The 66,695-nt window shown below is 38.3% G+C and overlaps 1 protein-coding gene and 1 long non-coding RNA gene across 7 annotated transcripts; one reads left to right on the top strand and one right to left on the bottom strand.

Annotated features, from left to right (window-relative positions):
• Positions 1-16,924: 16,924 nt before the first annotated feature.
• CSNK1A1 (casein kinase 1 alpha 1) lies at positions 16,925-59,526 on the top strand. Of its 6 annotated transcripts, none has more exons than XM_081136314.1 (11): positions 17,266-17,965; positions 18,586-18,692; positions 33,867-33,993; positions 37,450-37,548; positions 39,855-39,938; positions 43,742-43,881; positions 45,139-45,217; positions 46,443-46,517; positions 49,057-49,163; positions 50,343-50,455; positions 57,060-59,526. In XM_081136314.1, exons 1-11 carry the CDS (start codon positions 17,843-17,845, stop codon positions 57,065-57,067), a joined length of 1,062 nt encoding a protein of 353 aa, XP_080992440.1. In that variant the 5' UTR covers positions 17,266-17,842; the 3' UTR covers positions 57,068-59,526. The 6 variants fall into 6 exon arrangements, with proteins under 6 accessions (XP_080992441.1, XP_080992443.1, XP_080992442.1 ...); XM_081136312.1 differs by having other exon boundaries at positions 50,343-50,491; XM_081136313.1 differs by lacking the exon at positions 57,060-59,526 and adding an exon at positions 52,236-52,350.
• On the bottom strand, positions 17,793-29,355 carry LOC308556758. The gene is made up of 2 exons (XR_013998754.1): positions 26,730-29,355; positions 17,793-21,828 (listed from the first exon to the last, which is right to left on the bottom strand). It is a non-coding gene; the product is annotated as an uncharacterized lncRNA (long non-coding RNA).
• Positions 59,527-66,695: the final 7,169 nt, after the last annotated feature.

Genomic DNA, 66,695 nt, shown 5'->3' with positions numbered 1-66,695 from the left:
GCCCCAGGACACACCCACTCGTGGCTTCTCCTGAAGCAGCCTTCTGGTTCAGGCTGTCACCCTTAAAGCAGGGGCCGGCACCTAGGCCACCCCGTGGGAACGGGGACGCCGGGATCGCCAGGTATCTATACTCCGGCCCGAGTCACCAAACTTTAGGGCTGGACTTGGATTGAATTCTGCGTGTCGCCTGCTCAGTACCTCTGGCTCTTGTCCCAGCTCTCCTGGGAGTCCTCTGCACAAGCTTGGACAGATCTGCCAGCCCCCCTGCACCCCGGTTTCCTTTTCTATGCTAGGAAGGTGTTTCCCATTCTCTCACGACTGTGAGCCCTACACTGTCCCAGGCGCTAAGTGTTCAGCCGTGGGGGTGGGTCGGACATTGAGACACAATCGAAGGTGACAACTGCTGTGAAAAGTATGAGAAGCTTCGTATCAGAGCAGCCAAGCCTTATTTGTGGAGTCATGAATTGACTAGATTAACATTTTTAAGTCCTCCAGGTTCTAACGTTTATTCTTATTCTCATTATTAGAGCTTCTATATTTATTATTCGGGACAGCAGTAGTAATATTGCCAGGTACTGTACTAAGTATTTTACTTGTTTTCTCCGTCATCTCTTTCACAGCTTCTCTAACAGCTAGGTATGCTGCTGATTATTATTATTATTTTTATTACCCTCCTTTTGCAGGGGTGGAGAACCTTTTTTCTGCCAAGGGCCATTGGAACATCTATAACATCATTCACGGGCCACACCAAATTATCAACTTAAAAATTAACCATGAAAAAAGCTCCTAGATTTATTGAATTTGGAGTTGCCTTGGCAGGGTAAGACCAGATGATTTCGGCCCGCCAGCCAGACGTTCCCCACCCCTATTTTAGAGAGAAAATCAGGCTAGAGAAATGACAGTATCTTGCCCACTGTCACACAGTTAAGTGACAGGATCAGTAAATTCGGACTGACTGAGGCCTCAGAGTGCTTAACCTCTACTCTACATCCATAAGAATATGAAGACCAGAATGGTGGTGCTATCTTGAACATGATGGATCTGCCCTAGCCAGTTTTGCTCAGTGGTTGCAGCATCGGCCTCGGACAGAGGGTCCTGGGTTCGATTTTGGCCAAGGGCACGTACCTCAGTTGCCGGCTCAGTCCCCTGCCCCGGTTGGGGTGAGTGTGGGAGGCAACCAATTAATGTGTCTCTCTCACATCCATGTTTCTCTCTCTCCCTTCCACTTTCTCTGAAAAGCAGTGGAAAAAATATCCTTTGGTGAGGGTTGGAAAAAAAAAAGAATTGATGGATGAGAACAATGGAAGAGGAGGGGGTGGTTGTAGCCTGTAGAGGAGAAAAACGAAGGAAGTTGAGAGCTTCCTTAAAGAGCTGTCCGTGGATTAGACTTGACCTTAGAGGGTACTACCATGAGGAAAACTATAGGGAGACACATTGCAAATATGTGAGAAAGAACTTCTTTAACAATCAGAGCATTTTAAAAATGGTATCAGTCCCCTGGAGAGAGTAATCATCCTTTCACTAAATGTCAGCATTCAAGCAGAGAGGCTATTGGAGATGCTTCAAAGAAAAGTCATGTAAAAGTGAAGGACTGGTTTAGATCATCTCTGTGTTTCCTTCCGATTCGGAAGGAAATCTGAAGGGAAATTGAGTCCTAAAGTGGTTCAGTGACTTGTCCAGTCACCCAAGGAGTGATGATCTGACCCCAAAAGCAAGTCTGACTTCTAGATCAAACTTCCTGTTTGTGGGTGAGGGTCTTGTGTAAGCTCCTGTGAAGTGCGGTGTGTGTGACCAGTCTTTTGCTGGGTTTGTGGAAACATCTGCTTTACCTGCTTTACTTTACTGATGTGTGCCCTTCTTCCTTGACTGTGCTGAGTGTGCTGTGTTTTCAGATACAAGTGTCGGCCCTCCTGGGCAATTGCTGTATTATAGGGGTCCCAGAGATAGCAGGGTCCCTACTCCCCTGGGGAAATATTTATTTGGTAATTTAAGGAAAAGGAGACAAACTGGATAGCATTTGCATGTGAAACTGATGTTTATTTGATTCTATTTTAGGACTCTGCGTTATCTGGAATTAAATTTCTAATGCACTGGCACTAATTCTCCATCTCTCATCCGCATCACAAATACTTTGATGAGCAGCAATCTAGTTATCAATTTCAGAAGAGGGATTCTTGCCCTGGCCAGGTGGCTCAGTTGGTTAGAGTGTGTCCCTTACACCAAAAGGTTGTAGGTTTGCCCGGCTGGGCGTGGCTCAGCAGTTAAGCATCGACCTAGGATCCAGGCAATCAGGGTTCGATTCCCAGTCAGGGCACATGCCCGGGTTTCAGGCTGCAGCCGATCAATGACTCTCTCATCATTGATGTTTCTAGCTCTCTCTCTCCCTCTCCTTTCCTCTCTGAAATCAATAAAGATATATTTAAAAAAAAAAAAAAAAAAAAGGTTGTAGGTTCAATCCCTGGTTAGGGCACATACCTAGGTTTTGGGTTCGATCCTGCATACAAGAGGTGGCCAGTCAATGTTTCTCTGTCAAATCAATTTTTTTAAAAAAAGGCATTCTTTTCAGTGCTCTAGAGAGCTACTTATTTCTTTTCTACTTGAACCCCCTGACAAAAGAATCTAGTTGCGTTTGGGGATTTATTTCTGGAACATTTACAAAGAAATGGACATCACCTTGCCCCCAGTAATACTACCTCAAAGATTAAAAAGAGTTCCCTTTCACGTCTACTCTCAACAAAGAGATCAATTTTTAAATGTACTTTTGAAAATAAAATATATTTACCTGGTTCAAATTTGAAAATATATGTCAGGGCTACAGTTTATTGATCTTGGAGTCTGCTCAGTGCCTGGCATACTGCTTTGTATATACAATAGGTGCTGAATAAGTGTTTATTGAGTGAGTGTGAATTAAGAAGTTGTGGGAGACAGAGAAAGAGGTGGTTTAGGATGGGGCAGCAGACATTTTTACCTGAGGTGCATGGGTTTAAAGGAAACCCAGACAGAACTGCCAGACCAATTGCAAATTTCTTTTTGAGACTTTTTATTGATTTTTAGAGAGAGAAACATGGATGTGAAAGCAAAACATCTATTGGCTGCCTCCTGCACACCCCCTGCCGGAGATCAAGGCAGCAACCCAGGCATGTGCCCTTACTCGGAATCGAACTGGCAACCCTTTGGTGCATGGGACGACGCCAAACCGACTGACCACAGCGGGGGCCCAGTTGCACATTTGACCATGACTTTATCCAGCAGCATCAGACTCTTTTGGGTTGAACGTTACCTAAAAACTGTATTAGCCAGAGTCTTTTGGTTGCAAGCAACGAAAACTGAATCTGGTTAACTGAAGCAGGAAGAAATGTTTTGAAAGAGTAGTGGGAGCTCAAAGAATCAATGAAAAGGCTGGAAAGCCGGGCTAGGAATACAGGCAGGCACCAAGGGAGGCTGGGTGGCCAAACCCACAGAGGAAACCATGCCACAGGAAGGCTGCTGCTGCTGGACACTGGCAATGCCCTGGGAACTGGGTGCCATAGCTGACCCAGCTGCCGTCACTGCTACTAGATACTGAATGTCACCACCACCAGAATAAATTTTACACATTGCCTGCTTTTCTTGACTCCAATCTACAGCATCACAATCCAGGAGGGATTGGCTCATCAGTCATGCTTGGGTTCCAAGCAGTCAGCAATCAGGAAAAACTGGTATCAGGGCCTTTGGCTTCCTTGTATGAGATGCAGGGCCCTGCCTCACACAATGACCTATTCCCCAAACTTATAAAGGCAATTTGGGGACTGGGCAACCAGAAATATGACAAATGTCCACTGTGCAGTCATCTTCCAATCATTTGCAGGCCAAAAAACGGAAAGAATTAAAGGGTATAATTGGTATAAAGTGCTTCATATAGCACCTAAACTGAACTCTCAAAATGAGAAAAGGTGTCCAACTAGGTGGTTCAGTTGGTTGGAGCATTGTCAGTGGGTTTGATTCTGGTCAGGGCACATAACTAGGTTGCATGTTCGATCCCCAGTTGGGGCACATACAAGAATCAACCAATGAATGCATCAATAAGTGGAACAACAAATTGATGTGTTTTTTCTCTCTCCCCCTCTTTCCTTTCTCTCTCTCTAAAATCAATAAATTTAAAGAAAAAAAGATTTGGTGGGCAGGTGCAGAAAACTGCTTGTCTTACAGTCACCTAAGATAAGCCTCCTAAGTTCACTTGCTTATTAAGCCTGCCACCTACCAATCTGGAGGGATCTGCCCTTTTCTTAAGTCTCTCCCTGCCCTCTGTGCATGGGGGCTAGTTTCAGATTACACCTGGGAAGTTCTGGAAGAAGTTGCAACCCAACAACCTGTTACCACACGATTTTTTAGCCCAGTTTGGGGGAACTTCTTTGCTTTTACCATATTCCTTGTTTAGTAAGTACTCCTTCAATCTCAGTGCCAGAAATGCAGCTCACCCAGAAACGATAATGTCCATTAGGGGACCAAAGACCATCTCTGCCTGTGTGTCTCTTCAAGAGAGCAAGCCCCCCAAAAGCTCTCCAGTAGACTCTTCCTCCTGTCCCATTGACTAGAAGAGCAGGTCTATACCTAACCATACCTAAGCCAATCACTGATTGGCCTGGATGGATGAAGACCCAACCTTGGGCCAGCCTCCTTCTGAAGCATATGTAGCCTTAACAAAATTAGAGTCTTGTTGGAAAAGAGGAAGGACAAGGGGGAATGCTGTTGAGTAGGTGACAGAGAGTATCTGCTGCAGGAGGGAGTGGGCAATTCTACAGCTAAGTTGGGGAGCCCCTCAAATATTATTCTAAGTTCCCTGACTCCAGCCCTTTCCTGGGCACTTAACATTGACTGTTCAGATTCAATTGGGCATTTCTGGCCACACATGATCCTAGGCCACAGTAGCGGGCTCAAGTAGTAACAGCAAATGAGCATATCCACAAGATGGCAGCATTGCGTAATTATTGAAAGCCATGATGTGGCCCAGGTTCTCGAACATGCCCCTCAGTGGCCTATTCTGTGATCTATTAAGCGGATGCGTTTTTATAGCTCCACTTAATAGTGAAATACATGAGCAGTTTCCTTCCCAGGGTGTTTTACCCTTCTGAGATGCATGGACCAGAGAAATGGAAGAGCAGTTTCTTTGAGAGTCAGAAAAACCTGAGTTCCCGTACAAGATATCCCCCTGACTCATTTAGTGCACTCGGGTAAGTTAACTAAGATCTCTGGGCCTCAGTTGCCCTTTCTAAAAATTTAAAATAATGAAATTAACTTTCCCCACAAAGTTTTTTTTATGACATAAGATAATGTAGTTGCCCGGCAGGGCGGGGCCCAGCGCTTGAGCATCGACCTAGGATCCAGGAGATCTGGGTTCGATTCCCAGTCAGGGCACGTGCCCAGGTCGAGGGCTTGAAGCCCACCCAGCCGGGGGCATGCAGGAGGCAGCCAATCAATGACGACTCTCTCATCATTGATGTTTCTCTCTCTCTTTCTCTCTCTCCCTCTCCCTTCCTCTCTCTGAAATCAGTAAAGATATATTTAAAAAAAAAAAAAAAAAGTAGGTAAGAAGAATATAGTATAAAATGCTGTATAAATATTGAAAGTAATTATTACCTTAGCAAAATCAATCAGGGTAGATTCCACCTGAAAATTCAGTATCTTCAAGTTGACTGGAAGAAAGGTTCTGAGACCTTTAGAATTTCCTAGAATATTTGTTTTGTTTCCTGTGATACATCTTCAAAGCCTATGGTGGTGACCTTGTCATAAGGAATAATCTACATAATTCAATCTGAGGTAGTATCATAGCTGTTACACTCTTAGTTGTTATACTTCTCTTATTATGGCTTTGGACAATAATTGTAAAATTCCTACTTCAGATGACAGCCTTTCTCCCTCCACCAGGAAGGTTAGAAAAGTCACCTTGAATTGCCTAATAATAACTGAGCAGAGTATATTTGTACAAGGGTTATGGCTTAAACAAAGTGCTTTTAGATATCCTATTTCAACTAGGGTAGAACCTGTGGCGATCAATGGTTGTGTGGGGCAAGAAAATATAGGCTAGGAAGGTCAGTGACTGAAATTCTAAGCAATAAAATATTTAAAAATATGAGTTTCATATAGGTTACAGGGGGCTGAAAGGTAAGTAGAAAGGCCCATATGTCTGTCATTTGCCTAACCTTGACAACACAGATAAGAAGCATTCTTAGGAGTTCAGCTCAGGTTCAGAGTCCAACAGGAAGTAAAAAGGGTCTGGCAAGTCCAGTAGGTAGCTAAGGTTATTATTAAATAGATCAGTTGGCTTCAGAATCGGAAAGGAGGAGAGACAGGAGTAATTAACACTGGCCAGGCAGGAGCAAGCAGCATTGTCTAGGAGGGATGGCTGGTGGGGACGGGAGGACAGAGGTAAATAACTGAGATCAGGTAGCTGGGATCAAGGAACCAGCTAGAGAGCAGGGACTGCTGGGCGTGAGACTCAGCCATGGAGGAGGTGGATGTCAGCCCTCAAATCTGTTGACTACAGAAAGTCTTTCTGTGGTGACACTGGGCTTAGCCAGGATCCTATGCAGCAGCTATTCCATTTTCTGTGATTGCTATCACTGCTTTCCGGCATTAGCATGGAGAGCGGAGAGTTAATAGGACGTGCTCTCAGGAATGGCAACTCAAGCATCTTCCAAATTTAGTCTCACAAGGAAGAATAGATTACTATAGTGAGTAATAATGAGTCACAGGGAGAACAGTTTCGTGCCCTTGCTAATGAACAATGCAGAGAAACAGAACAGGAGCTGAGAAAGAAGCAGGGGTGGGGGGGTGGGGGGACAGAAATTGCAGAAACTCCAAAGCACTAATAAAATTCTTCCAAATAAAAATAGCCAGCACAAGTGTCCCCAAATGCCATGCATGACAGTGCATTTCCAGGAATTAATGGTTCATGTGATTCAAACAGAAATTTTAAAGTACAATTTGATTATCTAAATTCTGCCTCATCAGACAGACTGACCAGAACAAGATAATAGGTTGGAGTGGGAAACACAAGGGAAATGCAGGCATTTCATCTTTTGTAGTGCTTTTCTCAAGTCCTGGCCTTAGCAAGCTTCTCAGTTGAGTGCAGGGAACAGCAATGACTGGAACTTCCTTCCTCTCCCTACACTGCAGAATGTTCACTGCAGACAAAAGAGTTAAAGCCTCAGGCATTATTTCAATGCCACTCCGGGAGGCAGGGGTGGGGCTCGTGGAAACAGTCATATAAGTGGACAAAACACTAGCTTTGCTTGATTTTCACTATCGAATCTCATCCCTTGCCAAGAATAAGGCTGTTGAAGAGTAAAATCATTTCATAATTTTCCCCTATGAGAATCTAAGCAAGGGTGGTTGTTTTTCTAAGACTAACAAGGACCATGGAGGAGATGGGAATCAGCCCTCAAAATTGTGGGAGTTCAGACACAGCTGGAAGACAGAACCTAGACCCCAACTGAGCACCAAGTTGCAGAATATGGACACTGAGAGGTCATATTTAAGTGAGGCCCCTCCCTCACCTCCAGAGAGAGCTATACCTAAAACTAAGATACCATTATAGTTGGCCCTCTGTATCCACAGATGCCTCATCCACATTCCTGAATTCAAACATGTCAAAAATATTCGGTGGGGGGGAAAGGGGGAAATGTTACGTTGTTGCTGACTTATACTATGTAATTAGGCCTGCAATAGTTGTATGTATTGAACAAGTACTGACTCTTTTTTCTTATCATGGTTCCCTAAACAATACAGTATAACGACTATTTACATAGCATTTGCATTGTATTAGGTATTATAAGTAATCCAATGTGATTTAAAGTATACGGGAGCATGTACTTAGGTTATATGCAAATATTACACCATTTCATATAAGGGAACTGAGCATCTGTGGATTTTGGTATCCTTGGGAGTCCTGGAATTGTTAGCAGCGATTGGCACCAGATGTTAGACCTTGGTCCTTGAGTTTGGCTGAGAAAAGAATTCAGAGCCAAGGAACTCAAATGCAAATGAAAGTTTATTTCGAAAGTCACAGAGGAAGAAGTGAGCCATGGAAGATGTGAGCCAGCTAGGCTGCCTGGACTCAGGAAGCAAGTTACAGAGGCAAAAGAAGGGCCCTGGGAGCTCAGGAGAAAGAAAGGCAAAGAAAATACACCTGGGGGAAGGAAAAGGAGAAAGATCCTTGATTGCTCCAGAGAGAGCTTGCCTGGGGAAAGAAGGGGGTGGGGAAAGGAGTGTGCGGGAGAGAGGGAGGGAGGGAGAGAGAGAGAGAAAGAGAGCTTTGCCCTGTGGACTAAAAGGGACCACATGCTAACCTGACTAGCTGAGGGAAAGCCCGCGTGGCGACCTTGCAGACTCAGAGACCTAAAGTAACCACAAAGGATGGTCTGAAATTAAAATTTTTTAACTAAAAGCAGTTTATGATGGGTAGTAATGTCCTAGGCCTGTATCTTCCCTGACAATAGTCAACCTTTACTTTAACTGGGTCTGTCTATGGTCTTTTTGCATCTACGATAACATATTGTTGGAATGTCAAAGTAATTTTCCTTTTTCCAAACCCCTCAAAGCGCAGGAACCGCTCTACAGACACCACGAATCCCCTCGTTGTTATTAAGTTAATTGTTGACTATTAACTATCCTGCACCCACCTAAGTAAAAAGAAGTGTGTGTTGCCCGGCCGGGCGTGACTCAGCAGTTGAGCATTGACCTAGGATCCAGGAGATCACGGTTGGATACCCAGTCAGCGGCATGCAGGTCATTGATGTTTCTCTCTCTCTCTCTCTCCCTCCCTCTCTCTGAAATCAATAAAGAGAAAAGAAAAAAAAAGTGTCTATGATTTCACTTTTTATCCAATCTCAGAGGTCCCCCCCTTTGCTTTCTCCCACCTCCCTAATCTGTCACCAATGGATTTCATGTGACCCACTATGTCTCCTCTTTTGATTGCAGTGTATAAAACAAGGTGCAACACTGCCATTCTCCGGAGCATTATCTCAATCCACTGAGACTCTGCTTCCCGGGATTTGTCAACAGTTTGGCTCAAATAAACTCACAAAAAATTCTTCACAGGTTTGAATGTTTCTTAAGTTGACAGTCTTGAGGGTTTTTAGCTGGGGGATCTCAACAGAATATTCATCAGCTTTCCAGGTGTGTCCTTTCAGGGTTGTGGTCTCCACTGATTGGTGGGCGTCCAGGCAGGGGGTCATTAGTCATGGCAGCTGGTCCTAAGGGCAGCCATGGCATCGCCCTGCCTGGCCTTGCTGTTTTTCTGGGCCTGGAGCTGAAACACAACTGAGGTCTAGATGTTATCTCTAGGGCTTAAAAGCTTAAGGGAGTGCTGGTGCAAGGGCTTTTATGGGAGTAGTATGAGGCTATTCTCTGGCTGACCAGTGAAATGAAAGATTGGGGGTCTAAACCACATGACCAGAGGTATGCTAGGGGAGACGAGGTCACCCTGGGGGAGAGAACTCAACTTACAATTGTCCCTTGCTAGGCATGGGACCTTCCATACCTGGCTTATTGTTCCTACTCTGCTCTTGTCCGTCTAACTGCATACTACCGAACCAATTACCCACCCCACCCCACCCTACCCATGGCTACTGAGGGATGACTGTATCATTGTTCTTAAATATTTCTGATAGTTCCAAATCTTTTGTAATTTGGGAGTCCAAAGTATAGGAGTCATCTTCAGAAAATAGCATAATATTTTTAAAGCTAGATTCTGACTTTTTTTTTAATATATCTTTATTGATTTCAGAGAATGGAAGGGAGAGGAAGAGAGAGAGAGAGAAACATCAATGATGAGAGAGTCATTGATCGGCTGCCTCCTGCACGCCCCCGACTGGGGATCAAGCCCGCAACCCGGGCCTGTGCCCTGACTGGGAATCGAACACCGATCGCCTGGATCATAAGCCGATGCTCAACCGCTGAGCCACGCCCGGCCGGGCCTGACTTCTCTTTTAAAAGATTACAACATTGACGTCTAGAAAAATATTTAAGGTAGAGTTGTTACCAGAAAGAGGACCTGACCTTTGGAGGGTCTGCCTAGGGCCAGCTGGTAGTGTGTGAGTTCTTCTTGCTGGAAAAATTTCACAACATGAGTCCAGGTGAATTTTAGAGGGCGTTTTTTAAAGCTGGGGACAGTGAAACAAGGAAGGGCTGGGGAAATGAGCCTAGACTGGGCTGCTTTGGCTCACTGAGAAGTCAGAGAAAAGGGCCTTGGCGACAGGTTCAGGGGGTTGTTTGGGATAAACTGCTGCTGCCCATTGCTGCCCTGGTTGCAAGCCTCACGGGTTTAGGAGATGCATGCCGGTGGGGGAAGGAGGGAGAAGGGGGAGGTGTGGGTGTGCTCCTCGGAAGGGGACCCTATGCTGGACCTTCTTTAGAGGGTTTTAAAGGCTGGGTGTTTAGGGCAGGGCTTAGGGGAGGATTCATTAGAATATTCATCAGCTTTATGCTGATGTGCCAAAATGAGGTTTATTCTCTTAAGTTTCTCTGTCCTTGGGTGTGGTTGGCAAATGGTACAAATTAGATTTCTGCTCTCTGTCTCCCTGAGTGATTTAAGCTATTTACCCTCCGGTTGGAGAGGATAAGTAAGTGTAAACCACTTATTCTTAATTGTCTCTGGTTTAGAGAAGAAAGGATTTACAGATGGCTGCAAACTGCTATTCAACTATCTGGTCTCAGGTTCCCAATTCCACTCATCCTGGCTTACTGGCCCGTCTCAGAGCCACAACTAAAATTGATTTCTTGACTACTTAGGTCAGCATACATTTCCTTACGCCATTTAACCTAGCCCTTAAATACCCAAATAAAAGATAACTTGGTTTCTCTTCTTCCACTCCAAACTACTTTTAAAAAATAAATTTCCACTACACTAGTATTGTTTGCATGGGCTCTTTCTTAAAGTTAGGAAAACTTCCTGGTCCTCTACTACTCTAAATGGAGATGGCAACATTTTATTTGTAAATAAAAGGTAGAAAAGGGCACATTCTTATTTAACAAAGTACACCGAAATGCCTAACTCAAAAATGTAAAAGACTGCTGTGGTCAAGCCTGGGTTAATCTCAGCTTGGAACAGTGACAAGCTGAAGTCGTCCCTATCTCTAAGACCTTGAGTAAACATTTATTTCTCTGGGAGTACTTGAGCTCATACACAATATGGGAATGGGAGATCTGAACATACATGAGATTATTCCGTTTTCATATTCAACTGTATTCTTGATTTTGAGGGTCCTTTCACCTCTTACAGGAAACTAATCCACCCACCCCACCCACCCACCCCCGCCCTCTTTCAACTAAATCTAAATATCTGTAAAACACAATTGTTTCACTAAGGACCAAGCCAACAAATGTGTCTTGTTAGCTGTGTCCATAAAAGGGACATTTTCAATTGCATGAGCACATTGCAAACCACAGACTTGCAAAATTCTTGAGATTTTGAAATGTGTGGGGAAAGGAATAGGGGAGTTGCAAAGAGTTCTTCTAAGTTTATTAGGTTTTACAACCATGGCTGGTCAGAAAATAAAATCTAACAACCACTTTTAAGAAACTGAAGGATTAGAATTTAAATTTAAGAAAGGAGAAGATAGGATAGCTCATAAATATGGGTTTAATCATCACAAACAGTACCAAAACAGAATCAGAAGTTGGTGTTTATCGTACAAGGGACTTTAAGAAAGAGCATTTCTAGAAATATACCCTAACCAATTAATTTTGGATGTGAGCAAAGATTTAGCTACAGGAATATTCATTAAAGTATTGTTTATACTACTAGCAAAAGTTTGAAGATAACTGGAATACTCAATTGGGATTGGTTAAATGTTGCTCCATCAATACAATACATTTAATATATAGACATTAAAAATGATATTTAGGAAGACTATTTACTCATATGAAAATGTTGTAGGGGGGCAACGGGAACAGCACCAGGTGTTAGACCCGTGGGGTTGGACAGGACGTGGGTTCAGCAGCCTCAGTACTTGGGTTCTGGCTAGGAAAGAATTCAGAGCCAAGACCCAAACTATAAGAGAACATTTATTTGGTAAATCACAGAGGTAGAAAAAGTAATTCCTAGAAGAAATGGGCTTAGGAAACAAGTTATAGAAGTAAAGGAAGGGCCCTTGGAGCTCTGGAGTGAAGAAGCTAATGATAACGTACCTGGTGCTGGAGAAGAAGGGGAAAGAGAACGACACTGGCCTGCTCCCCGGAGAGAGAGCAAGATGGGTCCTCCTCCTAAGGGTATTAAGGGTGAAGATTTTAGGGGCTGTCCCAGGGGAAGATCCAAAGAGAAGATGCAGCAGCTTTCCAGGTGTGTCCTGATTGATTGCTCAGCCACAGGACACGGGATCATTATACAGGCAGCTGGTCCTGAGGTCAGCTGTGGCTGGTTTTGCTGCTTTTCTGGGCCTGGAGCTGAAATACAACTGAGGCCTAGATGTTATCTTAGGGAGGAAAGGTCAGGGGGTCCAAACCATAGGACCAGCGATATGCTAGGGGAGGAAAGGTCACCCTGGGGGCAAGGTCCCACTCTACAATTGTCCTTTACTAGGCACCTGGGGCTTTCCACCCTGATGACCTTCTGTACCTGTCCCATCGTCCTTTCTCTGCTTGCGTCTAACTGCCTACCACAGAAACATGTCTCCGACAAATTACAAAATGAAAAAAGCGCGTCTTAAAATGGAATGTGCACTATGACTACTTGTTGCAAGTTTTAAGAAGTAAAATTAAATATATTATACATAGATATATACTGAAAGATACACATAAAACACACACACAATATGCACAGAAATATTGTACGTTTATGTAACACAAATGTTAACATTTGTGGGGTTTTTTTTGTTTTTTTAAATATATCTTTATTGATTTCAGAGAGAGGAAAGGAGAGGGCGAGACAGAGATGGAAACATCAATGATGAGAGTCACTGATCGGCTGCAGCCCGCAACCTGGGCATGTGCCCTGACTGGGAATCCAACTCCGATCGCCTGGATCCTAGGTCGACACGGTTCCAAGCCCGGCAGGGCCAACATTTGTTGATTATCCCTAAGAGATATTTGTTTTCTTTTTTCTGATTTACCTAAATTTTTCAAGTGAATATTTGTCATTTTTATAAGGAAAAGAACAGTATATATTTTATATGTATATGCGATTATTAAGAGATCATTGAGTGGAGGGGGAGAGAGTAACCAAAGAATTTACATGCATATATGCACAACCCAAGGACACAGAGAATGGTGGGAAGGGGGCTGGGGAGGGGAGTGGGATAGGGTGGAATGGGTCATTGGGGAGATAAAGGGACATTTGTAGTATTTTAAATAATAATAAAAAAAGAATAACTACAATAAAAAAGACATTTAAAAAAAAGAGATCACTGAGTAGCATAGGCATGGAACTTATCAATAGAGTCTTGAAGCCTTATGGGTCAAAAGCACAAGTTCAAAGAATAAAATTTACTGAAATAGATTTACGGTTAATGACTACATAAAAAGTAAGAAATGTTTATGGAATATCCCAAATGTGTTTGAAGTTGCTGTCATAGATGCAGCAGTCCTTTCACAAAACCCCTCGTCAACAACAGAGGGGAGAACAGGAACTGAGACAAGAAAGGGACACAGAAATTGCTCTCCCAGTCAGTGACTGGAAAACAGACTGAATGGACTATCACTCTGACTCAAAAGGACATTTCTGAAGTTCCCACCTCTTCAATCACTCTCCTAACTGGCTTATCTGGTAACTGATTATGCACAAGGCTGAGTAACAGTTAAACAGCACCTGAAACAGTGACATATTCTAAGGCATTCCATTTTTTCTACTTATTCACACCAAACAACTCTAGAGATTGGCAGGCCACCCTTGTGTTTTATTTTTATTTTCCTCCTTACAGCATCCATCCATCTATACTTCCTGTGTTTGTCCTATCATTTTACTCAAAACATATTCTGGTTACCAGTGACCTTTTCTTGGATAAACACCAGGGCTTTAAAAAAAATTTAAATTCGTCTTGACCTCTCTATGAACATAGAAGTAATCATTGTGGCATGATTGTCCCAATTTGTATCCCACCCTTTCCTGTTTCTCTTTCTTTTGGTTAGAGGTTGGGGTTCTAGTCTTTTCTTTGCCTCTAATATCTGTATGATCTTGGGCAAGCCACTTTGTCCTAGTAGGGCAACCACTCTGTAAATTGCAAAGCATTTAAATATATGATTATTGAACTAGATGTGATATCTCCTTCAAAGTCTAAAATTTTATCCTATACTTTTTTTAAATTGTTGACAGTATCACAGATGTCCCCCCATCACCCTCTTTCCCCCCTCCACCCAGCCCCTACCCCACCCCAAGCCTATACTTTGGATTATATTTTTGTGAATTCATCTGATCCAGGAGTTAAGAATTACACTTTGACACATTTTAGAAGACTCCTTCCATTACACCAAAGCTGCTGCTGATTCTGTAAGTACAGAATGACTTGTAACTTTAAAATAGCAGCACCTAAAACAGGTAATTCCTCAATTGCTGAGGCTGAAAGTTACCACAAATGACACATAATTTTAAGGAAAAAGCTGAGTCATAGCCAACACCTAAAAACTTCATTTTCTACGTTAAAAAACTCCAACTTCTGTCCTTCTTAAATCTGACAGATTTAAATCTTAAGATGGAACCAAATGAAATCACATTTGAAATGGCTATGATCACTCAGATACCATTTTAGTACATTTTGGTGGGTATTGTCAGTGCTGGAATAGTGACTACAGCAGGCTGGAGACAAACAAGGAGACACACCAAATATATAACAAAATCATAGAATCTCAGTCAGAAGGCCGCCTAAAAGTCATTTAAACTAGTGGGTCCCAGAGTGTGGGATTTCAAAAGCTTATAAAAGTTCAAAGAAAAAAAAAAAGAGGCAGATAATACGTCAACTTTAATTTTGCCAAGTAAAGATATTAACAAAACAGCTACCCACCATTAGCATACTTTTATAAAAGGGCACTTTAATGACACATATATAGGAAGATAAAATCTCATAATCAAGTACAATTTTAAACTAGATAAATCAAAGAATAAAAGCATTACACTGCTCTTATTTCTCTAATATCTATCTCTACGGAAACCTTTGTTAGGCTTGCCCCTGTCCATACACAGACCTTTGGAAATCCCTCATCTAGTTCACTCCATGCACCCCTCATCCCCAATCCAGCATTTGTATCCTCTCCCCAAACTCCCTTTAAATGTATACCTCTCCCCTCTTTGGAGAACTCCAAAAGCTGAGGGACCTATCAAATTTTGAATGGATTACACTTGGCTTTTTTTTTTTTGTTTCAAACCAGAATCTAACAGCAGAAATTTTCAAGTAGGCCAAACATGCTTTAGAGTCACCAAAGGGGAATGTCTAATAGAGCTGACTTGGGAGCCAGGCAGCTGGGGGTTTGGTAGTGTCTCAAACATTAGGGGAGTCTCTTCCCCTCTGTTTTTAAATTCAAGGGTGGAGCTTTAATACAAACATTTAAATCAGAATAGAGTAACATGGAAGAATTTGTTAGGGTATCTTCCAGGATAAACTCCATTACTAATTACTTGATCATTTTTTTTTTTTAAATTAACTTTAGAGAGATGGGGTGGGCTAGAAAGAAAGAGACTTGTTGTTCCGGTTATTTATACTTTCATCGGTTGATTCTTGTTATGTGCTCTGACGATCAAACCTGCAACCTTCACATATTGGGAGGATGTTCTAACCAACTGAGCTACCTGGTCAGAGCTTGATCAGTTTTCAAAGTTGCAGTTAAGTCTACAGTTTTTCCATTTCCATTTTAATAAAATTACTTTGAGATAGATTTTTCTGTTTCAATTTTTATAACTGAGGATTTAATCATTCAGGGTTGAATTCATTCATCAGGGTTTGATTGATATTAGATAATAGCATCAACTGCGGAATTTTGTTTTGTAATCATCGTTACTAACAAAACCGATTTTCCCAGGCCAAATTTTGTAAACCAAAATGTGGTCAAGATCTGATTCTTTGACAAATGTTTAGTGTATTTTTTAAAAATATTTTTAATTGATTTTATTATTACTTTTAAAAAATATTTTATTGATTTCAGAGAGAGGAAGGGAGAGGGGGAGAGAGAAATATCAATGATGAGAGCCATTGGTGGGCTACCTCCTGCACGCCCCCTGCTAGGAATGGAGGCTGCAACCCGCTCATGTTCCCAGACCCAGAATGGAAGGGAGATCGACCCGGATCATAGGTTGATGCTTAACGAACGCTAAGCTACGCGCCCTTGGCAGTTTTTATTGACTTTAGAAAGGGAAAGGGAGAGAAACATCAATTGGCTGCCTCCTGCACGCCCCCTACTGGGGATGGAGCAGGCGTGTGCCCTGACCTGGAGCGGAACCAGCGACCTCCTGGTGCACCGGGTAATGCTCATGACGCTCAACCAACTGAGCCACACTGGCAGGGCTACCGTGTAAAGTTTTAAATGTTGTCAATTTTATTTTGTAATAGTTATTTCTATCCTGTTTTTTGGGTCAATGCTGCAGTTTTCAACACTACTAAGATATTCTTTCGAGGTCTTTTGGGGGGGGGGGAAGACATAAGAACTTTTATGTGCAGGCTTTTTTCCAAGGTTATAATTTTATTTTCTGTTAATCATATCTGCCAGTAAAACTATGCATAGGACATTAGGTTCTTTCTTGGGGATGAAACGTACCAGTGAGGCAACAAGGACATAGGGCGGCAAGGTAATTCCTGCTTTCCCACTTTTCCCCTTCTGTAAAAAGACGGTCTCCAACACTCGGTAGAGAGCAGAATTCTAATTATTAAGACTAATCAGCTAGATTTCGCAAAAATCGGGAGCCCTGAACAAACCTAGCCAGCCCAGGGCTGCTTTTCTCTTCCTCTCCACCAGAGGCGACAGCTCCTTTCAAAACAGAAATTGGGCTGGAACAGGCTGGTCGCGGGGCCGGGGGAGTGGCGGAAAGATCAAAGGTTTAAAACCGCCTCCAAGAGCAAAGGTCAATACCCAACTCCAAGACCTGAAGAGTACATCTTAGACGAGAAATGAAGGCAACTCCTCTCTAACTGCGCCGGAGGCCTGGGGCGCGCGGCTTCCAGAGGTGGGCGTGACCGAGGTCAGCAACAAACAGGTAGCAAGAGTGGAGCACCCGACGACCGGAAGTGAAATGAGCCTGGGGCGCGGGTGAGGAGAGGCCACGACCCGCCTGCGCAGTCAGCAGGGCTTCAGTGCGCATGAGCAGTTGGGCGGTGCCGAGGTGACGTTCGGAGCGTGAGCCCGGACTTTCGCGGGTCCGGTTCCGCCCTCTTCTCGCTGCCGACCCTCCCAGGCTAGTGCCTGAGATCTCTTTCCCAGACTGCTCTGCGCCGTGAAGAAGCGGCTCCCGGGGACTGGGGGCATTTTGCGTTGGCTGGAGCGGGAGTAACAAGATGGCGGCGTCGGCGGAGTGACAGGGGTCCCTCCGGGCGGGAGCCGGCGGCAGTGGTGGCAGCGGTATCACTGCCCTAACTCACCGCGCCCCTTTTCCAGCCCGCGACGTCGCCGCGAAAGCGAGGCAGTGGTGGCCGCCCGGGAACAAGTGGCCCAGCCTGGGAACTGCGAGAACCCCTCACAAACTGCAACCTGGCAAAAAGAAACCTGACTGAGCGGCGGCGATCAGGTTCCCCTTGGCGGATTCTGGGCCCTCTGACGCCAAAAGCCAACGTTTTCCGTTTCCTGCCGCCCTCCTCCGCAGCCTTGCTCAGGGGACGAGCCCAGAGGTCTCTGTCCTCTTCTCAGAGGTGTCGGGGCTTGGCCCCAGCCCCCGTCTTCGTCTCTCAGGATGGCGAGCAGCAGCGGCTCCAAGGCCGAATTCATTGTCGGAGGGAAATATAAACTGGTGCGGAAGATCGGGTCTGGCTCCTTCGGGGACATTTACCTGGCGATCAACATCACCAATGGCGAGGTAATCTCTTGGGGTGGGGTTCGCGACGGCGCTTCGCCTGCCCTCACCTCCCACCCCCCGCAACCGCTCGAGCCTTTTCCCACCAAACACACGCACTGGGGGAGTCCAGAGGGAGCCAGTTTCCCTGGCTTAGGAACCTCTCCCACGCTCTTTCCCTAAAAGGGAAGAAACACGATAGAAAGCTTGGGTGAATTAGGAAGTTTCCCAGCTCGTTAAAAATGTACCATAATCTAACTTTTTTTTTCGTCGTTTAAGGTGAAAACGGCAAAATCCTATTTCTGTGATCCCTACGTATACGTGTATATATTTAATACAACTGGGCTTCTTGTTCCAGTAAGGACGGTTTCCGATCGCCCGGTTTCTTCATAACCTCTCATTACGTTTTCTGGGTGAATCATTTTTCTGCACTTTAGAGGACTAGCCGATTTCGTCACTACTCCCTGAAGAGGCCTTTGAGGCTGGAGCCTCCTTTTATAATTACAAAGAGAGCTTTCTCTTCTCAGCCTCCCACTTTCATCTTCTAGGCGCGAGTCGGAGCTTTGCTAATGTGTCCCCTCCTTTCCCAAGTGACATTGAACCCACAAGGATGTTGATGCCATTATCCCCTCTTTCCCCTGCAGGAAGTGGCAGTGAAGCTAGAATCTCAGAAGGCCAGGCATCCGCAGTTGCTGTACGAGAGCAAACTCTATAAGATTCTTCAGGGTGGGGTTGGCATCCCCCACATACGGTAAGAACCCAAAAGCACACAGGCGATCTTCTGAGGGAAGTCCGGAATGGGGGAAATGGGCCGAGGCAGGTAACAGGACCAGTTGCATCCGGGTCTTGGTGTTTGAGTTACCTGTATTGCCTTTATCCGGTGGTTTCCTTTGAACCGTAAGTCACCACAATCACTGAGTAAATTGCAGTTTGCCAACTGAATTTAGACTTTCAGTTTGTTACACTCTGCTCCGTTTGGCTTCCGTCATTCTTCCCGAGGCTTTCATTTGCAGTTAAGTAAGTCTGCAGGTCATCTTTGATCCCTACCCGGAAGGGTTAGCGGCTGCTTTCTTTACATCGGGCACCTCTGATGTGCTTAAGTTTGTCCAGTGAAGTGGATTTGGAGGTGCCGACGTGACCCGGCTCAGGCAGTTCGGGTTGCTATTGGAGCTGGCTTGGGAAATGGCTGCTCTTTTGTTGTGTTTTTGTTCCAACATGTCTTCCTCCTCCGCTTAGAAAATGGCGGAACGACGTGACTCAACCGCATTTTCCTGCCCTTTTCTGTGCTTGAGTTCTCAAGTGAAGCTTCCTTGGTTACCCCTTTAGCAGCTCGAGTGGAATAAACCTTTGAAAAGCCAAGAATAAAGCCGCAGGCGGTGGTGGGGTTCAAGGAAGGAGATGGCATAATGACAGTCTGTGATCTCTGCAGCAGATGCGACGTGAAATTATTAAATTATACTATGCAAAATCCTTCAGAGTCCTTTTAAAGGTGTTAATTACCCTTTCAAGAATGGCAGTGTTGGCTACATTTCATTGTGCCCTAAATATGTATGGGTAATGGCAAAGGCAGTTTGAGCACAGCACTATGTTGAAATTTACTCAGATCTCAATTGTATTAAAAGAAAGCTTAATCACGAAAACAGTTTGATAAGTAACTTTAACCTGTTGAGTTACTTGGTCAGTTACTCATCGGTCACATCAGGGAGGCTGAGGCCTTTGGGGAGGGGCTGAAGGCAAATAGTAAATAGTAATCAATAAAAGTTAACCAAATAAAGAGACTGGATTCTTTTAAATGTTTAAAGGATTTTAGATTAGTTGGGCTTTTGAGATCAGAGTCCTTTCCTAGAATAGAGACTAAAATATAGCTTAAAGCCCAGCGATTTTCCAACTTACTCAATAACAAAGATCCAGAAATAGTTGAGAAGTGGAATTGGTATTTACTGTAGCCTCTTTTTCTATTCCGATTTCTATTCCTCCAATCTTGAATTACAGACTAGATTACATACATTCATTCTGATGTGGAAACAACAAAAGTAACACTATCCTCAAACAATTTCCAATGCTGATAGACATTTTAAGTGGAGAAATTGAATGATGAAATGTTCTATTGGTTGTTAAGTGATAAAGTAAATTATTTGGAAGAAAATCCCAGGTTTATCTTTTGAGATAAAGATGAATGTGAAATCTGAAATGATCCAGATTTGAGATTTTAAATGATTCCCATACCTAAAAACAAAACAAAAACCACTCTGCATTGTGGGAAAATAAATTGGTACTGTGGAAGAATGAAAGTTTTGATTAAAATACCTAAGTTTTTCCTTCTCAAAGAAAATGTCAGTTGCATTAGCTTAAAAATTTTAAACTCTTTTTCCCTTTGCATGTAATCTCCATCCTTGGCCTCCACTGATTTGCTTTTTTTCATCACTAGTTTTTCCGAGAATTTCATGTAAATGCAGTCATATATGAGGTAAAATTTGTGTTAGATTTTATAAATTTAACAAATCAGGTTGTATTTAATATATTTGAAATCATTTTTAAAAGGCATTAAGGGGGAAAAAAGCATTAAACACCTGGCATTTTCAGTGCTAAACCCAAATTAAATACATGCCCTTTTATCCAGTAGCTTTTATTTAATAACAACACTGGTACAGATCAACAAGGGCAATAGATAATATGCTGAATAAACAAAGAATAAAGGAAATTAACTTGTGAACAAACTAATAGGCCTCTGTTATTAGATGTGCACAGAGAGTTGTGGTAGTTATGAACTGTCTGTGGGTAGAGCTAAAGAGATTAACCTGGCTTTCAAGTTAAGGCTTTCTGAGAGAGGAGATGGGATTTCAGGATCTGGCTCTAAGGAAGAGAGCTTGGTGAACTGGTTGGGGCAGATGTCCAAGAATAGTGTGGCTTCTGGGAGTAGTCTCAGGCAGAATGTAGTAATTGGGTGAGGGTGGGGAATGAGTAAATTTGTTTTAGGAGTGGTAGTCAGTACATAGACACAAAGGTGGTTCATTGGTTGCTGAAGCAGAAAGGATAAGAAAGATTTACATAAGTCCTTATTTGGGTGGGCAGCATGTTCCCATCCCGTGCTGCTTCCCCACTGTTTCCACATCACCTACTTATCATATACACGCAAATATTTACTTAGTAAATAGTGAATTAAATTGATTTTAAGGCAATCTATATCTTATCCATTGTTTAAGGCGTGTTGACACTAATTTTAAAAATTTAGATTTTGCTGCATTTATACTTTAATCATTCCATTCCCCATTCCCACTTCATCCCTCATTTTCTTTAATATACTTTGATAGATCCTTTTAAAGGGGCTGAAAACTACCTGACTTACATAGCAGACCTGATTCATCCATATTGGGAGGTTTTATAAAGTAAGATTTTACCTAGTAAGGTTCTTATTAAGGTATCTATTGTTACCTGGAGACATAGCATCCAGTGTAAAGAGCAAAAATGAGAGGATTACCAGTCTCTTAATATTTTTAAGAAACTAAAATCCTTGGACCTTGTGAATTGGCCTCTGGGAGCTCAATTAAAATTACTGTATTTCTTTTACAATCCTCCCTTTCTTTGTGACACTCTGAGTTAATGTGTTCTCTAAAGAAGCAATTATGGTATAACTAAGCTCTAGACCTGCCATGCAGTGATGACTGGGGTTAGTCAGTCCCTTAACCTCTTTGAGCCTGTCATTTTCCTCATGTATGAAATAAAAAGAATATTACCAACTTAGTAATTTTCTTATTTTGTTGGAGTGGGAAAGGAGAGTGCTGGACAGAAAGGTTTAGGGTTTCCTACTCTTCTGAAAAAACCATTTTGCATATGAGTTTTTGGGGTAGGGATTTGTTCAAACAAGTTTCCTACTTAAAGAAAAGTCACTGCTCAGCCAGGGGTGGCTCAGCGGTTGAGCATTGACCTAGGATCCAGGAGATCTTGGTTGGATTTCCAGTCAGGGCACATGCCCAGATTGTGGGCTCCACCCCACTCTGGGCGGTGCAGGAGGCAGCCGATCGGTGACTCTCATCATTGATGTTTCTGTCTCTCTCCCTCTCCCTTCCTCTCTCTGAAATCAATACATATATTTTTTTAAAAAGAAAATAAAAGTCACAGGCCTAGTTGATCTCATAAGTTTCACCTCTGACATTTTAAGACTTGTTTTCAGATAGTAGCTAGAAAGCATTTCATCACAGTTTGATGTCATGTCTCGATCTTACCTTTGAATGTTATTTAGTAATGAGAGGTCACTAAAGATTCTTTAAAATGACATCTCCATCAGGGAAGCCATAGGTTATCATTTAGAAGGAAGTAAATTAATGGAATTTTATAAGAAAATCATGAATAAAGAAGTTGGGAAGGGCATGGGAGAATTGTTACCTTGTTTTTTAACTTTTTTTTTTTTTTTGGCCCTCTGAATGTCAAGTATTCTAGAAGATATTTTTAAGTACTAGTTAATCCTTCCTCTTCAGTGTTTAAAAGCAGCTTAAATTTTAATCTTAGCTTTTTGGCACTGAGGATATATCTTGTAAATAAATTCTAATGCTGTTATCAGAGAACGAAGATTACATTTGTACCGAGTATGTCTTTATTAGATCACTGAATGCACGAGAAATGTGATTTTAATTCATAGGGTAACTGAATCCACAGTATACTAAGGATGCTTATATTGGCTTATAATGGAGTCCTAGTTATGGAATGATGTAATGATGCTTAGGTAGCATTTTTGAACTGGTTGAAACCTGAGAGATATAGCCCAATACCTCATGATACAAATTAGACTATTGCCTTTCAGAGGGTACTGGAGTCACCTAACTCTGAATTTTCCTGTGAACCATTTTCACCTTTATGTCAAGGTCAAATCATGCCCACTCACATGCCCTACACCTTTTCATTTGATGCCTCAGAGCCATACTTTGCCTCCTTCACTTTGTGGCATTTGGCCTCATACAGAGAAACTGAAAAGCTCTCCTATAAATGTAAGTAATCTGTTGCTCGTGTTATTATTTAACTAGATGCTTATAATTCTTATTCTCCCTTTTGAGTCCATGAATTGCAGGATGAGAACTTCTGTTGGACATTGTTAATTTGTATTTTAAATTGGAGTAAATACTTGTGAACCCATGTGTAGTATAGTACATGGATCTTACTACCTTGGTTTATTTTTAGAGCTAGATCATTTTGTTTCAAAATATATTTAAGCTGTACCTAAAGTAGCATTTAGTAAGGTTTTCTCATCTATCAGTGTTTATAGTAAGAACTTTAATGTCAAGAACAACAAAACTAGAATTCGAAGCACTTACTACAAATTGAATCTTTTACACTTGTTCTGTTTATATTAAAATTAGTCCTTGAGTTTAACAGAAGTTTTTCTGAGATTAAATGAGTACCTTAATAGCAAATGAGATATAATTTATAGAGTGAAATGCACAGATTTAAATGTGCCATTGAGTTAGTTTTAACAAATGTGTGCACTGGTGTAACGCACACTTCCTGTTGAGATAAAGAATATTTTAAAGTTGGTCTTTTGGATTAGTTACATATTTTTCTTGGATTTGATGTTATTAGTCTATGCATGACTACAGGTTAGTAATCTGTTTATGGACATGAAATATACTATCAGATTTATCTAATAAAATAATCAGGTGGGGTGGTGAATACTTCGTGGCAGTTGAGCTCTTTGCCTTGTTCTCTTTTGAAGAGCTAGAATACTGCTTTTTTCTGATCTATAAGTTATCAGTTAACTATGGAGTGTGTTTTAATGAGCACTTTGGAAGTGCTGTACAAAAAAGGTTTAGCTGAAGAGTGCATTCTGATCCTCAATATAGTGGGAAATGGGAAAGGTTACAATGAGAGTTATGATTCTGTCAGTGATGTCATATAGGTTTGAACCTGGAATGAAGTCTAGAATTTGTAATGTCAGCATTCATTTATAAAAGAGATTTTGTAAGACCAACAAGGTCTTAGAGGTGTTTTTTTTTTTTTAATGCATTATGTAAATTGATGGGATGATAGGATAAAAGATGTCTCATTCTTTGATGCAGTAATGATGTGTTCTGACTTTAATGTATAGTTACCTTTTATTCATCACATTGACATATACTTTTGAAATAAATGGGTAGTTGGTTGAATTCAGTGTGGCCAACATTCCTTTTTATGTCTACATGCAAGAAAAAAATAGTTGACCATTATTCAGGCATTGTCCTGGTCTCATTGAATCATTACCGCAATCCTCTTAAGTTGGGGTTTCATATAAATTGTGTGAGTCAGAGTGGTTCATTTGCTTAAAGTCATATAGCTAATGTGTTATTTGAATAGATCTTGCTGCCTTTCCATTGTACCAATGATTCCCAAACTTTGCTGCATATTGGAGGACTTGAAAAAAATACTGATACCTGGCTTCTAACTAACCTGAGCTGCTTATTTTGATTTAATTGCTTTGGGGTATGACTTAATCATCACGTTATAAACGCTGTGTTGTTTCTGGTGTGCAGCAAAGTTTAGTAGCCACTGTACTGCACCATATTTCACAGATTAATAACAGTGCTTCCCTGTTCACACGCACCAACCCCAATCTTATAACTATAATTTGATAAGGCTGGATTCTTATCCTCCAATGAATTAGGAGGTTAATACAGGAAACCCTATACCAGGAAACAGTACTGGAAAGTACACTGTAATCTCATACAATCAAATGCTTTGATTTCTGAAAACCAATATGTGAAATCGTTTATTCACTTCTCAGATGCATTCCTACAAGGAAGCATTCTAGAAACTTCTTGAGGGAAAGAACCATGTCTTGCTGTTGGAAGTATCTTTTATGTGTTAGCATAGTGCTGGGTAAACAGGCATGATTCATAATATTTTATGGGGGGTAAAAAAGTAACTTTTCTCCCACTTCTAAGTTCTGGCTGAGCTGATCATCAGGTTAACATGAGACAGATTAACTGGAGAAAATGTGTATCCAGGGGTGCCATAAAAATATGATACCCAAAGATGCACTGGGCTGTTGAGGTTTTTATATGACCTTTTGGACAGAGGAGAAATGGGGGCAGGGCCTGGGATCTTAAACCCACAGTTGGCAAGCAGATGACAAGAGCAAAGGTGGTAAACAAATTCTTGTTGGCCACCCAGAAACAATGGTACACAGAAGAAAGTTCAAACACACTTTGCTAGATTTCTCCCACTGCCACATTTTATATTAGGATGCTAAGATACTGTGCCCTTCCTTTAAGCAGGTGTTTCTATCTGCATTTCTTTAGGCAGGTAAAGGGGAGGGTGAAAGGTTCATTCTGAGTCTTCTTTCTTAATAACCAGCTTAAATCAATATCCCCAAAGGCATATTTTGGGGTGGCAAAACTTTGGTTCTTAGGTGGCTTTTATGAAAAGACATGTTGAGTTTAAAGTGACAGGATATCCCAAGTTTAGCTCTTATATAGTTAAGTTAGTAGCAGAAAATACAGAATTAAACTTACGCAAGGGTTTTAGGACCAGGGTTAGATCTCAACAAGATCAGCATAGAAGAGATAGTAGAGAAAGTAAATTGAGAATGACTGGTGGAATTCAAAGTTAAGCAAGAGGAGAGTTGGGATAATGGGCTGTGGAAGTCAAAAGAAGTCAGTTTTTAGGAAGGGGTAATATACATCCAAGAGACAGACAGGAAATGAGATTTTAAAGGGTTTGGGGTTTTGCTATGGAATGAAGCCCAGTATATAATGATGCATAGTAAATAACTGTTGACTCAAGGGTATGGTCTGAGGGCAGTCTGGTGAGGGGATAAATGTATAAAATTAAAGAATCTGATAGAAGATATGAAACTTTTCCCCTTTTTGGTAGATGGTGGGGTAGGAACATTTGTTTTCGTAGCAGAGAAATGGTTCCATGAAACCATAGGTTAACTACTGGAACTGGTTAAGTATTTAGGAAACTAACACAGTAATTCAGGCATCTTTTAAAGTTTAACTCAGGTACTAACTCTTCTAGGAAATCTCCCCTTTTATCTTCTCTGAATAAATTGCTCCCTCTTCTATATTTTGTATTTACTTTGTTGTTGCTTTCACATTGCTTTTGTCATTTATAGTTTATCTGTTCTTAGACCTTAAGATACCTAAGCACTTTTCTGCAGTATCAGACACATAATAGGTGCTTAATAAGTATTTGGAGACTGGAGGAACACAATTTTGGGAAAATTTTTACAGTTTTATTGAACAATTTATATACATAAAGCTTGACCCATTTAAAATGTACAAGTTATTGGTTTTTAGTATAGTTGCAGAGTTGTGCAACCACCATAATCTGACTTTAGAATATTTTCACCATCCCTAAAAGAAACCTTGAACTCATTAGCAAGCTGTCTTCCATATTCTGCCAGCCCTATACAACCATTAATCTACTCTCTGTCTCTATATATTTGCCTATTAGAAAAGATTTGATCAAGTCTTTATAATTGGTATTGTTGAAAACTATAGGTCTATTGTCCATTTCTTAGTGGGAAAGTGTGTGTGTGTGTGTGTGTGTGTGTGTGTGTGTATTTTTTTTTTTTTGAAAGCCTAATCTTAAGAATTGAAGTAGCTGAGGTGTTTTTTTGGTGTGGTTTTTTTTTTTAACTATATCTTTATTGATTTCAGAGAGAGGAAGGGAGAGGGAGAGAAACATCAATGGTGAGAGAGTCATCATTGATCGGCTGCCTCCTGCACGCCCCTGACTGGGGATTGAGGCCACAACCCCGGGCATGTGCCCTGACCGGGAATCCAGAGATCTCCTGGATCCTAGATCGATGCTCAACTGCTGAGCCATGCCTGGCCAGGCAGGGAAAGTATATTTTAATGCTTGTATCCTCCTGAAGTGACTAGTTCTCCACATTCCATCTTCCATACCACCACTGCCAATGTTAGAGCAATGACAACAAAGACTGACAAAAATCAGATTATTTGTGTCTTTGAAATAAAATTTGGGGTAGTATGATCATGATTAACCATTTTACTGGAAACCAAGAAAAAAAATAGAGAGTAAGATGGTAGGTATAAAGTGGGTTTTAACAAGTTAATTGGTAAAGAAGAAAATAAGGTGATCTTGTTTCAACTATGTATCAGCCATGCTGGCTACTTTCCGTTTCTTGTGAATACCAAGCCTCAGGTAAGCTAACCCTCACCCAGCCCCTCACCTGGCCTCCTTCCATTTATGCTTCAAGAATCAACCATTCTTCATCAAAGATGCTTTCCCTAATACCTCCCTTTAAAAGATAGATTGGGTCCCCATAATTTTTCCCTCTCAGCACCAGTCTCTCCATCACAAATAAGTAGATGTTATTGAGTAGTGGGTAGTGAATTTTTCAAGTTAAGGAACATTTGTGCATCTTTGAAGGCAAAGGGCAAGGAACAAGGAGACAGAAATGAGAATGTTGCAGCATAATTTAAGGATCTTAGGGATGATATTTTGAGCCAAGGATTAGGAATGACAATTAGAAGGGTTAGGATGAAGAAGGAAAATGAATCGTACTAGTTGACAGAATTCTGTGTAAATCATACACAGATGATGATGCCCAAGTTTTAGGTCTGATTCTGCAGTCTATTTACCTTAAAAATTGGTTTAGAGCATGATTTCTTAATTAACCTGGTTCAGAGATAACCCCCCACTCCTACCTTCTAAGAGGTCAGTGAGTTTGGATAGGAAAAAAAGTTACATCTTTATTTTCATGAGCCTCTAGCTGAATTATTTTTATTAGAGATGTATGCAAGAAACCCCCAATCTATGGCTTTGTGTCACCAATGGAAATCACAGATATTTTTATATCACATTGTGACAGGTATCTCAAAATGTTGTTTACACTTGTCACTACTTCAAAATTACAGTACTAATTAGATCTGCCCTTATATCTTCTTAATGCATTAATAAACTACATGTATATTACTATATAAAAGTTTGTTTATTTTTAATCCTCCAGAGGACATTTTCTCCATTGATTTCTAGAGAGAGTGGAATGGGGAGAGAGAGAAATAGAAACGTCCATGTGAGAGAGACATGTCTGTTGCTTTTAAAGTAATTTTATGGCAGCTTGATTTTTACATATAATTGGTTTCTTTTATATTTCTGTGTATTTTACTTTCTGCATTTAAAACATTCTGAGAAAGGGACCTATCTATAGGCTTCATCAGACTGCAGAAGGTGGGGGAAAAGAGAAGGGTCCATGGTACCCAAAAGATTTAGAACTCTTAGTGTAGAATAAGTTACTACAACCCCCACCCCCATGGCACAAGTTCTTAGTAATTGTGGCTAAATACATTTGATTGGTCTCACAGTTGGTGGATTCCAATATTTTCTTTTCCTTCCTAGTCTTGTTCTGTTTTAAATTACTTCCATGCTTGTTAATGTCTTCCCCAGGGGTGTGAGATTATAAAGGTGAGAAAATCAGCTAGTTAAAAAAGATTGAACAGTTCTGGGAAAGGTTTGGTGAAGGAGAAGATTGAATTAATACCTAAAATTTCATGAAGTTACCATGTTGTCAGAATTATTACTCTGAACAACATACCAACAGCTAAAACTGGCTTTTTTCCCACAGTTTGTGTCTAAATAAGTTGTCACTGTGGATAAAGAAATCAATTTAATCTGTATTTGTATTTATGGTTTTAGTTGCTTGTATTCTACAGTGTCTCTTTTCTTTATTACACCTGATTTTTTAGTTCCTGCGGTAGCCAAATAGCAGCATTGAGTGTCTTTTTCTAGTGAAAATGTTATGGATCCCAAATAATTTCAAAGGTATTTTTGCAAGTTATAAATCCAAACAGGATTATGGATGAAAAATTACATGTTACTGACCTTTTAAAATCTGAATTATATTTTAAGTGTAAAATTGCAAGAGGAGGAAATTGATGCTCTTAAATTTTTATGGCAGGAGAAATCAGATTTAGATAATTAAATTCTAGGTTCCTTATGTTCAAAATAAAATGAAGGCCACAAATCTAAGGAGCAAATATGGGAAGGGAAGCTTAAGGAGAGTGAGTTACACAGCAGTTTTGTTTACCAAGGAATAGTAGAAAACCAGGAGGTAACTCCCATTTAGGCTGGTGTCTAGTTGTCTTTCAGAAGGGCTGAAGAGTTACCGTGAATGGAAGTGGAGTTGAACCTGTCTTGCATTATGGGTTCTGTTTTGATGATGAATGCCATTAGTAAGATGGAGCTTAAGTTCGTAGATGGCTTGCAACTTTCAGGAGTAATCAACAAATGACTGCAGTACTAGAAGGATTGGTGATTTTAGAGACTCAGGAATTTAGCTTGAGAATAGATGGCCATGTGTTGTGGGTGAGGGTTCCTTACTTTTGGAATCTGGTAATTTAGGAGGGGAGGGGGGATAAGGAACTGCCTTTAATTGCTATAAATGAATTGTTAACCACAAAACACAAGCACACACGCATAAAAAAAAAAAAAAAAGGAAAAGCCAACATGACATCATTACAATAAGAAACTGGAAGAAAGAGTGCTATAGGAAAAGATTAGCAAGAATTGCCTGTAGGTAATTTCTTTGACTCATGGTAGTTTGGGCACTGTTTAAGAATGAGAAGAACGAGTATCCATAATTTTAGGACTGTATCTCTATCATGAATGGCCAAATTATACTGTTAAGAATGGCACACATAAATATTAATGTATAGGAGCATTAAAAGAAATGCAGATAAAGGAGAGCAGGTTGGCTGGAACTGTTAGCAATAGCAGTCTAGTGGAATTGAGCTAGTCCTTAGAGTTCAACAATATTGTACTAGACCAGGTCCTTTAGATTCTCTACCCTAATAAAAAGGAAAAATTTAAGAGACAGTGTCTTGAAAATGTAGATGCTGTGAAAATGGGTACTTACGGCACTGATTCAGTGCTTATACTTTTTAATTGTTCAGTGAGGACTGACATTAATACCCTAAAGATGGGAAGATAAATGGCATAGGAAAAGACATTTGCCTATTAATACTGTCACTTTTCAACTTTTATAATTATTTGGGTTATTTGAATCAAAGATGAGTAGGTGCTTACTGTTGACTTTAAACTTTCAGTGCTGGGAGTATTCTGCATTCCTGCTTTTGTTTTCCTTATCTGTGACATTAAGCACTTAGCATTTTAAGGGCCTCTTATTTGGCTTTTCATTCTTTAATTCAGCAAATGTTAATTCAGCATTTCCTGTGTATAAGGCATTGTGCTGGATGCTGGGAATATAGAGTTGTGAACAAGATAGATACAGTGTCTGCTTCTGTTGTATTAGGATTTTCTAGAGAAACAAAACCAATGGATTATATATAGATATACTGAAAGAGATTAGGAGGGATTGGCTCACACAGTTAATGGAGATAAGTCCTGTGATCTGTTGGTCTGAAAGCTGGAGGCCTAGGAAAACCAGTGTAGTTTTAGTCCAAACCTAAAGGCCTGAGAACAGTAAGTGTGGATGTCAGGAAGAGTGAATGCTCCCTTCCTCCACCTTTTTGTTAATTCAGCCCCTTCACTTGAGGGAAGATGATCTTCTTTACTTTCAAATGTTAATCTTCTTGATTCACATGCCCATTGTCACTGATACCCCAAAATAATGGTTTACTTAGTTAGCATCCCTTAGCCCAGTCAGGTTGACATAAAATTAACTATCACGCCTATCAAGATGATAGAAGGAGAAGACCTGCATTAAACAAATGTATTTTTTTCTGTTATTATTGTCCTAATCATAGGAATGGAACTTAATTGGGTGTTTTCGGCAGAACTGCATACTAATTATACTGATTTGTTGTTCTTGGAAGACTTCAGGTCTTATAGCAACACTTAAAATATTTTATTTTAGTAATTTCTTTTCTAAGATATTTCCATTTTTATAAAGAGAGTTCTCAAAAAAAGAAACCCCTTGCCTCAAATCTCCAACTGGAATGTATATAACACTTCTAATTGGTCCCCATGTCATTGTCATTTCTTCCCCTACTTTGGATTTTCATATTGCATACTGATGCCAAGGCTAACCCTAAAATAATTATATTATGTTCCAGCCACACTCTATTGACAATTCCCCCAGTTATTTGAAGAATTTAAAAACTTTGGCCTGGCATTTAAAAGTCTATATTATAGCCTGAAACTATGCCACCTTGACTCTCCTTTCTATAGGTCTGTTTGTGCTCCTGCCTAGCACGCCCTTTTCTACCTTTCCCTTTCAGAATATTGTCCCTCCTTCAGGCTGTGACCTGTAATAGATCATTTCCATGAGGCTTCTTTGCACAAATTTAGTTCCCATGATGTTTTGGTTTTCTGAATTCTGTTAACATTTTTATCTGCCCCAGTGACTGGTGAATGTATCATCTTACATTTGTGCTTTTATGTGTGTCTTAATTTTTAAACTAGATTTAGTTTGGATATAGGTTGAGGGGAAAGGAGATGAGAACAGAGAAGTGGACCTTGCCTTCTCTTAGCATATTCTTCAGACCGTAAGGTACTTTTTTGGTATGCAATAGAAAGTTGGAAGCTCTCAGAGTAGAAGTGGGAAGCATAGAGGTGAAGGTAGAAACTGAGTAAGTAAGATTTGGATAAGCAGAAGACTGTTCCTGGCTTCTAATCTGTGTACAATAATGTCTGGATGAGTTAGACAGGTGGAAAGCACAGATGGGGAGGATATGAGGTGTTAGCTTTAGAGAAATAAGCTGTGTTACATATTCCTTGAGACCAGAAGGAAGTATGAACAATATACACAGAGCAGGAAGCTCTAATTATTTTAGAAATGCATGGTTATTCCATGGAGGAAAAAGCCTTTGAAACATTTACTTTTTAGCTATTTTTTTATGGCTGATTTATCTTCACATTGAGAATAGTGGATATGTCTGTACACTTAAGCAAGTAAGGAGAAAAATGTACCATAAAAACTATTTTTTTTAATGTGTGTTTTTAAAATTTTATTTTAAACGTATCTTTATTGATTTCAGAGAGAGGAAAGGAGGGGGAGAGAGAGATAGAAACATCAATGATGAGAGAGTCATTGATCGGCTGTCTGGCCCGCAACCCGGGCGGGTGGCCTGACGGGGAATCGAACCCCAATCTCCTGGATCCTGGGTGGATGCTCAACAGCTGAGCCACGCCCAGCTGCGCTACATTTCAGGCTTGGATTTAGGCTTGGGTGGTTGCTTTATTGCAGCTTTGCCAGCAAGCCATTGGTGTAAGTCTGCTGATGTAGAGAGGAGATGTGGTCTTATCAGAGTTGATTTATGCTTTCCCTTTTGCTTTGATTTTGCTCACTGCCTTCACTCTCTCTGGATTTGTTGTTCTTGGATAGAATAAGTTCTCTTTTTTTAGAACCTGGATAAACTAGGTTTATGTTTAAATTTTGCTACAACTCTTATTGGGCTTGTATAGTTGCAAGAACTGATTTTTGAAGTTCCTGACAGCTCTTGAGCACAGATTTGCCTCTGTGATTATGTAATAGAAGAGGAAAACGAGTGGGAAAAAGAAAAGGAGAACATAACCTATTCACTATTCATCATTTACCTTTTAATATTATCATTTGTTATGTTTAATTCACCTCTTCCTATTTCACCACTGCAAGCTTTTCTTTCAAGTTAAATGTTTGAACAAATGTGAAGCGTTGAATTCCCATATGGAAAATAAGGATGGAAGAGGGAAAATTATAGAACATCCTTGTACAGCAGATTCTCAACATTTTATTCAATGTCATTTTGTTAAAACATTGATGAGATGTCATAGGAACTTACTAACTCTTGTTTATATCAAGAGTTAAAATTTGTGTCATTACGTCTTTTGGTTTTTTGGGGGCAAAGTTTTGTTTTGTTTTGTTTTGTTTTTTAACATTATGTTTTGTTTTGCTTAATTCACTTAAACTCACAGAATCTGTTCACGATATTAAGTGAGTACTTACCGTACACAGTTTTGGGTACAGTAAGGGCAGACCAACTGCCATTTCCACATCTTTTGCTTTTCTTAGGCCAGTAGGCAAGATTTCTAGAAGGTTAAACAGAAGCTTGCCCCACCAGGATACCGGTTTCTTCAAAGAGGGTGTGAAATGAATTTCTTCTTTGTGTTTGATGGCAGTTATTCGTGTATCATGTTTGTGGAGTAGTTTTAAAGTTCTTTATTTTTTTATTGATCAGAGAGAGAAACATCAGTTGGTTGCCTACAACACACGCCCTGATTCGGGACTTCCAACCAACTGAACCTGAGCCACACTGGCTAGGGCAGTAGTGTTGATTGTTAAGGAAAGTAAGAATTACAGTCATATAGAAACTTGAAATCATTTATTGCAGTGATTCCAAGTCCTTGAAGTCTCTGAGATTAGCAGTAGATATTCCTTGAGTTATTGGGGACAAAGTGTATATCTATCCACAGTAATACAGCATGGGATAAGGAAAACATGATCCTTATAGAAAACAAGTGTCATCTTTGTGGTAATACTGATTATTTTCTATAATCTGAAACTAAGCAAAAATGTGACTCCTTTAAAGAAAAAGGACAAGTAAATATCAATTAAATTCAACTTGGTAGGGAACGGGACAGGAGATACAATATTAGGGATCTTGGCTTTCTGAAATGTTTTGAAATGACTGATATGCATTGCGCATTGTCTTCTTCATTTCTTCAATTAGGAAGTAAGACCAGGTGAGATTAAATAATTTGCCCAAGGTCACAGGAATCAGTGGCAGATGGGTATAGACTTCAGCTGCCCTGGTAAGAGGAGTGTTAAGGCTACCAGGCAAGTCTTGTCTTAATAGGACAGTGGGGTCATGTGACAGAAGAAAAATCTCCTTACCCTTATTTTGTGTTCTGCAGTGTAGTTGGTCACTGGTTTCATCACCTGAACCAGAGAGGGAAAACTTGAAGGTTTAAGATTTTTTTAATTTGGTGATATTGATAATCAGCTTTTTATAATGCCTTTGCTTTTCCTTTTCCCCTTTTGTTTTGTTAGGTGGTATGGTCAGGAAAAAGACTACAATGTGCTAGTCATGGATCTTCTTGGACCCAGCCTTGAAGACCTCTTCAATTTCTGTTCAAGAAGGTTCACAATGAAAACTGTACTTATGTTAGCTGACCAGGTATGTGAAATTTTGATGAGAATTAAAAAACCGAGAATACAACTGTTCACCACTATTTAATGATAATTTAAATGTTTATAAACCCTTGTGTCACTGTTTAATCTTTAGGATCAGCAAACAAGGTAAAATAGTGGGGTGTATTCATTCAAGTGTACTCTTCTGATATGACTTGTACATGTTGTTCTGTGGGTATTGGAAAAAAACAGATTATACTGGTTTACCACTCACCTCTAGACTAGTAGTTTTCAAGCTGCTCTGTCAGATGAAGTGTGTTTTAGTGTTGAATGAAGCACGTTTCCTTATAAGATTGTGTTTAAAGAAAGGGTTCAAAGTATCTGCATATAAATAGAGATAAATGTATATATTGAAATTTTGGTTAAAAAAGTTGAATGCTATGTGTTATGTGTGGAACCTTATGAAAGCTATATTTTTTGAGGAAAATATGGTACTGAAATAATTTAATCAAGGAAGATTTTTTGAAGTGATGGAAACGCGACCATTGGTAGAATTTAAGCAAAATCGGAATTTTTAGAGATGCTGTGAATTCAATCCATGCATTGGCTAGAGGTTAGATTAAATTGTTGTAAAGCCAGAGCTTAGAGTTTTGTGTTTTTTTTATCTTAGAGAATAAGAAAGAAAATTTGTTTTAAAGATGTGGGAATGGGATCAGAAACAAGCCTTAAAGAAACAGATAATACAGTAAAAAATAATAGGTAAATGTCAAGAAATTTATAATTTTAAATTTTGGTCAAGATACCTTTAAGGGAATGAAAGTGGAATTGCTTCAAGTTAACTCTGTGTGTAAAAATGCTGTGGAAGCCCAGCTGGGCGTGGCTCAGTGGTTGAGCGTCCAACTGGGATCCACGAGATCCGGATTTGATTCCTGGTCAGGGCACATGCCCGGGTTGCAGGCTCAATCAATGACTCATCATTGATGTTTCTCTCTTTCTCTCTCCCTCTCCTTTCCTCTCTCTGAAATCAATAAAGATATATATATATATTTTTTAAAGGGTAAGATTTCCTTTTTTAAAAAATGCTGTGGAAGAGAAAAACATTTTAAATATTTAGATCAGATATCATAAGAAAATTAAAATGAGATGATAAATAGAATTAGCAATTGAGGCGCAATTTTAGGAAGTATACATTGAGAGGATTAGAAAGTAGTGCTCATTTTTTGTAATCAGCGCCTGATATTCCCTAAGCTTAAACATATTAGTAAATTATAGGGTGCTATTTGTGGCATGTTACGGGCTCAAACATTAAAAGGTTCAAAAACCTTTTAATGTGTTTTTATTGACATATAGGTGAATCCTAATAAAAGTTTTATATTCTGTAGGCGCAGTAACACATAGGCATTTGTACAGTGAAATATTTATTTAGGGCTTGCTATTGTAATTAGCTTTGTGGGGAGGGGGGTATGAAGAAATATAACTAGTTCCTTCTTTCTAGGAGCTTAGAGTTTAGTAGAGAAATGGAAAAATACGATGTTCTGGGTTCTGTGTTAGAAGTCTATTCTGGGTACACTGGTTGCAAAGGATCTGAATAATTCAGGGTTGTATGAAAACATGTTTTAGGAGGTAACAGCTAAGTCCTGCTCTGTAAATGATAGGCAACACTTGAAGTATTCTGTAGTTTGTGCCATTGTCTTTTGCCCAGTGACTTAATAGTCACAGTTTAATGAAGGGTATTATTTACCTAAGACAAATGTGTACATTAAGTGAGCCAAATGTTTTGTTTTACTTCCTTAATCAATAAGGTGGTACTTGGACATTGCATACATCTACTTCCTTGAGAGTATAAATAATTTAAGCCAGAGATTACAGATTTGGCTTCAAAAGATATTTGTCAGGGTAAATGAGGAAGATTTAAAATGTATATTCATGGTAATAAAAGAGCTCAGGGGAAAATAAGGACAAATAATAATAAAAAAAAGAATCTTGATACATACTACTGAGAAGACCAAGAACATATGGGTAGAAAGATAATATTGGCAGTCTTTGGATATGGAAAACATTGTCAAATACAGTTTCTAACTATCTTACAGAAAAGGTAGGCATACTTGATAATTAGAAAATTTAAAACTATTTTGGAAGAGATACTGTAGTTAAAAGATAAGTTTTCAAAAATGTAAATCTATTTGCATAACAAATGACAGATAAAAGATTGTTGTATACAAAGAATTTTTGAAAAATTGACAAGAAAAGAACAAGTCAGAAGAATAATCGACAAAAAAATATATTTTGACAGTTTATAGAAGAGTACATTGAAATGGTCAGTACAAATGAACAGATTTCCAAACTAAATATATTAGGGGGAATATAGAAATGTAGAAAGAACTGAAATCACTTTGCTGGTAGGAAAAAGAATACTCTCAAATACTCCTAGTCAAAAAATGAATTGCTTATGACCTGTTTTGAAACGCACCTATCAAAATTAAAGTATACATACCTTCAACCCAGCAACTCTCCCTGTAATTGTGTGGAACTTAGAGTCCATAGAAATAAAAGCACTAAAAGGTAGGATATATTTAAGTTTATTAATAGCGTTACTGCTTACAGTGGGACAATACTGTGGGTTGGGGATGATTTGGGAAAACATCTCCATACCATAGAATATTTGTAGCCATTAAAGAATGCTAAGACCTATACCATTTGACCTGGCAGAATTTTCAAGAAAAACTTGTCAGAATGACATGTTAACTATTCAGATTTTGAATATGATTAAATTAGTGTGGAGAAAAAATGTGGGGGAGTCCAGAAAAGGGGAAATATCCAGCATATATATGTCCTCATTTATATAAAAGTTCTATGCTTATTTTGTATGCTACCAATTTCCAGGAGTGTTTTGGATATGTAGTTAAAAAGAAATAGGCAAACAAAAGTAAAATGAATAAAATACTTTTATTTCAGTTTAAAGCAATAACAACTTACAGCTTTATCTATTGATCAACACTCCTTATTCCCAAGTACATGTATATGTCTGAGTTTGTGTGTGTATGTATGTAAGAACATGGAAATAGATCTGGGTATACCAGGCTGTTTTAACATAGATTACCTCAGGGTGGGGCATAGATTGGAGGTGGAAAGTAATGATTTAGCTTTCACTTCATATAATTTTTTACAATGGAAACAATTCTGAATTTATTATCTTTGCAATTTAAAAATTGCAGGCTAGATGCTGCCTTGTTTATTATAATCATTAATATTGGAAGAACAAGCCAAAGGACATAGGTTTATGCTTGGATATCTACCAGTCAGGAGATAAATGGAGAGCCTGATTGCCCTTTTCATTTAATTTTGTCTTACACTGTCTTTGCGAACTCTAAAGTTATTAAAATATACTTGTGATCTTGAAAAAGAATTGAGATATTGAAATAACTGACAAATGTCTTGCTTTCTTGTATCACTTAATTCAAATTGCTTAACTCAATTTTCTCTCCCCTTTTTCTTTCCCCAGATGATCAGTAGAATTGAATATGTGCATACAAAGAACTTTATACACAGAGACATTAAACCAGATAACTTCCTAATGGGTATTGGTCGCCACTGTAATAAGGTTAGTCAAATGTACTTTGCATGAAAGAACACAATAAAAACTCCAGGAATTGCTTTGGTAAACTTTCAATCTTTAAAAAGTTATAGTGACTTTAATTTGCTGTTGATAATTGCTTTGAAAGATTCTACTAGAAGAATATGAGCTAACATCTATTAACTTAGTAACTTGAAATAAATTTTCTCCAACTTAGCCAACGAAGGTTAGTTATCTATATGGAAATATAAAATTCCCAAGGGCTTTATAATGACATGTAATCATCTGTTACTGAACTATTGAACAGTTTTAGCTATTTTTTATTCACATGTGCTTGTGCCAGTGTGGAAACCACTGACCTATTCTGTCACCATGGTATATTACATTTGCTGACTGAGCATGGTTCATAATGAGACTTCTTCAGTCCTTGGATTTCTGTATTCAAAAGGGTAACTTTTGGGCCTGCTTCAAAAGTTGTTGACAGTTTCTCGGGTGCCAAGTTGGGTGGGTTCTCTATCCCTTCCCTCCTCCCCCTTTCAAAGGACAATATTAACAAGTGAAATGAACATTCATACAACAAAATTAGTGTTTATTGGGTCTCAGGATGGTTGAACTTTATGGGATGATTGGGTTTTAGCTAGTGACGCATGATTGCAGTTAGAAACTAATTGTGTTAATTTTTTCTGCAATGATTAGCGTATTGAGTGAATTGCTTTATTTATCGATTGATTCAATGTTGAGCTCGGGCAGACAGGCAGCATTGGCAATGCACTAAGCATATTATGATCTAATGATCTGATAGAAATTCTCAACTTCAGGACAACTTGGGGGCTTTTTGTTTTTTATGTTTTTTTGTTTTGTATGTTTTTGGAAGAAAGATTCCCATTTGTTTTATTAAACCATTAGAAAATGTTTGATGTTTTTAGGTCTAGCTATAAATGTTTACCTTTGTTTGCCTGTATGAATGCCAACTTGGAGCTATTAACCATTAGAACTGGTGTTATTTGTTAATGTGTGAGATGTTAATGTTGGTCTGACCAAGTTTTAGGAAATTAAATTTTTTTTGGTTGAAAGCTGAGCTAAATATTAAAAAAAAATAAGAGTGTAACTTATCTTGCCATTCCCAAATTGTCTTTTTTTTTTTTTTTTTAACATTATGTAGCTTCTCTCTTTGAAGCATCCAGGTTCTTAATTGTTACTGCAAAACCTGGTAATATAATTGAAAAAGTTTACTGATCTTACAGTTTTGTCAGTTTGACCCTAATCTTCTGGCCATTTCCCAGCCCTCTCCTTCCCATTTTTCCCCCCCTACCCCGCCTAAGGTCTATTATCCTCATGTGATCCGTATTCTGTGTATTGACATTGCAGGACATGGTTTTTGCCTTACAATTTAATGATGGCCTAGATAATTCCTCTTTGTTTCCCCTCCCCCACCCCACCCTTTAAAAATAGCTTGTTAATCACACAGTTGTGTTAGGAAGTCTAAATTGCCCAGTGATGAAAATCTTTTTAGGAATTTGTGTCCTCTTTAGAGATATTAAATAGAATACTGTGGAGCCGCTTGCTGTTACACAGATTCAGAGAGCCCCTAGGGTAGAAGCATAGTGTTTTAACTAAGACTTAATGTTCTTGAACATTTTAGACTAGTGTTTTGTTTATGTAGTTGTAGTTGGTTTTTAGTGTTTTCTGTATTGTAGTTTGAAAAATGCCAGTTGTATGAGACTGGATTCTTTGGTCAGCTTGTTCTAGTAGTTTTCATTGGAAAACAGTTTTGGGGGGCTTTTGAGGTTGACTTTTAAAGTAAAATTTCTTATTTTGAAAATTGTTCTGAATTTGATGTTTAGGAGTGGCTACTCCGATCTTAGTGAATTTGCTCATCTCTTCCAGTTATCAGCCCTGCATGCTTATGAAAATAAATTTTAAGGTGACTAAATGCCTTCTACCTCTTCCTTACTGAAGATTTCGCTCCCCCCCTCCCCCCCGTATAATTTTTGGGGGGAGAAGGGCAGATTATGGCACTAAAGATTACAGATCCAAATTCCCCATTTTTGATTAAAAAAATAAAAGAGCCAAATGTCACCATTGCTATCCCTGTTTTAGGCAGTGACACATTCTAGCGGCATTAAAAACCTGAGTATTTTCCAGAATTCAAATGTTCTTGAGCATGTGATTCTTATTTGGAAAACTGAGAAGCTCAGTGCTTGGTGGAAGAAGGATGGCATTTGGCTACCCTGTTCTTTCTCTAATGCCTCGGTGTTGCCTGTCTGCGCCGGCCATTGTTGCAATGTAAGCAATACTGTTTGATGCACTGCCACCCTCTATTGTCTGTTTAGTGTTTAGAATCTCCAGTGGGGAAGAGGAAAAGAAGCATGACTGTTAGTACTTCTCAGGACCCATCTTTCTCAGGATTAAACCAGGTCTGAAACTGTCTCCTATTCCAAACTCAATCCCAAATTCATGTGCTTTTCTTTTTTATTGTTTTATTTTGATTATTTTTGTTTTGTTTTAATTCTGGAGAATGTAGATCTTTCTCAAGCACCTCTTACGTTGGCATTATTCAGACATACTTGGCAAACATAACATTACTAAGATGTTTCTTTGTGGCTTTTGCTTAAACTTCTAAAGTTTAGAGAAAACCTAAATGAAAACAGGATTATGTTTAGCTCTCTACCATCCATATGAGAAAATGATATGTTAGTCTAGTATGGAAATTCTTTACCTGGTGATAAACTTGAGATAGACTCTTTAGTTTTTAAAAATGTTATTTGGAGTTGTAGGACTTAATGCATGAAATACATCAGTGCTGTATGGTGAATATATTATGCCTTAACTCTCTTCCCCTTCCCTAATGATCTTCAGGTAGGTCAGATTTCAGTTCTAGTGTTTCTAGAATTGATTTACCTCAGTAAGAACATTTTATGTTCTGGGAATAGAAGACATTGCATTCTAACAGTATAACAATAACATAATCAAACAATTGCCATTAGTAACACACAAATTAAATGAAAGTATTACCTGATGCTTTAGTGTTTGGCATGCTAGATAAACATCCTAATAATTTTCTAACTATTTTTAAAACCTAGGCAGAACTCCTCACAGTCTTTTACGTTTGTAGACATTAGATAGCTACTTTCTTATTGTGTGAATTTTCAGACAAACCAGAGGATATACTTGTTGTTGTTTTAATCACAAAATTTAGATAGGTAAATTTCGAAGCTCTAGAGCAAATGAGTCTTTATCAATTTAGTATACACTGAGAAGGAAATATTGCCATGAGTAATTAAAGAAAAAAATTGTATTTGATATGGGAGCATATGTTGTAGTTCCTTAATTACTACATGCATCATCTGGGTGGTTATTTAATTTTTGTCCATACTGCCCAGCATTATTCTAGGGACCACTTTATCCCAATGTTACAAAGGTTTCATAAATTTATGTTTATTTTTATTCATGGACAAAGTAGTAGTACCAACTGTGGTGACTAGGTTTTGGTTGGGGAAAGAGGGAGGGTGTTATAAGGGTGTGAGACACATTGTAAGGCAATTGTGGTGCTCCCTTTTACTTACCATTAATTCACACATTTTACTTATATTTTGTACCATAATCATTTACTAATTTCTGTTAAATTGTATTGAATTGTTTATAATTCTGTATAGGTTAGCTGGGTTGTGAGGAAAAGTAACCTTGTGAATTCTTTGGAAGGGCAGGGTAATATGACCCCTGGTTAGGAGAAATTGCTGCAAATACTAAAAACTAAAATTGGCAGTAGTGTTTCTGAAGAGAATGCACCTCTACTGAATGGAGTTATCTCGGTGTATCCAACATTAACTGATTTCCACATGCCTTTGAAGAATTGGCTATATTCTTTAAGACAGGCACAAATTTTACTTAGAACATATCTTTAAAACCCACAGAAAAGCTGCTTGACTCACCAAAGAGATTAGGCCTCTCTTTGCATATACAAACCTATAAAAATACATTATCTTATGACTTAGTAAATATTGACTTCCTCGTTCTACCTTTATATATTTGCGGCTGTTTGTATCCTTGGTATCGTGCAATTTCACGTATATACTTTCATTATATGTTTACATTCATTTTTAAATTCAAAGCATAGAGAGCTACTAAAGACACTTAACAGGTACCAGAAAATGATGAATTACCAAGAAATTTAAAAACTTTTTAAAATTTTAAGTAGTTTTTTTTTTTCAATTGCTTGCTCTTAAAATAGGATACCTTTGTTTGGCAGTGACATCACTTTTCCTGACTCAGTTTTTACCAGAAGAGAAAATTTTAAATTGATTTATTTGCTTCATAGTATTTTGTTTTGATACCAATGATCGAGATGTTTAAGAAGATAGTGTTGCTATGCTTTTTGTTTTCTTCATTGGAATTCATCCTTTAGAGTTGTGGAAGGGAAAAGACCTCTAGTGAACAGTTTATAAAGCAGTCTTTTAGTTGTGAGAAGTGTCTGGTTATTGAATTGCAAATGGAGTTGCTGATTGTAAAATTAGACGTGAATAAAGCTATCACACATAATCATGTCACACGTTCCTATTTTCTTCTCCATTTTGAAGTAATAAAGGAACCAATCCCAGAAAATAGCCCTTAGAGGAGATTCTATGTCCTAATTACTTTTTATTTAAAAATCCACATAATTCTTAGGTACATTTTTTAAATCCCTTGAAGCTGGGGTGTCCTTTTGTGTTTATTTTTCCCTTGATTGATTTTCAATATGAATGTGCAGAACTTAAGTCATAATTTTTGTTTTGCCTAAGAGAAATATATTTTGCTCATTTTAATATTTGTGTACTAAGCTGATGTTCATATCAAGAGAAACAGCATGAGCTTTATTTTGTGTTTTATAACACTTTCATATTCTATAACTGAGTTGCCTAGGGAATGAATTTCTTCTTTATAAGAGAGCTTTCTTTATTCAGTTACATTTTACTAAAAATTTAATCTTCATTGTTTTTATAGTAGTAGACCAAATAAATAGCACATTGTTAACATGGTTACAGAAGCTCAAACCTCAGTGTCTTTCCAATCAGCTTATACCTAAGACTAGGTTAATGGTGCCTGCCTGAAATAGGTGTTTTTCATCCTCGAGAAACACCTAGCCAGGTCCTTTTCACCTAAATCAATAACTTGCATTATTTTTTGACACAAACCCTAACAGACTAGGTAATTGGATTTCCCAGCATATCGCAGATTATAAACTGTGGCAGAAGGGACCCAGTGTCAGCCTAATGGAAAGAACTACAGAATTTGGGCATAACTAGTAAAGAACAATAGTCTAGGGCTGTGTTAGTGAAAAGGGCACATCAACTTGCTTTGCTTAATAATCATAATGTGATTTTATGATGAAGGCTAAACCTTTACGTAAATATTGTGGGGGGTTTTGCTTTATAAGGTAGGTAAATGTGAATACATTTTGGATTTTTTTTTTTTTTTTTTTGTCAAAAATAGTTTTGTTTGTGTTTTCTTTTAAAGGTTTTTAATCATGGGGAGTAAACCTGAATTGCTTTTGAAAATTAACTACATTATAAATTAGTATTTTACTCTCTGTGTACCACATATATGAGAGAGAACTGAACATTATTTTATTCTAAAATATTAGTTTGGTTTTTGGTTCGGTTATTTAAACTGCTAATTGTAAGCCACCTTGATATTAAGTACTTTTTAAAGATTTTAGATCAACTTGTTATAGTTTCCAGAAGTTTAACCTGATCACATGCATAAATTTCACTTTGAAGTAGTAGAATGTAATGCCTGCTTGTTTAAAAAATGCTTATTTTTGTTAGTAAAAATCTTGGTTTTGTTGTCAATATCAAATTTTGAGAGCTGTCTTGTTTACCAATAGTAACCGGATACCAGGTTTCATTATGGCACACAGCACACTTGTCAACTCTGCTGTCAAGCATGTAAATATACATTCGTCCAATACTTTTCTATAACAAGTTGGGTGTGTAATGAACTGGGCCTGTGAAATTGTTCAGGTGACAGGATCAACCACTTGACCTAATTTTTTTTTTAAACTTGATTTATTGATGAGGACTAGTAAAAGCTTATTGGAGTATTAAGTTTGTTCATTATCTGTTCTACCTATGATACATTATTTTGATATATTTGAACAAAGAAAATAAATGCCATTTAATGGATAAAAAAGCAGTTTAATTGAACAAGGTTGGAAACCTAATGTCTTTTTTTTTTTTTTAAGTTATTCCTTATTGATTTTGGTTTGGCCAAAAAGTACAGAGACAACAGGACAAGGCAACACATACCATACAGAGAAGATAAAAATCTCACTGGCACTGCCCGATATGCTAGCATCAATGCACATCTTGGTATTGAACAGAGGTGAGTTGGACAATTGAATGTGTTAATCAGATCTATAGCAAAAGCCATTAAGGGGTTTTTTAAATATTTCAATTAGTTTCTTACAATATCTAATGATGTCTCTTGGCTGAGGATTTGAATGGTGGTTGTTTATCCTCTTACCTGCTGCTTTAGCCAGTGCAGAGAAGCCAATTAAATGGGGCCTTCTTGTTTTCTTTGTTGAAGGTTATCTCCTGGGAAGAAAAATACTGCATGATGAAAAGTTAGATGCATAAATGCAATCTTACCGTGATGTTTACTTTTGCAGCTGGAGATAGTGCTTACTTTCTTAATGCTGATTTTGGGCGTTTTATATTTTACTGGTGCCAGTTGAGTTTGGGGGAAGAATATTGGTTATTTTTACAAAGAAAATGTTATCTGAGTACTCATGAACCAAAGGGGGTTGGTGGGTCATCTTTCTGTCCTACTCTTTCACTCTATAAATTAATAGCATCTACTTTGAAGTAAATCTTTGTAATCTCTGTGCTATTTTCTTGGCTTGAATTCTAGGTTTTCATGTTCCCTTCATCTTTTATAAATCATTTTTTACTCAAAACAAGCATAGAAATGACAGATGATATGCTTCTAGGTTAAGGAACCTCATAAGAAGATTTTCAGCTTAGAAAATATCCATGAATATCTGAATACCCAGGGTTAAACTATGATTTCACATTTCCTATAAGTCAAAGTATTACCAGTTCTTAAATATATGGGTCTCTCTGAATATATGTATGTGTATAGTTGACCCCTGAACAAGTCGGGATTGAATTGCTCTGGGTCAACTGAAATGTGGTCAGTTGAAGAAAGTCCATATAAATGGAGCCTTGCATTTCAAATCTGTGTTGTTCAAGGGTCAACTAAGAGAGACAGAGATCATACAGATGCTTAATTAGGTTTACAATGTTAATTGATTTCAGCATCCCTAAAGTTATTATGAGCTTCTGCAAAACTTACAATTGTCCTGCTCTTTGGTTTGGAAAGTTGTTTAGCTAAACCCTTTTCCTTCTTTAAAAATTAAGTTGCAAGACAGTGTTAGGTTTTATAATTTCAAGTTTTATGAGAAAGTTTTATTTAGGAGTAACGCATTTTGAAATTTTTTATTACATTAACTATGTACCTTCTTGCACAAGACAGCAAATTGCTCTCTCCTTGCTTGACAAAATTCTTCTGTGTACCTGGCTTTCTTTCACACGTTCTTCATAATAATTTTAGCTCATAAATTTACATTTTCTTTTCTAGTCGCCGAGATGATATGGAATCATTAGGATATGTTTTGATGTATTTTAATAGAACCAGCCTGCCATGGCAAGGACTAAAGGTAAACCAGACTCAAATTACCAGTTGTTTTTATTTTATTTGTTGAAAATATTACAGATATCTCCCTAATTTCCCTCCACTGACCCCTTCCACCTCACCCCTGTCCCCTTCCCGCCCCTCTGCCCCCTCCCCCATTTGTTTTAAGAATAAATATACATATTGGAGATGATCTTTAAGGTCCCTTTCTAATATGAGGTGTTCTCCAGTTGAATTAACAGAGAGAGGAAGGGGGGAGAGGGAGAGAAACATCAATGATGAGAAAGTCGTCATTGATTGGCTGCCTCCTGCATGCCCCTGACATGTGCCCTGACCGGGAATGGGACCACAATCTCCAGGATCGTAGGTCAATGCTCAACCTCTGAGTCATGCCCGGCCAGGCTATTTTTACTTTGTATTGGTAAAATAAAATCTGATCATTTCAGTAAGAATAAGCTAATATAGAATCCCACAGTCACACCTAAACAACGGTTTTTGGGGAGACAGTAAGTCAAGTACCCATTGATAACCAGAAGCTTTAACTGGATAGAAGTTAACATGGGCTAAGAAATTAGATGGAGACTTTCTCATTTTGATGTGTTACCATTATGTTGAAAATACATACTTTAGTGTACAGTAAAACTGGTTTAGCCAGTATTAACTAGCTATATTAATTATCCTAACACTTCTTTTGTGAGTGTGTATTAATGATAATCTCTATGTCCTAGAATTAAATGGCTATGTTGGTATTTTATTCGTCCTGTAAAGGAAAATGGTTTCTGTATTTTTTTATTACCTGTGAGGCTAGAAAATTGTTTTGTGCTTGTATGTGGGTAGCTTTTTCAATATGAATATTTTTCATTGGAAAAATATTTTGACTTAACACCAGTTATTAATGCCACTAAATGATGGGCACTTTTTTGGTATTGATTTGATAATACCTTTGCCCTTATGTTGACTGTGGGTTAAGAAAAATGTCAAACTTGGCCACCCATGTTTTACTTAAATCATACATCTTCATGCTCCTATTAGACTCACCCTTTCCTCTAATAGCTAAAAATGTTCCTGAAGTAGAAACTCATGTAAAAAGTCAACAGTTAAGGGGGGAAACTTAGATATATTGTACTTTGGAGTGGTTTATTCTAGGTTATGATCTCTGGAATCTTAAGTTTATGTCCAGTATGTTAAACTAATAAGGTTCTCAATAGTACTGAGCGTGTCTGTGTAGTTTAATTCCTTTTTTTCTACAGGCTGCAACAAAGAAACAAAAATATGAAAAGATTAGTGAAAAGAAGATGTCCACTCCTGTGGAAGTTTTATGTAAGGTAAGTGCATGATGAATTTTTTTTCATACGGATGATCCAAGAACAAAAAGAAACACTTTGCCAGCTCTGGAACTTAAACACCCTTTTAGGAGCTAGCCATTTGCCTTAAGTGTTCGTTTTATTGTTTCTGGTTTGTTTGGGCTCTGTCCTCTGTTAAAAATTACAGAGGAAGTAAGAAAGCAGGTACACTTTTCTAATAGACCCTCACTAATTTATGTGAAAAATTAAACTTAAAAATATTCTCTTTATCCCTAAATTGATGCCAGAAAAGAAAGAACATCAACAATTGGTACATAAGGAATGGGAAAACAAAGGCAGGCAGATCAGAACAATATAGAATATAAAACGGCACGTCTCATGATAAAGATTTGAATCAGGCTTCTTTCTCTGAAACCTCAAACTTTGTAGAGAAGCATGGGAGTTGAGAATGGAGAGATATTTGTGTCATGATGGATCACCATGGTTTTCCACAGAAAAGACCACATGGTTGTTTTTGAGACTATAAAATAACCTGAAATAATGAGAAAATAGTGTGTAAATTACATATTTGGGGGATAGAAAGTAGAAATCAGCATGAGTTGAAATAGTGTTCTGGGAGGGGGTATATGGTGATGCCTTTATGTCACCATCCACAAATTTGCTTTCCCCTTCTCTACATATGTATAGTAAAGAAGCTGATGGAGTAGGAGACTGTGATCTTTTCTGAGACTCCTTGGGATTTGTTGTTTCAAATTATGAAAAACCGTTTTAGGTTAATAAGTAAAATGTTTTTGTTATGATTCACCCAGATAACTTTAAAACCTGTATACTTCAAGAGGTAAAACATATTTTCTGTAGACTATATTTCCATGGAACAGAAAGATTCATTTGGTTCATCAGAAAAATCAACCATTTTTACAGGAAGAGAAGGGATTATTGGTCTATGTTTGTGGACTACCTCTTAATTTTGATGTAGAAATTGTGGACTATTTCTTTTTGGATTAGTCACATATAATTGATTCAGGGTGTAGTAAATATAGAAGTATTGGGTATTACTATAAAATAGTGGGAATATTTTCAGTCTTGTGGTCCAGTTGAGCTTCTTATTTCACATTGGTAATGCTTACGATATTGGCAGTTCTCTTTTGTTAAGGTTTTGCCTGTTTCCATAAGGTGGTAACACATGGAAGTATTCTATTTAACCTTCACTTTTGGTTGTTTAAAGTCTGGTTAAGAATTTAAACACAAAAATGTACAATATATTCATGGCTTTAGTTTCAGATGTTCACCCTGGAAAATAAAAATAGCATAAGAGTACTTTGTAAAACTTAAAACGATTTACATCAGGCCCGGCTGGGCATGGCTCAACCTAGGATCCAGGCGATCGGGGTTCGATTCCTGGTCAGGGCACATGCCCAGGTTGCAGGCTCGATCCCCAGTCGGGGGCGTGCAGGAGGCAGCCGGTCAATGACTCATCATTGATGTTTCTATCTCTTTCTCTCCTTTCCCCTCTCTGAAATCAATAAAGATATATTTTTTAAAAAAACACAACTATTTACATCAGTACAATCAATAAAAATACATTCTAACTCTACCTTGTTCTCCTGGATGTGAGAAATTCATTGAAATCTTAAGGTTGTGGGAAGATACTAACTTTTTCATTTTATTTATTTATTTTTCTTTATTTTTAATATATCTTTATTGACTTCAAAGAGAGGAAGGGAGAGAGTTGAAACATCAATGATGAGTGAGTTGTCATTGATCGGCTGCATCCTGAATGCCCCCAACTGGGGATCAAGCGTGCAACCCGGGCATGTGCCCTGACTGGGAATCGAACCTCCGTCTCCTGGATTCTAGGTTGATGCTCAACAGCTGAGTCGTGCCCTGCCGGTCGATACTATTTTAATTTACCTCCTTTCATACTTATATTTACATAGAGAGGAGGTGTAGGGATTTTTGTTATGTTAATGCTTTGCACATTTACATTTGTCCTGGCAAAATACTTCTGATGACTAATATCTGCAGCCTTAAAGTATTTATAAACATCTTTGAGAATCTTTCCTAGGAAATTGAACATGGAAAAAGTTTATGCCCACAGATGTGGTTTTTAGTATTGTTTATAATAGAGAAAAGTTGGTCTCCCCTAAATGTCTACTTATAGGGGACAAGTTAATTATGATGTATTCATAAGGTCAGCTCATGGAGCCACTTCAGAAGTTTATGAAGGGGTTGGAAAAAACAGAAGGATGCTTGCAATGTAATGTTAATGGGAAAAAAAGCAGAATATATTATTTAACAACACACTATTGCAGCAAAAAAATAGATTTTTCTCTACTAGTATTAAATGATACAGTAATACTAAGATGGTCAAGACAGTGAAATTTTGTTAAATTTATGAGGATACCAAGTCAGTTATTTTACTTTCAGATCTTATAATAAAGTAGTAGATACCCTCCTCAAATACATATTTTGCTTGTATTTGAATAGGTTTATTTTTCTATATTGAAATGAGCCGTTTTGTTTTTGTTTTTTTCTTTGTGTTTTACTCTTGAACTTACAGGGGTTTCCTGCAGAATTTGCCATGTACTTAAACTATTGTCGTGGGCTGCGCTTTGAGGAAGCCCCGGATTACATGTATCTGAGGCAGCTATTCCGCATTCTTTTCAGGTTAGTTTTTAAGGTGTTTTAAGACTATTAACTCCAGTGAGGGTAATTAGTTAAATTTATTCAACATATCTAATCTGACAAGTGGGAAATTAAAGTGATCCTAGCCAATATGAGTAAAATTTTAAGAAACTAATTTTGTTTGGCTTTTTTCCCTTTGTAGTGTAAATGTGCTTGAAATCATTTTAATTTGGGATGGAAAAACAGTTGGATCTGGCTCACAGTAGAATCTAACTTTTCCACAATAATTGCATTTTACATTAGATCTAAGTGACATTGGTGGCCCTTGGAAGTCTCCAACTCTGGTATAGAACCTTATTCAATACCAAAGTGAAAAGTGATTAAAATATCAGTCATGGAGTTTTTGTTTTGTTTTTTAATATATCTTTATTGATTTCAGAGAGAGGAAGGGAGAGGGAGAGGGAGAGATAGAAACATCAGTGATGAGAGTCATTGATTGGCTGCCTCCTGCATGCCCCCTGCTGGGGACTGAGCCTGTAACCTGGCCATGTGCCCTGACCGGGAATCGAACCACGATCTCCTGGATCTTAAGTCGATGCTCAACCACTGAGCCACGCCAGCCAGGCAGTCATGGAGTCTTTGATAGTATGGAGGCAGGCCCAAACTCTAGGGTTCCCTAGGTGTAACCCCAAATTGGTCTTGAAGTGGGAAGGATGGAATAGAGTACACAGAAAAGAATAAGAATTGGAGATCATCCTTTAACACCAGAAAAGTGTTCTCAAGCCAACCAGCATAGATACCTTCCTTAGAAGCTTAGAGTCCCATTCCTACTCTGATTTGTTTTTAGGAGTGCCTCCTATTATGATGATCCCCACAAGGTAATTGACAGTGTTTTGCTGTTCATGCTGCCTTTCATTCCCACACTCTTGTCCTTTTAAGAAAGTTTAAAGGGAACTTTTTTTTTTTAAGGGGAGAGGATTTATTCTTATCAAATACAGCAGATCAAAAGTGGTGATGTCCTTTTCCTGCAATCATAACATGTAAAAAGTGAGAATTAATTGAATGGTTTAAAATATCAATAGGGAAATAAATCTTTTAGAAGCTATCACACTTAAGAGAAAATACTCATTTCCTTAAAAAATGCCCTCACTGTCTTGAAAGTTCAGTAGTGTATTAAACTAATCTAATTGAAGGATTAACATATAATTTTATGTTTTCCAGGACCCTGAACCACCAATATGACTACACATTTGATTGGACAATGTTAAAACAGAAAGCAGCACAGCAGGCAGCCACTTCAAGTGGGCAGGGTCAGCAGGCCCAAACCCCCACAGGCAAGCAAACTGACAAAACCAAGAGTAACATGAAAGGTTAGTAGCCAAGAACCAAGTGACGTTACAGGGGAAAAAAATTGAACACAAAATTGGGTAATTCATTCATTTCTAACAGTGTTAGATCGAGGAGGTGGTTTTAAAATACATAATTTGGCTCTGTTTTAAAAAAAAGACGTCCTTGGAAAATTTGACTACTAACTTTAAACCCAAATGTCCTTGTTCATATATATGTATATGGATTTGTATATACATATATGTGTGTATATTATATCATTTCTCTTGGGATTTTGGGTCCTTTTGTAACAACTGCATCTTTTTTACTCATTCATTAACTCTTTCCAAAATAAACATTTGGTGTTGGGAATATGGTATAGTCAGTCAATCCAAAATCCTAGACCTAACACTTGTTGATTTTTAATAATGAAGCTGGTTAGCCATGATGTCTTGACTTTCTTTCAGACTAACTGTTAAGAATTGTTTCCTGCATGTTAATGCTTTAGCATTTAAAATGGAATATTGTGAACATGATCTAATTTCAGGAGGTGAGCCTGGCATTGCCCCCAAAGTGTCTATCTTCTCAGTTGTAGAGCATCTAGTTTAAGCTCTTAAATGCTCAAATAACTGAAAAGCTGGACACATCTTTCCTAGTCAAAAATAAATCTCTTGGTTGATACTTAACTACATATGTTCTTAATTTCAAAATGATTTTTTTGTTTTTGGCTTTATTTTTAAAAATCTTGCTAATATTAAGCATCCAGGAGTCCAATTTGGAATTGAATCCTGCAGTTGGGCTGTGCAAATTTGAAAAAAAAACTTGGGCAAATGCCATTGAACTACTAGTCTGTTTCCTTTCTGTCTTTCTCTGGCACTCTTGGTGTGCTATAGGAATAGAACTGTTAGAGCACAGCTCCATTTTTTTATCCCTGTTGCTATACAGTGCAACTCCTGTCTTTCATGTTTTTGGTTGTTTTCTTCCCCCTTTCTTGGGCTTACCTCCTAATACCTGCCTACTTTCTGGAAGTAGTGGGCAGGTAAGGTTTGGTTTTTGCTTTTTAATTATTTAATTTCTGAATGACTGCTCTAGTCTGAACTTGGTCTTCTTTGATTCATATTTTTCATGTTGTGTTTAAACTATTTTGTAATATAAAAATAGGCTCTAATCTGAGGAAACTTTACAAGAAGTATAATTAACTGATGTCATCCTCATCCCAGCAGCTCATCTATTAGGAATGAGGTTGAGATGCTTCCTTACTAGGAAGGAGTCACAGTTGAAGATTTAATATAGTGAGGGTTCTTGATGAAATTTCATCTAGTGATGAAATTTCAGCTCAGGATAGCAAACACTAATGCTTGCCCAGTGCTCTGCCTGTGCATCTCAGGTGGGACTTAATTGCCCCTTTTGGGGGGCTTAATCATTGTTTAACTAATCATAGTACCAAGAAGGTAGAAGAAATGCTACTATTTAGGTAAGACGACCTAGAGTTTCTAAACTGAGGCCTTGTTACACCTGACACCTATAATAATATATTTGCTTTTTCTCTCAGAATGAAATCAATTTTTGGCTAAAGCTAGCTGGGATAATAGGATCATCAGGAATTGCAGTTTCTAGAACTAAAATTAGATCAAAATCTCAGCTGACCTAGAACATTTCACTTCAGGCATTCAGCAGCCTTCAGAAAGAATTATTATATGTTATTTTGAGCTAGTTTTATTGTTAGTTTACTATGTGTTTCTTACTCAATAAACAAGTAAAATTTTTGTCCTGCCCTGCCCTATCCAGGTCTTAAAGATGAGCAGTTGGATCCACTGAGTTAGTATGTTTCCTTGGGGAAAAAATTAAACTTAAGTTTAATCCTTACTTTGTATGCAGCTATTTTTTATAAAATCAACTTAAACTCTTACAACAGTCTCATAGCATTATTAGACACAGGGGTACACTAATTATTACATTAAAATGGCCTTTCCTTAAAGCACATCACATATCATTGACTACTTTCAGAGATGAAGGTCTACACGGTATAATTTGGGTCCAAGGAAAATACTGCTTGTGACTAAAGCGGTTCACTCCACAGAATACAAACAACAAAATTCTTTTTGATCTTTGACTTCTTGACATCTTTTATTTTGGATAAAAACTTAGTGTCCCAAGCAAATTTTACATGAAACCCCTATATATAAAGCCATGAAGGTTTTTAGCGAGTTTGAGGGTGGCATGAAATGAGTATGGGGAGCCAGTTCCCCTAACCTTACCCCAACCCCATCTTCTGGGTCATCCATCCATTAAGAAGTCTTTGAAATCTGGAGTTTGAAAGCGGGTCTGGATTACTTATTCCTGATTCCAGTCTCTCAGTAGTAAGGGGGCGGGAGTGGGGAGGAGAACATCAGTGTGAGAGAGAAACTGAGCAGCTGCCTCCACACGCTTCCCAACCGGGGACTGAACCTGCAACCTAGGTTATGTGCTCTGACCCAGAATCAAACACTCGACCCTTCCGTGTACCCGACGATGCTCCAACCAACTGAGCCACACCTGCTAGGGCTAGAAGGTGCTTTTCAAATACATCATATCACTTGTTATGTACAGTTATATTTTCAGAGTTTTTCACATCAGAGAATTCAGCTTCTTAAATGAATCTTCAGCAAGTAGAACTCTGTATCACAGTAATATCCATTCCTGGAAAAATGCTCCAGATGGTGGCATTCACTAGTGTATTTTATGTGACTATTTTTAGTTTTGAAAAAGCTATATCTAATGTTTCTAAATGGAAAGCTATAAGTTGTTTTAGCAATTCACTAAAAAATATCCAAAGACTTTAAAAAGTCTGCCTTAATTCCCCTAAGAAAGGTTATTATATGTAATAGGCTCCTACTCTAATTACTTTTCTAAAGAAAACATCTGAAATGTTCAGTTCCAAAGCCCATCAAAAGAACGGTAATAAGAAACAAGGTGTTTCTCCTAATGCCCACTGCTCTGTACTAGTTTTCAGTGCTCAGGCACCACATGATTATTACTACTGCTTTTATACATGTTAAAGAGCAGAAGAAAAGGTTCACATCTGATATTCTCCAAATTCATTTCACTTCCTTTCAACTATATGTGATTATCAGAAAAGTACTTTTCAGGACTTAAAAAGTACAGGAAAAGGAAATATTTTTAGGACACTCACAATCCAATTAAGTTAATCATTTCTTTAGTTAAGGGCAGAGATGGGAGAATTTCAGAAGGTAGTAAAACCAAAAGCTGATCCTCACATAAGTCTGCTGTTCTCATCAGCTTATCCCATCTATCAGTTCACTCCATTCATCAGTACTAAGCATAGTTTTGTCATAAGTACCTGGATGTCAAATTGTTGGCATTCGTGAGATCAGAAATAGTTTTCCATCACATTATCCTATCATGTCCATGGTCTTCCTTGAATTACCTTCCAGTATTTGCTGGGCTTCACCTACCATTTATGTCTAGCTTAACTTTTTCTGACTTCACCAATTGCTGCTAGGAACGTGGCTGGTCACTTAGCAACGTAACCCAAATCACAGGGGAAGACCTAGAAATATCTGGAGCGACTGATCTGCTCTGAATACACTCAATTCAAAGAAGTACCAGGGAGCTGCATCTGCTTGATGAAATTTTTGTCAGCTTTTTTCACTGCGGACAATGAAGCTGGAGGGGAAAGAAATTACCCAACAGGAAATGAAGATGAGTGCGCAAGCGCTAACTTGTGATGCTAGAGGCGCACATCTTCAAGGCTTCTGGACCAGTCGGACTGCAGCTTGTCAGACTGTCTGGGTGACACAACTGTCCAGAAGACCCAGAACAGGACAGTGTTGCTGGGACTCAGCGGTGTATAATGCAGACCATCTACCATTTGGGGAAGGAATCAATTGTAACAGGTATTTTAAAATTCAGCAACCTCAGAAATCTGTAGAAGAATAAATTCTGTGACAGGGGAGACAAGAAATGAGATCATCAGTGTGTTTTTTAACGCAGCGTGTAGGGGTGATGTGTACCTACTATACCTAACTTGTCATTTATCTTGTTTGCAGTGATTAAAATCTATATGCTTTATCTTTCCTAATATAATACTTTTCTGTAGAGAAGGAAGAATTATTATAGGTTCTTTGTTTTTCTTTAACTTTTATACTGCCAATCTGCTTCAAAATTCTATGTGACCAAAAGAACCACACAGCATGCTGTAGGAAAAGTTAATATAAATGGCATTGCATAGTGATGAATATGAATATTATAGCTAAAATTACATTATAGAAAGTTGTCTTATACTGTGAAAGGATTTTACATTTCAAAAGCCCATCATAAACCTTCAAGCCTTACTAAAATTACATAAATATTCCTTTAAACTAGTTTGTAATTCTATCAAAAAAAATTCAGGGATATCTGAATTTAACTCACGAATACGAGCAGATATGTACTCTTCGGATTGAGAGGTAGAAGCTCCTGGTTAGTTACATAAAAATAAACATTTTTTTCCTTTGCAGATTTGAAAAGAAACTTAAATGTAGCTAGCTATTAACTCTTTAATCTGCCACATTAACTCTGCAATCCTGTTTTAATTTTTCACCCTCTTTTAGGAACAAAGGAATCCACTTTAGCTGTTGTTGCAGCGAAGATGGGTTTTTGAACTAGAAGCCAGTGGACGCCACCTAAACTACAAGATCAAAACCAAGCACTACTGCACGCTGGGGAAAAGAATGCTTAGTACTTGAAGACAGAATAGTTGGATACCTCCTGGATGCTCATACTGAGATTTTTTTTTTTTCTGAACAAACTTCAGTAACACGCTAGGACAATTCACTGGAGAAACATTAATCCCTGGGCGGAATGTTCTACCTACCACCGTCTAATCTGAAGAGTTAAATCTGGATTTAACTGCTGTGTTATACCAGGAATATTGTTAGGCTGGCCTTTAATCCATAAAAACAATTGTAATTGACCCAGCAATTCTTCAAATCAGATTAAAAGATGAACAGATAAAATTCTTACCTAGATATAATTTTTATCCCTGTTACAGATGAGTTTTTTCGTATTTTGACTCCAATGTAACTCAAAATTCCTTCTTAGTTTGTTAGTGACGATGGTTTCCATTTAAAGCTGTTTGGATATTGAACATAGTAATTATTCAATATAATTATATAAGCAAGCTATGTTAAAACCAGCAATTTTAGTAGTTGTGAAAATCTTTTTTATGGTATTTAATAATTGCAGTACTTGAAACCAAATGCTCATCAGGAAAAAGTTCATTTCTGTTTAGCTAATCATAGTTTTAGTTTGCTTTAAAATACTCTATTTTAAAATTGGAATTAGATTACATAACTTGGTCAGGTTTTGAAAACTTAATTCAGGTTTGACAGCCATTTCTTTTTATGGCTTACCCTGCTAATCCTATTTAATAATATATACCAAATAGATGATACTCCTTGTGGTGAGTACATTTTCAGAAAGTTTTCTTTCATTTTTGGCATTTGCTTTATGAACATGTAGTACTTGGGACAGGCAGCAAAGGTCTCTTCTATCTATTCTTGTGTTAGGCACTATGGAGAGACAACGAAGTGCGGCACTGACATCTTGTCCTCAGGGCTTAGCACAATATATTTATTAAATGAAGGAAGGTGACTTTCTGCCCCCAGATGAAAAAACTCCTAGTTAACAAGTGAGAGAATATTTACCAAGAAACAATATGTAAATGTTTGGCACTATCTTTAGGAGAAAAGACACATGTGTATGAACATTAAGTTATAGAAGTATTTTATTTATCCCACAAAGCTCATTGGACAAATGTTTGAGACATACAAAAAACATGGTTCATGCTAAGGAAGTGAGATCAGAGTGGGCTAGAATATGGTATTAATAGAGCCATTAAGGGTTTGGAGGGGGGGTGGTCAAGAGGCATTGACACCTTAAAGGAAAGAAGGCATTGATAGTTGTGGATGAGGGAGGGGAGTGTTTGCAGGATGGGGAAGGCAGGAGAAGTAAATAAAGCCAAGAAAGCAACTGATTTACATTTTCAAAGCAGCGACAAAACCTGTTCTTTTTAATGTAACTGATGGAAATAAAGAATTTTTAAAGGTCTAAGGTTTCTATAGAAAAAGTTTTCTGTTGAGTGGAATAACTCAGATAATTATGCCTTGAATATATTTATTAAAACTGTTCCTTATTTGTATCAGAAATAATGTGCAGAAAGTTCCTATTCATAGTATAATTAAAACTATACTTTCCGTTTGTTAGAGCAATCTATTTTTCATCCATTTGACAGAATAGTTGAAAACTTATTATGTCCTGGGTACTAGAAACACATAAGTAAACAACAGGCTTATAAGAATTACCATTATTTCTCTAGTTTGAGAATTGTACGCTGACTGAGAAGCTTTAAGTCACTGTGCATTACTATCTAGAAGTATCCAGAACAGAAAAGTTTCTTGTCTATTTTTTAAAAAATGAGTTTGTGATCTTCAAATAGATAAGAATCACGAGTCATAATCCTAAAATAATCATTAGCTCAACTACCTAATTTCCTTATTTTGGGTGTGGTTTTAAAAACTTTTAGTTTGTAATTTTAACCTTTTTTCCCCTGTTTTTTATTTTTTTGAACAGGTTTCTAAGCATGAATCAAGGAACAGAAGAAGCAGTGCAGATGATCGGAGCAGCATTTGTTTCTCCCCAAATCTAGAAATTTTAGTTCATATGTACACTAGCCAGTGGTTGTGGACAACCATTTACTTGGTGTAAAGAACTTAATTTCAGTATAAACTGGCTCTGGGCAGCATTGGTGATGCTGTGTCCCGAGTTGTAGCCGCTGTAATTGTGAATATTAACTGAGATAGTGAAACATGGTGTCCAGTTTTCTATTGCATTTTTTCAAGTGAAAAAGTTAACTAAATGGTTGACACACACAAATTGGTGGAGAAATTGTGCATATGCCAATTTTTTGTTAAAATCTTTTTCTTTGAACTATACTGCTTTGAGATCTCATTTCAGAAGAACGGCATGAACAGTCTTCAGCCACAGTTGTGATGGTTGTAAATGCTCACAATTGTGCATTCTTAGGGTTTATCCATCCCTGGGGTTTGCAAGTTGTTCACTTAAAACATTCTTAAAATGGTTGGCTTCTTGTTTGCAAGCCAGCTGATATGGTAGCAACCAAAGATTCCAGTGTTTGAGCATATGAAAGACTGCCTGCTTACCTGTGCTAGAAATAACAGCATCTAAAGTGAAGACTTAAGAAAAACTTAGTGACTACTAGATTATCCTTAGGACTCTGCATTAACTCTATAATGTTCTTGGTATTAAAAAAAAAAAAGCATATTTGTCACAGAAATTTAGTTAACATCTTAAAACTGAACATGTATGTATGTTGCTTAGATAAATGTAATCACTGTAAACATCTATATGATCTGGGATTTTGTTTTTATTTTGAAATGGGAGCTTTTTTGTTTACAAGTTCATTAAAAACTAAAAACTTTCTGTAAGGAAATGAGATTTTTTTTTTTAACAACAACAAAAATGCCTTGCTGACTCACTATAAAATCAAGATCTCCCCAATTTTTTGATAGACTACTTCAAGCCATTTGTTACATAATACTCCTTTGCAAATCATTTTAGGTTTTGTGGTATAACTGTCCTCAAATTAAGTTTTTTTGGTCTGGAGGAGAAAGGCATTTCATTTTTCTTAATGACTTGCAGGTACACATACCTAGTGCTGGGACTTGGTATTGTAACTCCTGCAGCCTCAGACTAGCAGCTGGACTGATTTTGTACAAGAATGAAAGCGTTAAAGGGTTTAACTACAGAATGAAGTCTGCCTTTAAATTTTTTTGTTAATTGGCTCTGAGTGTTGACTCTTAACCTTGGAGAACATCACACCATGTGAGGTTCATGTGATCCGCTGACCCTCCCTAGCCCACCATTTCTGTAAGTTTTCTGCGCTTCCTCTCAATCTTATATGCCACTCTTCTTTTTCTGACCCAAGAGAAAGATTTATTGACAGTTATTTTTCAAAAACTAATTTATTTATAGCATGTCAGTTTAAATTTTAAAAAGAACTTTCATCTGAAAATGCTGCCAGGAGCCAATTGTGTAAAAATGTAGGTATTTTGTAAAATAATCTTGAAACTGTAAATTGACACTAGTTTGGTCAGATTGCATCAAGCTTAATTTTTCTTTTTCCTTCCTTTTTTTTTTTTTTTTTTTTTTCATTTGAAAACTAGCAATAATTAATTCTGTGATTCCTACATTCTGCCGCTAAAGGATATACTAGCTCCATCATACTGCAGAAATGAGTATGAACTTTTGGGGTAGACAGCTTTGTTTCTTTTCTATCCACTCATGTCAGTTAAGGTATTTGTTTTCTTGACTAATAAACCCTTTGATACTTTTAGCCAGAAATCAGTCTCATAAAGCTATTTTTGAGTATAGTTTGTGTAAAATAAAAATGTTTAGCTTTGGTAATAACTTTTCCAAGCTGAACTCCCTCTAGCAAGATATTTTTCAGTGCTTTTATTTACTATGCACTTAGACTATGCACTTTTTCTGAAATATTTTTGTAACACTTAACTTTTTTGTATTTTTGCCATTTGAAAAGGTTGTGGTGTAGTTGGTCTGTAATTAAGTTGCAGATTTATAACTGCTGTTAGCTTTGTAAATCAAAAATATAGGTGTTTTTGTCCTGGTATATCGTCATTCCATCTGCAGCTGGAGCTGGAATCCCATTGATCTTCTAGCTACCATTCATTTCTTCACAGTTCACAAAAGAAGAATGTGAAATTCAGTGAATGCTGTTTACTAATCCTGTTGGGAGATGAATCTCATTTCACCAAAATTAAATTATGTTTTTCCACTAAAATGATGATACAAGTTGAAGACACATCACTGAAATTGGAAGACCTCACCACTTAAGGCTCCACAGTGGCTCACTCAGCTGAACTCTAGGTTACTACTATTTACTTTGTTCACCCATTGGGGGGGTACAGTTTTTTTAAATGTTGGGAGATGGCCATTCTAACTACTGTTGAATGTCTCTGTTTTGGGAAGGTATAACAAGAAAATAAAAAAATATATATGACGGGAGAGACTGGTTATCTCCTCCCATATGGTTGTGCTCATGCTCCTAAGGCCTACAAATGGGACTTTGGGGGTTTGCTTTTATTGTGTTTCATGGACAAATATTAAGAGACTTTTTATTTCTACCAGTCCTTGCAGTACTACTATTAAATATTTTAAGCAGAGTATACTGTAATAATTATAAACTTAATTTCATTATAATAAAAAACAACAATAAGGATTTTTAGACCCCAAGCTAATGAGCTAGTTTTCCCTAATGTTTGCTGAACTATCTATCAAGAATAGGTTCTTATAACTTTATTAGTGAACCATGGGAATTCTAAGAAGGAGTGGCCTAGACATTTTCAGCTCCTGCAAATTCAGCAGTCCCAGGTAGTTGACTCTGAGCTGATGTGTAGCAGTATTTTAGATTTTCTTTTAGTTTTTAAATAGTAATAACCATGTGACCCAGATGTATGTCGATCTATGTGAGATAAATTGTTAAAAACATAAAAGAATTTTATATATCGCTGATGTGCTTCCCCTTTAAAGTAGACTGTGAGACTATTTCTTAAATCACACTACTATTGCTCAACATTTTGAAGGTTTCTCACCCTCAGCCCCCCAAAAATTTTCCACTTCCTCCTCGGAATACATGTAATAATGACAAACTTTTTAGTCTACTTCTCATCTTCTGAAAAGGCCAGAGAAGGGATCAAGGATAAGTTTATTCCGTCAGGTTCTGCATTCTGTATTTAATCATCAACCAATATATAATTGAAGTAGAATGATTTGTTTTCTGAAATGACTTGTTAGACCAGTTTGGGGATAGTGTGTATGCAAAAATGTAATGAAAATGTTGAGCAACATCGGGGCTATTAGAGCAACTAACTGTTTAAGACACCTTTCAAGTAGGTCAAATGCATTGTTTGTTGATTGAGGCTGTGGACCCACAGTGGCTAGAATTCTGTGATCCTGCAGATTCAACAAGTTAGAGACCTGAGAATTGACACTTAATTTTTTTGGTCTCTTCTCCTTTTCAGCCTAGTGCTGTGAATTGGTTTATTCTACCTTTACTTTTGTCTAACCAGGTCCCTTGAAGAGGTTTTTTGAAGCAACCCTACTGTTGTTAACCATGTACAGTCAAAATTATGAAGAAATGTTTGTAATATTAATGATTGCTTTAAGTATTGGGAGCAGTGATGAGTTAATTGGCGTCAGTACTACCCAAGACCTGAGTCAGAGCACCTGCCATGTTGAGTGCTTTCTGAATGAATGGAAGAGTAAAATGGGGGTGGGGAAAGGCTTTAAAAGACCAGTATGTCCATGTTCATAGTGAGGTGGCCAACTAGAGTGTGTAAGTCATAGCTATTTAAGTGCAGGGTTTTCTGTTGTACTTAGTCATTTACCACTCCAAGCATGTGCATTTTTCATAGGGAGATACATGTGGAAAAGTTTGAAGAAATGACCTGAGCTACTTTGGCATCACAGTGTACTTTTAGACTGTCAGGAGCTGTGCCAGCTATAGGGAATTCAGAAGCGAACAGGACAATGCCATCTTAACAGTTTACCGTGTGAAAGAACAGTTTTATACCACAGGGTAACCATTGCAAAAGAGGAAGTATTTGGGTTCTATGGGAGCACCTAGCAGGGAGAGCCACCTCAGTCTTGAAGTTGCTTAAGGCTTTTGGAAAGAGTATGTTAGACATCTAGACAGATGTGGGAGCAGATAAATTAGATGGAGAGCAACAGATGAAAAACCTGAACTAAGGCTAAGAAAGAATAAAATTAGCCACAGAACCGTTAAAGGGATGGACAAAATTGGAAGTGCCCTTTGTAAGGATTACAAAGTTTTAGGCAGGAAACCCACTTAAGCTATTGCAGGAGAGATTAGAGCACATTGGAAGATAGACAAAAGCTGTGGGAGAGGATTGGTAGTGAAAAGACGGGGTGGAATCTGCAGATTATGCCTTATTCTGTCAAAATCATGAAAAATACTGAAGTATCTTATTTCCTGAAGGTGACAAGAATTGTGGTTGGGTTTTAAAGGGACTTGGGTCTTTGTCTCAGTTTAACTTCATCATGTAGTATCTAGGGGAAGCCTTAAGAGCTTGTTCCCTGTTTGGTGAAATTGAACAACTGTATGGAACTACTTTCAGTTACCCTCAAAAACTCTGCCGGTAGCAAAATTTAGATATTTCTATCTACATTTCTTCTAATGCCATTTTAAATGTTAAAGACTGTTTTAACTTCATTATTTATTAGTTAAGATAAAAGTTTTTGTGTCTTTGAAGAAACAGTAAATTGCCCATTTGTCTACTAACTAATAAGTGTGATCATGGATCAGACTTTCACAAGACAAGCAAGGGCTTCATACTCGGTCATCTCCGTGGCCTGAGTCGGTGCCCTTAGAAATGACTTGTGGTTTATAGTCCTGTTTACAAGTTGCTTTTTAGCTTTTTCATTTTGTAACTTTATTTTGATATTAAGAACAAAAATTGCAAGAATAGAACAGTGGTTCCCCCTTATGCTATTTAATGAACATTTTGCCCCATTTGCTGTGTAAACATACTTTTTAATCATTTTAAAGTAGGTTACAGATCTTCCCCCTTTACACCTAATATTTTTAGTGTGGGTAGTATAATTACTAAAATCAGAACATTTTAAAAAATGTTTTTATTGATTTTTTAATTTTTATTTTATTTTTGAGAGAGAGAGAAACACTGATGAGAGAGAAACATCATCAGCTGCCTCCTCCACGCCCCTACTGGGGATGGAGCCTGGAACCCAGGCATGTGCCCTGACCGTGACCACTTGGTTCCTGGGTCGACGCTCAACCAGTGAGCCACACTTGGCTGGGCAAAATCAGAACACTTTAATATTCACACATTTGTAGTCCAGTCTGTTTAATCCGTTACCCCAATGTCTTTCATAACTCCCCTCCCACCCACCCCACCCCAAACTGTCCAGGATCCAAAGCAAGGATCATGTGTTGTGCTCAGTTGTCAGGTCTGTGTAGTGTCCTTTAATTTGTCCTTTCTGACATTACAATTATGTGTGTAATGTTTTTATTTCCCAGCTGTGTTCGCTGAGGGCCTAGTACCTGTAGTAACTGCAGCAGCAGTGAGTACACCTAGTACCCAGATCTTGACCTCTAAATAAAGGAACCATGCTCCTTGGAGAAATGTCTGACTTTAGGGCCCGGTCAGAGAAAGTACAGATGAACCTGTAACATTCTGTTGTACCAGGAAGGAAGGAAATCTCAAAAAAAATGATGGGTATGTGTCAAAAGGGCATGGGAAACACTTGAAGGGTTCTTACTAGCCAAACCTGTATCAAATACATTATTGAAATATTGGTAGCAACATAACTCACTGACAATCCAAGATTCTCATATTGATCTAAAAAAATGGGGAGAAGGAAAAGCTCTTAGTGTCAGCTAATACAGGGGAATGTAATAATGCATTAGAAAAGCATTTTGCTAAAAGCAAGTGTGACTTCGATGAGCAGAACATTTACATTGTCTTAAAAGTATCTACACATTACTTACTGAGGAGCCTTTTTTTTAAAGTATTGATTTTTAGAGGAAGGGAGAGAAGCATCGATCTGTTGTTCCACTTTTCGTGCACTCATTGGTTCCTTGCATGTGCCCTGACCAGATCAAACCAGCCTTGGTGCATCTGGACAATATAACCAACTGAACTACCCGTCCAGGACTATTGTGGGACTTTCTTAAAAATATTTGGCCTGAACACTTAAAATACTAACATTTTTTGATCCTCAGTTGGAGAGGCGGTGTGATCGTACTCACCTTAAAGATTGCAATACTAAGTTTCATAGAATGTCTTGCAGAATGAAGAACATCTCAATCATCATAATTATAAGAAACAACTTATTCCCATTAGATAACTGAGAAGCTAAACAGATGGGTTGGTAAATTTTTCAGAGCCAGGATCAAAACCCGATTTCCTTCAGTTTTCATACAGTTAAACCATGATGTCCTTTTTTATTACCATTTAAATTTTTACATGGACACTTAGTGCTATATCCCCAGGCTCCATGTGAGTCCTGGCGCATTTTTCGTTTGGGGATACTGAAGCACAGGATTGGAGGCGGTACTGAAGTTCTCTTGGTGTCTGAAATGAAAATGTAACTTTGGCCCTTTGAAAATACATTATCTGAAATGAGTAGCAGCTAGGGTGATGCGATGGAAGGTGGTTATAAGTTGTCCACACCAATGATTGGCTGTCAGGATCCACGTTTAGGACCAAATGCTAGAGCTTGTTTTCTTGGACCTTTTGGAGATCAGTTGGTGAAGTTAAAGCCCAAAGAGATGTATAAGTGTGTAAAGGTTCCCACACCCAGGACTTTAACCAGGGCCAAGTAGTACTGTTCACATTTTTTAAAAAATGTTTTTAGTGGCCCTCCCATTAAGCCAGAGCAGTTCTTTCATATGTTGCATTTGTCTGCCAATGTTTGCCTAGTTATCACCAAGTACCTCATCAGCTGATAGCAAAAACAAAAAGTTTTGCTTCTGAACAGTCTTCAATAAGAATGGAAATTAGGGTTTTTAGAAATCAGTTTAAAACTGTTGATGAAAATTGTTAGTATAGGATGAATTTAAGATACATTATTATAATCGGGAGTAGGCTGCATTAATAAAATTTGCATTCTGCTAGATAAGTTTGGTCCAAGTTATTTTTACTTGTGAATGTTTCATTTCTACTTTTGGAGCATTTCCATGTAACCAGGGTGATACTGGTTATTCTAATAGACTGGTATATTTACTGAAAGAGGTTTGTCTCCCCCAGTACTAAAGTACTTTTCTGGCCCGATGATGTCAGTTATGGGGTAGAATGTCTAGGTAGAAAAATACAGCCTGTCTTAACATTACCATATTAAGTCTGCAATATTACTGATTCTGAGAAATAAAATAGTTTGAATAACCATTGGAAACAATTTCTGGGATGTCAGGCAGTCATCCGTTGGTTCTCTGCCAATGGGCAGTGGCACAAATAGTGGTGATAAAGTACTGCATTAGATATTTAGGATTGGAAGAAGGGGATGGTGGATATTTTTAGAAATTGCTCTGGACAGTTGCTAAGTAAATATTTAATTGCAAAACTGGTTTGCACTGTGCTAACATGCAGCTCCATTAAGAGTAATGTTTTAGTCTAGATTTAGACAGAAAAACTAGTAAATTAGTCTACATTGTGTGTGACCCTGCCAAATGGTGAAGTATGTGTTACTGCTTTATCTTGAACTTTGTATGGCAGGAGAATTCTCTTTTTTTGGCCTATGTACAAAAGTGAAAGTTCTGCACAAACAGTAGTAGAGATTGATTTTACTCACAAATAGATTAGTAATTAAGGAGCATTTACTGAGTCTCGGGTTCCAGGAACTGCGCTACTCAGGGAGTTCAGGAGTGACAGTTCTTACGAGACTGTGCAATATGGGATGTTTACCAAAATGGATGCAATACTAGTGGAGCAGATGGAGACCAGAAAAGATGGTGTTGGAATTGCATCTTGAAGGATGAATAAGATCTTACCAGGCAAAGAAGACTCACCTTGAAGAAACTAGCCTTGGAAGAATGGAATAGCAAGACACACCCACATGAGTAAGTTAATCCAGCAGTTACTCCTTTCGCATAGAGCCAAGATGAGTGACGTGGGCCGTGAGTGCTAGAGGTTCACATCTGAATGCATAAGTCAAAGGTCAATTTAGAGTAAGAGGAAAAGCCTCATTCAGCCTCGTCTGTCCAAAGACAGTTTTATTGGTCTACAAGCCAGGAGATCTGAATGATGGGATAAGTGGTAGGAGGAGGAGAAGGTGTGAGAAAATCCAAACAAGCATGAACTCACTTCGGGAAATGTGTTGGGAAGGATGGTGGTTTCCAGAGCAGGCAGCTGTCTCAACAATAGACTCTTCCTCATTCCCTTGCACCAAGTCCAGCTCTGCAAAGTCCTGCGCATGATACTAACAGTTGCTTTAATAACCTCAAGTGTGGTGGTGAGGACTCCTTGGGTTCGGTCGCATTGGAGCAAGTCTGTTGGACTTCAAGGCTGATAGCCTGTTCCTGTGGGCTAAATATATTCTAATGTATTTTTAAATGCCACTTGTCCATCTTCAGCTTCTATCTTTAGAGGAAAATGTGCTATATTTATAATGACACCAGTAAGGAAAATTCCAGGCATTAATTTTACTTAAGTGTGCATTGTCACTTGGAGAGGAGCCTTGACAAGGGGATTTTGCTGCTTGCAAAAGCTAGATATCCAACCCTGTGCTTTTTGTCTGCAGACACTATATAGAGTGGTAACGGGCTAAGATGGATGAGCAAGAGAATAGCAATGCATGGAAAGTAAACAAAGATCACTGAATCTTGCAGCTCTGATCTGAAATACCCTGTTCAAGGTCACAGCTGATCAGTGGCAGGGCTAGGACAGAACCCAGCTGGCGCCCTTTTGTCACTAAACTAAGCTCGGGGATGTGATTCTCCTAAGTACAGTTCCAGGACCAGCAGCAGCTGGGGACTTGTAGGAATGCAAATTCTCATGCCCTGCTCCAGACCTGCAGAGTCAACTCGGGATGGAGCATTAGGAAGACCCCTTCTCATGCACACTGAACTCTGAGAAACTGGTAAAAATGAATTGGGAAGGCACCTAAATATAAGACCCATGATTTCAGTTTCCTCATCTATAAATGAGTAATCAGTAAGTTGTCGCCATCCTGGTGGTTGTGAGTCTGGAATGGCCAGAAACACCATATAGGTAAAAAGGTTTGCCGCAGACAGTGGGAGACCGAAGCATTCTTTGGCTCACAAAAACAACTCTTCCCCACTCCACACCTGGTGACATGTTAACAAAAGCAGCTGTGGTGGGAAGTGGGAAAGCCCTGCATAGCCAGGGCTCCCTCACCCCCAGCACCCCATTGGCTCCATTACAAAGCTCATCAATTCCCTTGCCCTGGTTTGTAACTTGAGTTAAAATTACTTTTTAAATGATTCATTATGAGAATCCCTTTAAAGTTGCAAACTTTAAAAAAACACGTTAATTTCATCTTAAGACTTCATTTTTTATCAAAACCAGTTATCCATGAATCCTGTGAAGCCTCACTTTTTGAGTCACTTTTTAAGGCATGGGGTCAGAAGTGCCCCATGGGGAGAGATGTAAATAGATTGGGGAATTGTCA

This window comes from Miniopterus schreibersii (genome assembly GCF_964146895.1).
Source record: "Miniopterus schreibersii genome assembly, chromosome: 4".
NCBI classification, from domain to species: Eukaryota; Metazoa; Chordata; class Mammalia; order Chiroptera; family Miniopteridae; genus Miniopterus; species Miniopterus schreibersii.
This window is presented reverse-complemented; position numbering and strand designations above follow the sequence as displayed.

Excerpts from the sequence above, each read along its gene's own strand:
- CSNK1A1 (XM_081136312.1), top strand. The coding sequence starts at position 17,843 with ATGGCGAGCAGCAGCGGCTCCAAGGCCGAATTCATTGTCGGAGGGAAA. Across the intron at positions 43,882-45,138 it reads CATCTTGGTATTGAACAGAG|TCGCCGAGATGATATGGAAT; the intron begins GTGAGTTGGACA and ends TTTCTTTTCTAG. Across the intron at positions 49,164-50,342 it reads CTATTCCGCATTCTTTTCAG|GACCCTGAACCACCAATATG; the intron begins GTTAGTTTTTAA and ends TATGTTTTCCAG.